Source organism: Vulpes vulpes, chromosome 6 (genome assembly GCF_048418805.1).
Source record: "Vulpes vulpes isolate BD-2025 chromosome 6, VulVul3, whole genome shotgun sequence".
Classification (NCBI taxonomy): Eukaryota; Metazoa; Chordata; class Mammalia; order Carnivora; family Canidae; genus Vulpes; species Vulpes vulpes.
This window is the reverse complement of record NC_132785.1, coordinates 104,659,623-104,731,374: the sequence shown is the minus strand read 5'-3', so window position 1 is coordinate 104,731,374 and position 71,752 is coordinate 104,659,623. Positions and strand designations below refer to the sequence as shown.

General features: G+C 43.4%; 2 protein-coding genes and 1 long non-coding RNA gene across 5 annotated transcripts; all 3 read right to left on the bottom strand.

Moving 5' to 3' along the window:
* Positions 1-10,323: 10,323 nt before the first annotated feature.
* On the bottom strand, positions 10,324-11,872 carry LOC140599397 (uncharacterized). The gene is made up of 2 exons (XR_012002222.1): positions 11,712-11,872; positions 10,324-10,731 (listed from the first exon to the last, which is right to left on the bottom strand). It is a non-coding gene; the product is annotated as an uncharacterized lncRNA (long non-coding RNA).
* A 20,299-nt stretch (positions 11,873-32,171) lies between these two features.
* LOC112927226 (peptidyl-prolyl cis-trans isomerase A-like) lies at positions 32,172-64,355 on the bottom strand. Of its 3 annotated transcripts, XM_072761854.1 has the most exons (5): positions 64,192-64,355; positions 62,880-62,990; positions 34,884-35,419; positions 33,473-34,060; positions 32,340-33,255 (listed from the first exon to the last, which is right to left on the bottom strand). In XM_072761854.1, exons 1-3 carry the CDS (start codon positions 64,285-64,287, stop codon positions 35,009-35,011), a joined length of 618 nt encoding a protein of 205 aa, XP_072617955.1. In that variant the 5' UTR covers positions 64,288-64,355; the 3' UTR covers positions 32,340-33,255; positions 33,473-34,060; positions 34,884-35,008. The 3 variants fall into 3 exon arrangements, with proteins under 3 accessions (XP_025864280.2, XP_025864281.2, XP_072617955.1); XM_026008495.2 differs by having other exon boundaries at positions 32,172-33,255; positions 33,473-35,419; XM_026008496.2 differs by having other exon boundaries at positions 32,337-33,255; positions 33,473-35,419; positions 62,910-62,990.
* LOC140599443 (uncharacterized) lies at positions 40,297-60,641 on the bottom strand. The gene is made up of 6 exons (XM_072762546.1): positions 60,542-60,641; positions 54,376-54,461; positions 41,805-42,385; positions 41,611-41,684; positions 40,660-41,468; positions 40,297-40,466 (listed from the first exon to the last, which is right to left on the bottom strand). Exons 1-6 carry the CDS (start codon positions 60,639-60,641, stop codon positions 40,386-40,388), a joined length of 1,731 nt encoding a protein of 576 aa, XP_072618647.1. The 3' UTR covers positions 40,297-40,385.
* Positions 64,356-71,752: the final 7,397 nt, after the last annotated feature.

Genomic DNA, 71,752 nt, shown 5'->3' with positions numbered 1-71,752 from the left:
ATGATAATTAGTGATGATGAGCATATTTCTTTGTGTCTGTTGTCCATCTTGTATGCTTTCTTGGGAGTAATATTTATTCAGGTCTTTTACCCATTTTTAATGGATTATTTGTGTTTCTTTAATGATGATTTATGCAAGGTCTTTATGTATTTTGGATATTAACCCCCTATTGGATATATTATTTGCAATATCATCACTCATTTTATATTGCACCTTTTTGTTTTGTTGATGGTTTCCTTTTCTGTGCAAAAGTTTTTATTTACATGAACTCAAAAAGATATATGCACTCTTACGTTTATCTACAATAGGCAGGATATGGAAGAAACCCAAGAGTCCACATAAAGCTTAATTGATAAAGATGCAATATATATATATATATATATATATATACGTATATAATAACATATATAATGGAATATATATTGGAATATATAATGGAATATATATATTATATATTATATATATAATGGAATATAATTCAGCAACAAAAAAGAAGGAAATCTTGCCATTTGTAACAACATGGATGGACATAGAGGTTGTATGTTTTGTTTGTTTGTTTTTAAAGATTTTATTTATTTATTTATTTATTTATTTATTTATTTATTTGACAGAGGGAGAAAGATGGAGAGAGAGCCAGAGAGCACAGCAAGGGGAACAGCAGAGGGAGAGGGAGAAACAGGGAGCCCAGTGTGGGTCTCCATCCCAGGATGCTGGGATCATGACCTGAGCTGAGGTAAGACACTTAACTAACTGAGCCACCCAGGTGCCCCGGAGGTTGTATTGTTAAGTGGAATAACAAGTCAAGAAACATAAATACCATATGATAACATTCACATGCATACTTAAGAAATACAAATCAAAACCACAAAGAGATACCACCTCACACCAGTGAGAATGGGGAAAATTAACAAGACAGGAAGCCACAAATGTTGGAGAGGATATGGAGAAAGGGGAACCCTCTTGCACTGTTGGTGGGAATGTGAACTGGTGCAGCCACTCTGGAAAACTGTGTGGAGGTTCCTCAAAGAGTTAAAAATAGACCTGCCCTACGACCCAGCAATTGCACTGCTGGGGATTTACCCCAAAGATACAGATGCAATGAAACACCGGGACACCTGCACCCCTATGTTTATAGCAGCAATGTCCACAATAGCCAAACTGTGGAAGGAGCCTCGGTGTTCATGGAAAGATGAACAGATAAAGAAGATGTGGTCTATGTATACAATGGAATATTACTCAGCCATTAGAAATGACAAATAGCCACCATTTGCTTCAACGTGGATGGAACTGGAGCGTATTATGCTGAGTGAAGTAAGTCAATTGGAGAAGGACAAACATTATATGGTCTCATTCATTTGGGGAATATAAAAATTAGTGAAAGGGATTATAGGGGAAAGGAGAGAAAATGAGTGGGAAACATCAGAGGGGGTGACAAACCATGAGAGACACCTAACTCTGGGAAACGAACAAGGGGTAGAGGAAAGGGAGGTGGGCGGGGGGTTGGGGTGACTGGGTGATGGACACTGAGGGGGGCACTTGACGGGATGAGCACTGGGTGTTAGGCTATATGTTGGCAAATTGAACTCCAATAAAAAAATTTTTTAAAGAAAGAAAGAAAGAAAGACAGACAGACAAATGATAAAAAACCACCCCAGACTCTTAATTACAAGGAATAAACTGGTGGTTGCCAAAGGGGAGGAGGGGGGATGGGTGAAATAGAATTAAACACACTTATCTTGATGAGCACTGAAATATGTATAGAATTGTTTAATGATTATGTTGTACACCTGAAAATAAAATAACAATACTGTATATTAATTATGCTTCAATTAAATATAAAAGAAACTAAAAAAAGACCAAAAAAAGGTAAAATAGGGTTGCTGCCTTTAAGGGATTTATATTCTAATATAAGGGGTGATGTATAACTGTAACACAAAGTACAAAGTGTTGCCATAAGTAGTACAAAAATAATGTGTTTTGGGAATTTATAGTGGAGGATGAGCATTTGTGTCTGCCACAGTGGTGAGAGTTGATTGGTAAAATCAGGGAAGACTTTGTTGAAGGTTGGCATTTTATTGACTCTCTCCAAACACAGATAATTTTCTACACATGGGCTGCAGGGAGAGATTGCAGGCAGAGAGAACACCAGGAGGAAACGCACAGGAATACGAAGCAGTGTTCAGAGCGCTGAATAGGCTGCGTAGCCTGAGCCATGGCTGTGTGAAGAGGCAACACAGCAGGCACAGGTGGATTGCAGCCAGAGCTTTCCTCTGAGTAAAAAGCACTTTGACTTTGATCCCACTGCCCACACTGAAAATCCCCGGGGCTGGTTCTTCTACTTGGCCATATCTGCATTCTTGCATTTTAAAGTTTCTCTATCGTTGTCTGCTTTGGTCCACCTGCTCGGAAAGTGCACAGCTGAGAGCCACATGTCCTGGATCCTGGTCTTGTTTCCACCACTAACTAGCAATGTGAGCTTGGGTAAGCCACTCAGTTCCTTCCATGCTCTGCTTATTTATGTGTAATATGAGAGGTCACAACTGATCATTTCTGATGTTCCCTTTCCCTAAAGCATTCTAAGATTTCACCTGATTCGGGCAGCCCTGGTGGCATAGCGGTTTAGCGCCGCCTGCAGCTCAGGGCATGATCCTGGAGACCCTGGATCAAGTCCCACGTCGGGCTCTCTGCATGGGGCCTGCTTCTCCCTCTGCCTGTGTCTCTGCCTCTCATTCTCTCTCTGTGTCTCTATGAATAAATAAATAAATAATCTTTAAAAAAAAGAAAAAAAAAAGATTTCACCTGATTCTTCTGCTAGCCTCTTAACTAAAGACGTGCAGGTCTTTCTACTGCATGTGATCCGAACCTGCATCCTGCCCACTTTTCACTACAACCTATCGTTGGAGCTATGGAGGCACTATAACTAATTCCATTTCCCCCTCCTATGAATTGAACCATTTGATAATCAAGACATAGAGACAAATGATTAAACCATCTTCTTTAGATCTGCAGCATAATTGGCTTGCTAATCTTGCATCACTAGACAGACATATTCATCACAAGTAGTACTGAGCAACCCCTGCCTCCCAACATGGAAGAGAGCCTACTTCCATTAGACTTTCTGGTGTATGAGCAGGTTGGTAGGTATCTATCCTGTGGACAAGTTGGTTCTGATAAAGAAAGAAAACCAACAAAATAGTGGAACAGGTTGAGTTGGGCATACTCTGTGCTGCCTCTTCAACTCACTAATCAAAGTCACATTGAAGAGAGTGCTGGATAGAGGCCAGGAATAGTACTCTGCTCAGTGGTGCTCAAACATCAGCAGGTGTCACCTCACCTGGAGGACTTGTGAAAACGCAGATTGCTGGACACTGCCCCCAAAGTTCAGAAAAATGTAGGGCTGGGTGGTGCTAGAACTTTCACTGGTAACAAATTCCCCCATAAAATGAATGCTGCTGCTCCAGGGACCACACTTTTAAATTCAAGGCTCCAGCTGAGGCCCCTTCAATATAAAGATGAAGCAAGAAAAACAAAAGCACTCTGAACATTTACCTTCATTTAATGAAATATCTAGGTTAAAATAACATAGTTAATCCTTTAACAATAGGGTAAGCATAGTGTATCATTTCACAATGGATATGTATATCAAATCATCACAACATATGTGTTAAATATTTTACAATTTTACATGTTAGTTATTTATTATAAGCCCTTTAAAACTGATATTTAAAAAATAAAAAAACCCACAGTTGTCTGTGTGTCTTTATTTTGTTTCCTAGATTATAGATTTTAGGTGAGGAGTATATCTTCTTCAATCCCCTAGACCATCCAGCTGGGGGCAGGCACATAAAGAGGATCTAACAAATTAATGTTAAAATGAATTGAACCTTATACATTTCTTTGGTATAGAAAATTCTACATACTTTTAGGCTAGCACTGTGTTACTCCTTTACTTTTTTTAATTAGAATTTTTTTGTATATTATTTCATTGGAATTCAATTTGCCAACATATAGCATAACACCCAGTGAACATCCCATCAAGTGCCTCCCTCAGTGCCTGTCAACCAATCACCCCATCCCCCACCCATCTCCCCATCCACTACCCCTTGTTCGTTTCCCAGAGTTAGGAGTCTCTCATGTTCTGTCTCCCTTTCTGATATTTCCCACTCATTTTTTCATCTGATATAAAAACGAGTTGTACTGGATAAAGGGGAAAAAAAGGAGGGGTACCCTCTAGTTCTATATACTGTAAATCCCTTGACTTCCCCTGGAGCTTTCCAGCGCTGCTTGGCCAAGAACTTGCTCTTCCCCTGTCCTTCCAGCCGGTCTTCTGGGAAAGGGGCTGCTGTGCTGATTCTCAGGTGTGTGCACCTGGGGGAGCTGCCCCACGCCCCGCCAGGTGCTGGGCTCAGCGGGAACTGTTTACCCTGTGAGGCCTCTGTTCCCTGGGGCCCGCCCCCGCCTCCCCCCCCCGCCCCCGCCTCCCCCCCCCCCCCCCCCCCCCCCCCCCCCCGGGCACAGGGTGACACCAGGAGGAACAACCCCACTGGCGGCGGCCAGGTCTCCAGCTCCAGAGTCAGCTCCAGCAGTAACTACCGCAGTCTCCCAGTCTGCACTGGCCTCGGTGCTCCCGGGCTGGTGGGGGTGCTGACCTGCACAACTTGGGGGCGCCTGGTGGCAGGAGAATCCTCGCCGTCCTGTGCCCTCCCCAGGTCTGCCTGTTCCGGGGGTAGCACAGGATCCTGGGCTGTGTCCCCCGGCGCCCTGGGCTCCGGGGCCTGCGCTGCTGGAATCGCGCTCCCAGGCTGCAGCTCCCGAAGGCAGCAGGGCGCAGCCCCTCCGCCTGGAGCCCCCGCCGACCGACCGGCTGCTCCCCAAGGCCCCCCGGGGCACGCTCCAGCCCTTTCCCGAGCTCAGCCCCCAGTACGTTGCGCGCTCTCCCCCGGGGCGCCCTTCCTCTGTTAGTGACCCCGGGAGACTGGAGGCTCCACTGCCCCTCCCGCGGTTCTACCCAGTTTCCCTGCTGATCCGTCCAGGAAGAAACCAGTGCAGAGCTGTAAAGTTCCTGCTTCTCCGGGGCTGGGCTTTCCTGTCCTGGAGGCTCCTGTGGGGCCTTAGCCTGGCTCCTGGTGGTGCCTCTCCTCCACCTGATTCTTTTTTATTTTATTTTTTTCCTGCCTTCTTACCTTGTTAGAAGCGAAAACCTTTCTCTCTGTCACATTCCAGCTGTTATTCTCTTTAAATCTCATGTGGAATTCGTAGGTGTTCAGGATGATTTGAAAGTTATCCAGGTAAATTGGTGGGGCCAGGTGGGTTGAGGACCCCTACTCCTCTGCCATCTAACACATTTCTCTATTTAAAATAGATGGAGCCCATCTTTCTTTGACATGTGCCCATTCTTTGCGCTCCACCTTTGAACCCAGGAGGAAAGTAAGGCCTCCCAAGGGAGGAGAACTCAGGACTCCATCTTGGGATCTGAGAACAAAGAGACATAGGAAACTCTAGGAAGAAAAAAGAAGGAAGGAAGGAAGGAAGGAAGGAAGGAAGGAAGGAAGGAAGGAAGGAGAAAGAAAAAGAAGAAAGAAAGAAAAGAAAGAAAGAAAGAAAGAAAGAAAGAAAGAAAGAAAGAAAGAAAGATTAAAAGAAAAGCTTGTAACATCATAGAGTGTAGCCAGATCTTCCAGGGCTGAGGGACTGTTGAAAGGAGCAGGAGAGCAGAGATGGAGGATACCAAGCAAGATCAGAAGGAAGGAGATCCCAGACTGAGAGGCTGGGGGGTGCAAAGTAATCTGGAGACCAGAGGCTCAGCAGGTCTGTAGAGAAGAAGCTGAGCAGACCTCAGAGCTGAGGAGGAGGATGGATTAAACACCTAATGCACTCAGATGTATGAATCTTTACAACTGTGCATGGTTCTTTGGCAGGAGCTCACTTTACCTCTAATAACAGGCTCCAGAAGCAGAAGTTAGTGCTGCTAATTTATAATGACTTTAAGGCACAGAGAGGGTAAGTCACTGGCCTCAAATCACAAAGCAGGTGAGGGCAGAGCAGAGAATCACAGGACTGCATGTGGGGCCCCATCCTGCAGGCTCTGCCCTGAGAGGCAGCCAGGCTTGGGGCCAGGGGTGGAAGGGACAGGAGACTCTCCAGAGGGCAAAAGACCCCACTCCTGGGGCCCTTCTCAGCATGTCCTGCACAGAAGAGCTTTGCCAAGTTGAGGCCTCAGCTGGGAAGTGGGGCAGGAATACCTTACCCTCTGCCCATGAGAGGCTGATACACATCATGTTTGGAAGGTCTTTGAATTTTAAACAAAGAATTCCATCCATGGAAGGGGTGGGTGAGGAAGGGAGCCCAGAGAAAGGTCTGAGAGGCTTCAGGCTTCCCATGACCCTCCCCGCCACACCTCTGATTCCCTCTTCCTCTTCCGGTCTCCTGACCCCCAGGGGCCCCTGTCCAGACCCCAGCTGCTGTGTCCAGGCTTATCATCCTCACAGCCCAGGAGGACAGGTTAAGGCCAGAAGTCAGTGTCACTCCCAGTGTCCTGCCCACCCAGCCTGGGTCATGGAGATACAGCCCTGGCCCATGTTATATAGTGACCCCACATCCAGCAGACCCTCCTCCTCCATCCCTCTGCCTCCCTCACACACACTTCCCAACACACACACACACACACACACACACACACACACACATACACACACACACACACACAGACACTCCCTCCTCAAGGATCTCCCAGGCTCACATCCCCTCCCCTAAGGTCATGCACTTCCTGAGAGCTCTGACTTCTCTGACCATCTCCTCTCCAGGTTCCTGCTCCTTGCTACTAACAGAGCATCATCCTCCTTGTTTCCTTGGAAACCTTCTAGACTTCTGTGTCCTCCTCCATTTTCCCTCCTTTGGTCATTGCCAGGCTCCCATCATCTGACTCATCTGTCCTGGTCCACTTGCCCTTGACCCACTCCACACACACACACACACACACACACACACACACACACACACACTTGCTGAGGGAGCACCCAGAGCCCTGTGTCTCTCTGCCCTGGCTGTCAGCCTCCTCTTCCCAGCTGTCAGGGAGCTCCCCCAGGGCAGGGTCTCTGATCCTCCCTCTGGGTCTCCCCTGGGTGCCCAGCATACAGAGAGGGTAGACTGTGGGACTCACTGCTTCTGATCCCCAGGAGACAGGAGGGAAGTGAGAGAGAAAGCCAGGCAGAGGCAGCAATCTGAGCCTCCCCTGCCCTGTGAGGATCACAGTCAGGGCAGCAGCAGCTGGAGGGAATCTATCTCCAGGGGGTAGTGCTTTCCTTTAGAAATAAATCCCAGGGCACCTCTGTGTGTGTGTGTGTGTGTGTGTGTGTGCACCTGCCATGCAGGGTGGGGAGGGAGGATGTGGGTGTGAGGCTCCAGGAATCCACGACCTATGTGGACAGGAGACCTATGTGGACACGACCTATGTGGACTGGGGTCCAGTTCCTCCAGTTCTGGAGGAACTGGACCCCAGAGCAGGGCAGCTCCCAGCACACACAGGCCCATGAGCGCAGGGAGAGAGGGGGCCAGTGTGGCCATAGTAGGATGGATGCAGGGTGGACCGTGGGCATGTCTCCTTTTCCCTGAGTGTGACATGATTTCACACTTCCCTGAGTGTGAAATCATTCACATGGTTTCCTGTGTCCTGTGATTCAATCCAATCCCCATTCTCCCTTCTTGTCCACGTTCACAGGCATTTCTGGTGTGCAAAGCTAGGAGCCTATTTTTGGCTGAACCATATGCAACTTCTGATAGTTTGGGCTTACACAGTCTATTACTTTCACTCTTCTTGCTTCTAAATATTCTTTTGGACTCCAGGGTAAGGGCCCGGGGAGCAAAGTGAGGAAGGGCAGATACTAAGGGCTCACGTTTACTGAGCGCACACCGTGTGCTAGACTGTGGCACTCCTACCACAGCACTGATGCTCACGACAGCCCCATGAAGGCTTTCCTGCATCCCCAACAGGTATTCCCCACCTGTTCCAGGTGAGTGAGTCCAGGTGAGGAGGCTACACCAGGAGGAACAGGGCAGGGATCAAACTCAGCCCCAGGCCTCCTGCTTCCCCACCTCCATTCACCACCAGGGAGGTCCTGACACAGCCTGTGAGCCAAAGGCCATGCCTGCAGCTTCAGGACAGGGAAGGCAGGAGGTACACGACACATGGGAACTCTGGGGGGGGGGGGGCGGAGAGCCCCCATGGAAAGGCAGAAATCTCAGGGAGCACACCTGAACCCCAGCAGAGAAGGGCCAGTCCAAGAAAGAACCTGGTCAAAAACACATTCAGAGCTGGGAGGAGCCCTGGCAGAGACTGGGAAGCCCTGGGTGGGTATGGACAGAACAGAAGGGAGGTGACAGGGAGGAACAAGGCTGCAGAGTCTAGGGCGCAAGGAGGGAGCACTAGTGGGGACAGGGGAGGAAAGATAAAGTCCAGGGGAAAGGATGGAGTAGGAGGGAGGGAGGGAGCTTGTGGCACAGACATGGGACTGAGGCACATGGAGGGCCCCAGGAGTAGAGGCAGTGCTCAGAGAAGGAGAAGGGTCAGCCCCAGAGAGGGGATGGATGTGGAAGGACTGGGGAAGGGGTGAAGGAGGCTGCACTCACACACACACACACACACACACACACACACACACACACACTCTCCAAGGTAAAAAGGACAATTGTCTGTTGATTGCTCAGAATCCCAGTAAGCACACACAGCCCCATCGTCCTAAACTATGGAAGGAATTTGGAGGTGATGGAAGGCAGGGCCACAGAGCTCAGAGGAGGGGTGGAGAGGGGGTCATGACCAGTGAGTGTGTGCCCTTCTGTGTGGGGCAGGCCTGTAGGTGCCTGAGAGTGTGTGTGTGTGTGTGTGTTTGCATGCACCTGCTCTGGTGAACAGCCTATGCCTGCAGGACTGGGTGTGTGTCTGGGGCCCTGAGGCTCTACATCGGGGTTCCTCCCCTGCAGGGAGAGTCTGCACAGGTTTACCTGTGCTGGTCTCTGTGGGCAGAACACTTTGCCACTGTGCAGTTTGCCTCCTTGTCAGGCCCTCAGTGGGGGCAGATCTACCCACTGGAGGGAGAGCAGAAGGTGATGCTGGGGCAGCCAGGGCCCGGCAGTCCCCACTCCTCCTGCAGACACGCGCAGGCACACGCAGACATGCACGTGCGCGCGCACACACACATCCTGCACATACGCTGACCTCTATCACATGCAGCCAAATAAAATACACAAAAGTCAACCAAGACATCACACATATGAGCACATGAGATACACAGATAAACAAAGGTGCTCAGAGGCCAACATGCCATCACCCACACGGATGGAAAGACAAGAGCCTGGGGCACAAGGCACTCAGAACATTGTTACCTGGATCTACATCTTGCCCTCTCAACACACACACACACACACACACACACACACACACACACAGAATACATGCTAGCTGGGGCACACACTTCTGCAGACAACTGCACATGCGCTTCACTGCCCAGCACATCCCAGGGCTCCCTCCGTGGGCCTCATTCCCAACCCTAGCAACCTCGGGACACCCAGTCTGGCTGTGAACATCTGCTTCCCCCACCCCCTTCATGCCAGGTCCCCAATCCAGCTGTTTATCCCAGGCCAGCCCAGCTGTCTCCTGCCTGGTGAGGGTTTGCTCATCCTGCTTCAGAAGCACAGAGAGAGGTTTTCCTCCTCTTCTCCTCCATTCCCTGCCCTGCTGGGTTTGTCCTGCTATATCCCACTCAAGACTCCCCTCCTCCGGGCCTTTGACCAAATTGTTTAGGCAAATGCCAGGCCTTGCCATCCAGCACCAGGCTGGGGTGCTCCTGGGAGCATTGCTACCTGGTTGTAACAACCACACAGAAAAATTTCTAGCAGCAATGTCCACAATAGCCAAACTGTGGAAGGAGCCTCGGTGTCCATCGACAGATGAATGGATAAAGAAGCTGTGGTCTATGTATACAATGGAATATTATTCAGCCATTAGAAACGACAAATACCCACCATTTGCTTCAACGTGGATGGAACTGGAAGGTATTATGCTGAGTGAAATGAGTCAATGGGAGAAGGACAAACATTGTATGTTCTCATTCATTTGGGGAATACAAATAATAGTGAAAGGGAATAGAAGGGAAGGGAGAAGAAATGGGTAGGAAATATCAGGAAGGGAGACAGAACATAAAGACTCCTAACTCTGGGAAACGAACTAGGAGTGGTGGAAGGGGAGGAGGGTGGCGGTGAATGGGTGATGGGCACTGAGGGGGACACTTGACGGGATGAGCACTGGGTGTTATTCGGTATGTTGGCAAATTGAACACCAATAAAAAATAAATTTATTATTAAAAAAAATGAAACTGAGGCTCAGTACCCCCAGGAATGTCCCCTGTCACATGCTTTGAGCTTCTCCTCCACAATGACTTCTCTTATGTATATGGGAGGAGGCACATCCTCCACTGTGTCTCCCACATCTACCTGGTTTTTCACTGGAAATCCTACTGCCCATCTGGGTCCTCCACTTCTTCTTCAGCCTCAGAGAGCACTTGGCAATTGTCAACACAGAAATCCACGCTGAAGGACACATAGGGAGGGCATTGAGAGTGGCCCTGCAGGCTGTGAGGGCCATCCCCACAGAGGAAGCCAGCAGGAACCAGGCTCCTGCAGAGACAGGTTCCCCCTCCACTGGGAAGAAGGTGGCATCCAAGTGACAGGCTCAGTATACTGAAAACAGGGCAGAGAGACAGGGTCACTCTAAGAAGCAGCCCTGATGGCCTCCCCACCTCAACACAGGGTTCTGTCCACCCAGCCCAGCATTCTGGGGACACAGGAGCCCTGCTGGCCTCCCCCCTGCCCCTGACCTACTTCCCCACAGCCCTGACTCCCCCAGCCCCCCTGCGTCTCTTGAACCCCCTGCCTCCCACAGGTGTCCTGCTCCAGCCCTGTCCCCCTCAGTCCTCTGTCCCTTCCTCACTCTCAGGTCCTCTCCCTCTGACCTCGGGGTGTGGGAGAGACAGCGCTGCCACTTCTTTCCCAGCTCAGGCTGTCCCTGACTTGTATCTGGTGTCTCTCCCTGCCCCCCTCCTGCTCAGAGCAGGGGCTGCAGAGGGAGGGGGTGCAGGGGCCCCTTCAGCACCAGAGGACTCTGGCATTGTGACTAGAGCTCTGGCCTGCTGAGGTCCTGCCACACACACACACACACACACACACACACACACACACACACACACACACGGGAGCCCCTCCCACCACAGTCCCAGGTCCTGAGAGGCCAGCAGAGCCCTTGACTCAGAGCCTGTACCCCACCCTCTGCCACCTCTTCCTGCCCCTTCTCCTCACCTCCTCCCTGCCCCCACCTCCTCCTCTCCCTCCTCTGTCTCCCTCTCCCTTCCTCCCTGTGGGCCCTTCTCTGGTGTCTCCTCACCCTGGTCCCCAGTCCAGGGATCTGCCTTTGGCTCTGGGTCCCTGGCTTTCCCACCCCCTGAGCCTGGGTCCCTCTCCTGTCTGAGTCCGTGTCTGTCTCTGCTATCTCTGGCCTCCGGGGTCTCTCTGTGTCTGTCTTGATCTGCTCTGGTCTCTGGAGGATCCCTCTTTCCTCTCTCCTGTCTCTGACTCTGTCTCCCTGTGTCTCTGTTCCACTGCCCGCTGTCTGTCTTGCTGACTCTGTGTCTCTGTATCTTGGACTCTGCAGGTGCTGGACTCACTCGACTTTTTGTTCCCAGTCCCTGTGTCTTGAAGTGAATATACTGGGCCTTTCTGTCCCCGTCTGTGTATCCATCTCTCCACATCTTCGCCCTCCAGCCCTGCCCCGTGGTTCTGGGCACGGGCTGGTGCAGAGCGCCGGGAGCAGAGAAGCTGGGCACACCTGTGTGGAAGGTAGATGGCTGGTCAGTTAGGATGCAGCTCAGGCTCTCCAAGCAGAGCCTGCCCCTCATGAACACTCTGTGACTCCAGAGTCCCTTGTCTTCCTGCCTGCTATGCTGGCAGAGCCGGCCTGAGGCTTATCCCTGAGGCTTACCCCCAGTTAGTCCACTAGGAGTGACTGGAAATTCTGGGAGGGCACTCGAGGATCCCCTAGGCCAGGTATGTAGGTGTCTGGAGAATTCTGTGAAAGAGGAGTAAGGAGAAGAGGGAGGTCCACACAAAGTGCTTGCCAGAGGGGTGTCAGGGTGTACACAGCAGAGAGCCTGGGAGCTCTGCCTCTGAATCCTTGGAGAGAACTGCCCAGCAGCTCTTTGCACCTCTCAGACAGGCAGACACAGGGCACGGAATCTGGGGAGACGTGTGAGGTCTCCAAATTCAGGAATGGGAATAGAATATGGGTGTCCCTCTTTTATCCCCTCATGGCACCTGTAACCGTTCCATGCACACAGGAAGCTCTCCACAAAGTCATTGGCTCCTATTTCACCAGGTCTCCCACAATAAGCCCCTAAACCAGGGGACTCAACCCCTTTCAATATCCCTTCCCATCCCACCCCAACTCCCTCAACCCAGTCCCTCAGCATCTGTGCCCAGCACAGTGTCCTGCTAAGCCTGCTCAGTGCCCCAGGGATCCGGGGACCCCAGCTCAAATCCTAAGAATCCCAAACCCTCCTCCTCGCTCATGTATCTGGGTTCACTCCCTCCTCTCTCCCCCCTGCCCACCCAGTGCAGCCTGGTTCCTGGGTGTCTCCCCAAAGACAGGCAGTTCTTTTTTTTTGTTTGTTTTTTAGACAGGCAGTTCCTAATGAGCCCTCAGCACTAGAAGGGGAGGGCCCAGGGCAGCCTGGTGGGGGAGGGGCTTCCAGAGCTAGAGATAAGGAGTCCTGTCAGCATCTGTCCATCTGCCATCTCCTCCAGCATCCCTGGCTCCTGCCTCCTGGCTTCTGCCCATCCATCTCCCTGCTGAGGCTGATGGGCTGAGCTCAGGGGCAAATGCACAGAAGCCCAGACTCATCATGCCTGCTCGGCTCCAGAACCATGTTCTCCAGGAATGTCACTACCTCTGCCATCATTCCTTGCAACCTTTCAATGACCTTCTTAAGGTGAAATTGTAGATGGAGCCCAAAGGCGAACAGAAATTGGTCTCGTTTCTCAATATCTTGATCTCAGCCCCTTGTCTTCACAGCACATTCCCAACAGGAGAAATTAAAACTTAGGCAATGACAAAGGGGTTGAAATCTCAGGAAGACTTTCTCAGCCTTAAGGAGCTCCTGACTGCCCCTGGAAAGCAGGGGCCATGGCGGGATCCGGGGAGATGCAGGGGAACAATCAAGTTTGCTTCTCCTGATAAATGCAATTTCCACCAGGAGGGAGGGACCCAGCCCTGGGGACTTGAGGGGCACCTTCTCCGCAGCGGCCTGCGACGGGCTCCGCGGCCAGCACAGGGCGGCAGAGAAGGGCGCTCCCCGCACAGCCCGCCCTGGGCCCTGGGCGCTGAGAGGCGGGGTTGGGGGGGGGTGGGGGGTGGGGGGGGGTGGGGGGGGTGGGCTGGGGAGTCAGGGGGCTCCAGCGAGAACCCAGGAATTTCTGAGTTCAGGAAAGCCCTCCTGCCGCCCTCCCCACCGGCGTCCCTGATTCCCCGCGGCCCCTGGAAGGCCACCCCTGCGGCAGCCCCTTCCCTTCCTGGCCCCAGCCCTGGGGCTGCTGGCACACAAGGGCCACCCGGCTTTTCCTTTATGCTTGGACAGCAGGTGGCAGCGCAGCTCCCAGAGGTGAGGCCTCCAGGGGCCCAGCTGATAACTAGAGCCAGCCCTGGAGCCCACGGGTGCTCCATTCCCAATCCAGGGGTCTTCCCTGGGTGCCGACAGCTGCTCCTAAAGCAAAGCACACTCTGTAGACCCAGTGGGAGGGCAGCTCGCAGCCCTGGGCTTCAATAACCCGATGTCACAGCCACCCCTTCCCCGGGTGATATCTGCTCACACACAGACCTGGGCACCAGGACTGTGAACCCCGCAGCACAGACCTGCGGGCCACACACCTGCTGTGCACACCCCGTCCTCAGCACCCACACCCTCTACTCCCCAGACTCCCCCAGCCCTGCCCTCTGCTCCTCCTTCCTGAGCTGCCAGAGGAGCTTCTCTTCATCCCTCATTTGCTCTGTGCCCTGTGTGCCCAGAGGCTCCTGGAAGCTACAGACAGGGAAGCACTTTCCCTGCTCTAATCGGGTCCCTCCCACCACAGCCCTGGACACATGGAGCTGAGGGGACACCCAGGGTGCTGAGCTCCCTCTTCCCAGGGATCATCTCTCTCAGGCCCTCCCTGCCCTTCCTTCTCCCTCCATCTGCTGCCCCACCTGCTCCTGCTCCAGATCCTTCCTGCTGTCACAGGTCTTCCTCTAACCTCAGTAGCTGGGTCACCTGGGAGGTGACCACTGAAGAGAGAGAGAAGGTGGGGGGAGGGGGGACGGGGAAGAAATCCTAATGCAGAGCAGGAGCGGCTCTGTCCTGATCCCTTGACCCTCCACTGGAAGGTTCTGGTGTGAGTGTGACCCTGGGTCCTGGCTCGTCCTTCCCTCCCCCCACCTCTCCTTGGAGCTGAAGAGCTGCCCTGGGGATGGCGGCTGCACTGACTGCCCTGCTTCAGTGGAATGGAGCCACTTGGGGGGGGGGGGGAGCACAGGTGCAAACTCCTGAGCTGATGGGCTGAATGGGCGCAGATAGGAGGGCCCCCCACCCCTTCCCCACAGCACCCTCCACATGATCTCCCTGCCTTTCCCCAGTACAGGACCCCTTCCTTCTAGAACAAGACCAGAGAAACCTGCCAGCCTTTCAAACACCTTATTCCTACTTTCATCCCACAGGAGAACCTGAACAGACCAAACCCTCCTCCCTCCCCCCATGTGCCTCCTTGTCCACTCTGGACTGGGGGTGGGGGTGAGGAGGAGGTTCCATCCTGAGGGCTCTGGAGGAACTGGAATGTGGGTGCCAGGAACAGAAAGGGCTTCAAAGGGCCTCAGAAAGATGGACTCCAACCCGGCCCCATCTGCCCTCCCCTAGAGACCCATCCACAGCAGAGAAGAACAAGGGCCATAACTGGGACTCAGCTGTATTTCCCCAGCACCTGTGAGTCCTGAAGCCCAAGCAGAGACCGTTCTCTAGTGTGTGAGCCACTCCATGGGGCAAGGAAGAGGAGGGTGGGTGGTGGAGAAAGTGAGGCACAACAGCCCTCCCCCAGAACCTTCCTCACACAGATTGTTGTCCTCTAGCTGCAGTTCTAGCTGGTTGGTGGATCCCCCCATTCCAAGCGCACACGAAGGACTGCAGGTAGACCAGAGAAGGGACTTCCCACAGTAGCATCTTGGCCATAGCCACACATAGGCTGCAGTAGGGAGGGGGAGGACCCTGGGCTTCTCTGCATAGGCTCCTTGAGCTGAGCATGGGGTCAAGTTATCTGGGGGAGGCGGGACAACCTACTGGGAAACTGGGGAGCTTTGCAAAAGCTGTGACCTGTCAGAAGCAGTGGCATCCAAATGCACTTCGGGATTGCCTGGGAAGTTCCTCTCAGGTCAGATGTCAGCTCCTCCTACTGTAGTTTCACATTGTTTCCCTTCTAGGGCTCTTTTGGGGAAGAAGAATTTGACTAGAATGTTGGTCACTTAGAGTTTCAGTGTCCCCCTGTAGATGTGTCCTTGCTGATTGGCTCTCCCCCTAGGTCTCTACTCCCCTGTCAACCAGGAATTGAAAGGCTCCCTGAGGAAGCCTCCAGGGTCCCTGAGGCCTGCTCCCCTCCCCCAACAGGCCCAGAGGACATCCTCCCCCTCCCATCTCAGCACAGGGACCCCCATCCTGCAGCTCTGGGGAAGGCCACACAGAGCCAGTCCTCAAGCTAGGGTGATGCCTCCCCAGAGCCAGGCCCCTCCCCTCCACCCGCATCACCACCACCCACCCTCCTCTCCAGGCAGCAGGCCAATCCCAAGGGTCTCAGGAGAGACAGAGTGGGCTGAAGGAGCCCAGGCAGTGGGGACAGGTGGGCTGCATGAGGAGGGAGGGGGGGAAGGAAGGGAGCCTGGAAGAGGAGCCTGGGAAGCACAGGTGTGCAGAGCCCCAACCAGGAAGCAGGTGCACAGGGGCAGCTGAGGCCCAGGTTGAGAAATCTCAGTGGGCCTGCCTGCTGCTCCCCACCCCAGGGCAGCATCCCAGGGGCTCAGGGGCCTCCGTCTCCACAGGCCTGTGCACTGGGTCAGAGGCAGACAAGGACAGGAGGATGGGGGTCCAGGGGAGGCCTACACCTCAATAAAAGAGGATAGAGACTAGGGAAGGTCCACACTGCCCCCTCCCCCCTCGGGATGAGCCCCAGCTGGACACATCTCTCTGCTATTCCCTGAGCACAGAACATGGGGAGGGGCCCGGGCAATTGTTCAGGGCAGTCCTGGTCCTCCTGGTGCCTGGAGGGGGTCGATGGGAAAGGGGGAGCAGGGACCAGGCACACAGGCAGGAAGGAGAAGACAGAGGAACAGGACAGACCTGCAGGTACCCTGGCAGTGGTTCAGATAGAAACAGCCTCACTCCTGTCCTCTCCCCCTCCCTCACCTCCCATTCCAGCTTCTCATTGGGGCATTTCACACTTACTACATACCTGCTGTGTGCACAGAGCTCCACAGTGTTCTCTGGCCTTTCTCAACCCAGACACCACTGCCTTCCCTGTGCAGCTCACAGAGATAGTCAGACTCCTCAGCATCTGGGTTGATCTCCACGCCCAGAAGCCTCCCTGAAGCCTGGGATCTGGAGTGTAGATATTTGGGACAAACCACGGAGAAGTGGAAAAAGTGGGGAGAAGGGGAAGGTTGGGAGAGAGCCTCACAGTTTTGGGGGACAATATGATTACTTGCAGCAGCACGAAGGAGTGAGGCTGGACTGGTCTGAACTGTCTGCTCTCTATTCTCTTCCCTTCTGCTCTGGGCCACCTGGAGAGAATATGCTCTAAGATAGACCTGAGCATGGAGTCCTCCCTAAGCTGAGGGGGTGACCTCTTCTCCATCCACCTCCACCCAGCCCAGCTCTCAGGACACCAGGACAGCCCCCTCAGGAGCCGAGCCACTGTTCCCCCACCCCACCACCACACACACAACCTTCTTCAGCCGGGGCTCCAGATCTCTGAGCACTCACCTTGCACCCCAGCCTGAATGCCCCCATCCTGGCAGAAACTTAGGTGACCTCCCTGAGCCCCTGCTGTCAACGTGGTAGTCTCCAAGCTTTAGCCAGCTCCCTTAGCCCACAGCATGATTAATCTTTCTTAGTACCCCTATAGTATGTCTAATGGAAACCTGTTATCCCAACAGGAGGCAGGTCGGGAAAGGGTGAGTGGGTATAAAGCTCCAGGTCCCAGTCTCAGATTCTGCTTACCCGCTCCCAAGCATTTCCTAATGAGATCACTGCTTTGCAAGAGACAGGAAGGAATGCTACCAACTGGTGCCAGGAGGAAGGGGCAGGCAAGTAGTTAAAGGAAAACCCTGGTAATGACAGAGGTGGCTGAGGCTGCTGGGCTACTGGCAGACGGCCTGCTCCCCACAGCCTGGGTTGTCTTCAGCCTTGGAGTGGGGATCCATGGATGATGGGGATAAGAGGTGGGAGACTCTAAAGTCATTCAGGAGATATCTTAGCTCTCCCCAAAGTCCAAAAGCCCTGACTAGCTGCCCCAAGGAGCCCAGAACCCACTAAGACTGAGGTGGGAGGTGAGAGAGAGTCTCTGTGACAGCAATTAGCTTCTCTGTGAACTTCTGTCTCCATCTCTTCCCCAGCTCCTCATATCCTGGGGCATTACTTTAGAGGCCTCTGCCTTGATCTGTTCCAATTCTTGAGCAAGATCAAAGCTCTTAACCCCTGTTTTGCTTGCTGAATCCTCAGCTGGTGACGAGGGGTCAGGGTCCATCCTGAGGCATGGGGAGGGCCCTGATTCCCCTCTTCCCAAGGCAGTGTTGAGTTTGGGAATTTGGACCAAAGTAGGAACCAATCCTAAGACTAGGTCGACACACACACCCTGGTCCGAAGGCTTTTATTCTCATTATTGATGTTATTGTTACAGTTTCAGGTTAGAAATTGAATTAACTCATAATCACATTAGTGTGATGCATGACAGTGATCAGTAAGGTGCTCCTAACCTCTACCTAAAGAACATTCCCTGTGTTCGTCTAGGTTAAGACCCCATTTATTTCCTTCAGGGGTTCATCACACTCTGGAATTATTAAACATTGGTTTTCTTGCTTATTGTCTAATTCCCACTAGGAAAAGCTCTGTATTTGAATTAGAGAAAGAATGAATGATGAATAAATACTTTGTGTGGGAATAAATTTACTGGTGAGAGAAACATTTCCTAATATATGACCCATTCCTGAAAGTGTCACGTGAGAACCTATGTTAACAATAATATCTATAATCAATATTCCTAATGCCCCTACTTCTACATTCTCACCATGGCCTCTTTTCCTCTATTTTGTACTATGTGAAAGCTTCTTAGCAATTCTTTAGCTCTGTGTTAAGCCCTGTGGAGAGGATATAAATATGTATGGGGCAGAGTCTCCCCACCGCAGAAGCTTACAGATGAGTAAAGAACAAGGGGAAGACACAGGGTAGCTACAACTGAACACAGTGTGTGGAGAGCCAGCTTATGGTGAGACTGACACAAAGGACTAGAGGAGGTCAGAGGAAATAAATTGCTTCTGGGGTAGATAATCCAGGAACATGTAACCAGGGGGTTATATTTAAACTGAACCACTGATTGTGAAGGATTTCAGTAGTCAGAGATTGGGAGGATGGAATTCCAAGGAAAGACATAGCTAATGGGAAGGATTTCTTGATTTTGGGCATCATTGGATATTGAACTTCTATTCATCATGAGGGAGTGAGATGCAAGGACCAGTGAAATTCAAGGTAAAACTGTAGAAGCTAGAGGCTTTGAATAGAGAAGACAGGAGCCAGGACCTGGGTGGCAGCTCAAGGTCCATTTATCTTCACTTCTCTTACACCTGATCTTATTGTTCAGTTCACATGGGACAGGGCACCCTCTGTGCCTCCATCTATATGCCTCGCATCTCCTTTCTCCCCCCAGTAGTTCTTTATTAACAATGAAAGGATTTCCTAATCTTGTTACTGAGAAGGGCACAAAGCACAGAAAGGCACAAACTAAGTTAGATAATTTGCATACCTGGGAAAGGGAGAAACTTCTCCCATCTGCATAGTCAGTTTTCCTAGATCTTCTGACTCTATAAGTTAATAAATATCTATATTTCCTCATTTTCTGAACAAACGACACTGTGAAATGTCAGATGTAAAGTTTGTCATAAAAATCCTTCATAAAGCAGACCCCGGCACTGGCTTTGGAAGGTGGAGAAGGGGGTCCCTGTGCTGTGTCTGCCTTCAAACCACACGCAGGTCCACTTGTCTCCTGCTTCCAGGAACTTTGCTCCAAGCTTTCTAAAGAAGGCAACAGAAGCATTCAATCCTCTTACAACCTTGCTTCTTTCAGAGCTCATTACTTCTTTATGAATTTAGTTCTACAAATGACCAGTTTCTCACAATATCCACTGCTGAATCCTTAAACAGTATAATTTTAAATTCTCCTCTTCCTGGGATGGCTCAAATAGAGAATCCCACTTGGAAGCAAAGATGCAAATAAAATGGCTTCTCTTAGTACCTTCTTCCGTGAGGGGTTTCCAGGAGAGGCCCTTGGTTACAAGGGTGGTGTACTTTTAAGGGGAGCTTGTATCAGGCTACAAAGTAAAAAAGAGGAGAGCATTGCCTTGCAGCTGCTGTTTCTTTTTCTCTGCAAACCCCTTTTGATTGTAGCAGATGTATGGGGGCTCCAGAGCAACCCAGCATCTTGGCCATGACCCTCCTGAAAGGAAACTCATTAAAGTGTTCTGAGAGAGAATGAAAAATAAATATCAGGATTTGATGGAAGCACACCAACCATGGACAGGGCTGGAAAGGGGCTGGTGCCTTAGCGCTGATTGAAATACTTCAGGATTTGTGCACATACACCCATCCCATACCCAAAAAGTCTAAAACATATGCTCGTGTTTATAGACATACCGAGATAAATGTACCCCGCCTTTGGTGGATATTCCCACTCAAATTTAAACACATATGTCTGTATATTAGGCACACACACATGACTCTCAGTGAGGTGCTTTATGAATATATGCACCCAGCCTCTCCCCCATTTCAAGCTCCTGCCTGCAGGGTGGGGCCCAGTGAGGGTAAAGGAGAGAGTGTCTGAGTGTGAGCTGCTTGTGTCACTAAGTGTGTCTCTGATTAACACGCCATGAAACACACAAGAATTGTTTCCTCGTTATTTACTATTTGGAGTTATCCAGCATCTTTTAATTACTCTGTGCCCTCAAGTTTCAAGGATCATCTATCCCTCACTGAGCCACTACTCCCTGCAAAGTATAGCTCAGGGGTTACAGGCACAGATTTTGCTCAATCTTGATACAAATCAAAGCTTCACTGCTCAGTTTACACAAATAACTTAACCTCTCTGAGCCTTCCATTCAACTTTTGCAAAATGAGCATAACAATACTCACCTCATTCAACTTTGTATTAAATAGGTGGTGATGGACTGAGGGGAAGAGATGGCGGAAGAGCAGGGTCCCCAAGTCACCTGTCCCCACCAACTTACCTAGATAACTTTCAAATCATCCTGAAAACCTACGAATTCGGCCTGAGACTTAAAGAGAGAACAGCTGGAACGCTACAGTGAGAAGAGTTCGTGTTTCTATCAAGGTAGGAAGACGGGGAATAAATAAATAAATAAATAAATATCATCCAGGGGGGAGGGGCCCCGCGAGGAGCCGTGCTAAGGCCGGGGTGAGTGTCCCCAGGACAGGAGAGCCCCCCCGGAGAAGCAGGGGCTTCACCAATCTTCCCGGACGGAAAGCGCTTGCATAGACCCAGGAGCCTGCAGCGCCGGGAGCGCGAATCCAACAGCGCAGGCCCGGAGCACAGGGCGCCGGGGACACAGCCCAGGATCCGGCCTCCCCCGGGGACAGGCAGAGGCCAGGAGGGCCCAGGACAGCAAGGACGCTCCTGCCCCGAGCTGAGCAGATCAGCGGCCCCGCCCTGGAGCCTCCAGGCCGTGCAGACTGAGAGCTCCTTAGCTACTGCGGGAGCTGAATCCGGGGCTACTGTTGCTGTTCCTCCTGGGGCCTCACGGGGTAAACAACCCCCCCTGAGCCTCACAGTGGCCTCACAGGATAAACAGTACAAACACCTCCACTGAGCCCTGCACCAGGCCGTGGGCTGAGCAGCCCACCCAGGTGCACATACCTGAGAATCAGCACAGCAGGCCCCTCCCCCAGAAGACCAGCTAGAGGGACAGGGGGAAAAAAAAATTATTGACCAAGCAGCACTGGAAAGTTCCAGAGGAAGTCCAGGGATGTACAGTATACAGAATCAGAGGATACTCCCCCTTGTTTTTTTTTTTTTTTTTTTCTTGTTTGTTTTTTGATTTCTGTTTGCTCCCCCCACTTTTTCTTTTCTTTTTCTTTTTTTCTTCTCTTTTTTTTTCTTTTCTCTTTTTTTCTTCCTTTTTTCTTTTTCTTTCCTTCTTTCTCTTCTCTCTTTTTCTCCTTTTCCCAATACAACTTGTTTTTGGCCACTCTGCACTGAGCAAAATGACTAGAAGGAAAACCTCACCTCAAAAGAAAGAATCAGAAACAGTCCTCTCTCCCACAGACTTACAAAATTTGGATTACAATTCAATGTCAGAAAGCCAATTCAAACCACTATTATGAAGCTACTGGTGGCTCTAGAAAAAAGCATAAAGGACTCAAGAGACTTTATGACTGCAGAATTTAGATTTAATCAGGCAGAAATTAAAAATCAATTGAACGAGATGCAATCCAAACTAGAAGTCCTAACGACGAGGGTTAACGAGGTGGAAGAACGAGTGACTGACATAGAAGACAAGTTGATGGCAAAGAGGGAAACTGAGGGAAAAAAAGACAAACAATTAAAAGACCATGAGGATAGATTAAGGGAAATAAGTGACAGCATGAGGGGAAAAAATCTACGTTTAATTGGGGTTCCCAAGGGCGCCGAAAGGGACAGAGGTCTAAAATATGTATTTGAACAAATCATAGCTGAAAACTTTCCAAATCTGGGAAGGGAAACAGGCATTCAGATCCAGGAAATAGAGAGATCCCCCCACCCTAAAATCAATAAAAACTGTTCAACACCTCAACTTTAATAGTGAAGCTTGCAAACTCCAAAGATAAGGAGAAGATCCTGAAAGCAGCAAGAGACAAGAAATCCCTAACTTATATGGGGAGAAGTATTAGGTTAACATCAGACCTCTCCACAGAGACCTGGCAGGCCAGAAAGGGCTGGCAGGATATATTCAGGGTCCTAAATGAGAAGAACATGCAACCAAGAATACTTTATCCAGCAAGGCTCTCATTCAGAATAGAAGGAGAGATAAAGAGCTTCTAAGACAGGCAGGAATTGAAAGAATATGTGACCTCCAAACCAGCTCTGCAAGAAATTTTAAGGATGACTCTTAAAAATTCCCCTTTAAGAAGAAGTCCAGTGGAACAATCCACAAAAACAGGGACTGAATAGGTATCATGATGACACTAAACTCATATCTTTCAACAGTAACTCTGAACGTGAACGGGCTTAATGACCCCATCAAAAGGCGCAGGGTTTCAGACTGGATAAAAAAGCAGGACCCATCTATTTGCTGTCTACAAGAGACTCATTTTAGACAGAAGGACACCTACAGCCTGAAAATAAAAGGTTGGAGAACCATTTACCATTCAAATGGTCCTCAAAAGAAAGCAGGGATAGCCATCCTTATATCAGACAAACTAGAATTTACCCCAAAGACTGTAGGGAGAGATGAAGAGGGACACTATATCATACTTTTTTTTTAAAGAATTTTTTAAAATTTTGATTTATTTATGATAGTCACAGAGAGAGAGAGAGAGGCAGAGACCTAGGCAGAGGGAGAAGCAGGCTCCATGCACCGGGAGCCCGACGCGGGATTCGATCCCGGGTCTCCAGGATCACACCCTGAGCCAAAGGCAGGCGCCAAACCGCTGCGCCACCCAGGGATTCCCCACTATATCATACTTAAAGGATCTATCCAACAAGAGGACTTAATAATCCTCCATATATATGCCCCGAATCTGGGAGCTGCCAAATATATCAATCAATTAATAACCAAAGTTAAGACATACTTAGATAATAATACACTTACACTTGGTGACTTCAATCTAGTGCTTTCTAACTCGATAGATCTCCTAAGCACAACATCTCCAAAGAAACTAGAGCTTTAAGTGATACACTGGACCAGATGGATTTCACAGATATCTACAGAACTTTACATCCAAACTCAACTGTATACACATTCTTCTCAAGTGCACATGGAACTTTCTCCAGAATAGACCACATACTGGGTCACAAATCAGGTCTGAACTGATACCAAAAGATTGGGATCGTCCCCTGCGTATTCTCAGACCATAATGCCTTGAAATTAGAACTAAATCATAACAAGAAATTTGGAAGGACTTCAAACACGTGGAGGTTAAGGACCATCCTGCTAAAAGATGAAAGGGTCAACCAGGAAATTAGAGAAGAATTAAAAAGATTCATGGAAACTAATGAGAATGAAGATACAACCGTTCAAAATCTTTGGGATGCAGCAAAAGCAGTCCTGAGGGGGAAATACATCACAATAGAAGCATCCATCCAAAAACTGGAAAGAACTCAAATACAAAAGCTAACCTTACACCTAAAGGAGCAAGAGAAAAAACAGCAAATAGATTCTACACCCAGAAGAAGAGAGTTAATAAAGATTTGAGCAGAACTCAATGAAATCGAGACCAGAAGAGCTGTGGAACAGATCAACAAAACCAGGAGTTGGTTCTTTGAAAGAATTAATAAGAGAGATAAACCACTAGCCAGCCTTATTAAAAAGAAGAGAGAGAAGACTCAAATTAATAAAATCATGAATGAGAATGGAGAGATCACTAACAACACCAAGGAAATACAAACAATTTTAAAAACATATTATGAACAGCTATATGCCAATAAATTAGGCAATCTAGAAGAAATGGACGCATTTCTGGAAAACCACAAACTACCAAAACTGGAACTGGAAGAAACAGAAAACCTGAACAGGCCAATAACCAGGGAGGAAATTGAAGCAGTCATCAATAACCTCCCAAGACACAAAAGTCCAGGGCCAGAAGGCTTCCCTGGGGAATTCTATCAAACGTTTAAAGAAGAAACCATACCTATTCTACTAAAGCTGTTCGGAAAGATAGAAAGAGATGGAGTACTTCCAAATTCGTTCTATGAGGCCAGCGTCACCTTAATTCCAAAACCAGACAAAGACCGCACCAAAAAGGAGAATTATAGACCAATATCCCTGATGAACATGGATGCAAAAATTCTCAACAAGATACTAGCCAATAGGATCCAACAGGACATTAAGAAGATTATTCACCATGACCAAGTAGGATTTATCCCTGGGATGCAAGGCTGGATCAACTCGTAAAACAATCAATGTGACTCATCATATCACCAAGAGAAAAAACAAGAACCATAGGATCTTCTCAATAGATGCAGAGAAAGCATTTTACAAAATACAGCATCCGTTCCTGATCAAAACTCTTCAGAGTGTAGGGATAGAGGGAACATCCCTCAACATCTTAAAAGCCACCTACAGAAAGCCCACAGCAAGTCTCATTCTCAATGGGGAAGCACTGGGAGCCTTTCCCCTAAGATCAGGAACAAGACAGGGATGTCCACTCTCACCACTGATATTCAACATAGTACTGGAAGTCCTAGCCTCAGCAATCAGACAACAAAAAGAAATAAAGGCATTAAAATTGGCAAAGAAGAAGTCAAACTCTCCCTCTTCACCGATGACTTGATACTCTACATAGAAAACCCAAAAGACTCCACCCCAAGATTGCTAGAACTCATACAGCAATTTGGCAGCGTGGCAGGATACAAAATCAATGCAAATAAGCCAGTGGCATTTCTATACACTAACAATGAGACTGAAGAAAGAGAAATTAAGGAGTCCATCTCATTTACAATTGCACCCAAAAGCATGAGATACCTCGGAATAAACCTAACCAAAGAGGTAAAGGATCTATACCCTAAAAACTATAGAACACTTCTGAAAAAATTGAGGAAGACCCAAAGAGATGGAAAAATATTCCATGGTCAAGGATTGGCAGAATTAATATTCTGAAAATGTCAATGTTACCCAGGGCAATTTACACATTTAATGCAATCCCTATCAAAATACCATGGACTTTCTTCAGAGTTGGAACAAATTATTTTAAGGTTTGTGTGGAATCAGAAAAGACCCCAGATAGCCAGGGGAATTTTAAAAAAGAAAACCATAGCTGGGGGCATCACAATGCCAGATTTCAGGTTGTACTACAAAGCTGTGGTCATCAAGACAGTGTGGTACTGGCACAGAAACAGACACATAGATCAATGGAACAGAATAGAGAATCTAGAACTGGACCCTCAACTTTATGGTCAACTAATATTCGACAAAGGAGGAAAGACTATCTGCTGGAAAAAAGACAGTCTCACCATTTGTTAATGGTGCTGGGAAAATTGGACATCCACATGCAGAAGAATGAAACTAGACCACTCTCTTGCACCATACACAAAGATAAACTCAAAATGGATGAAAGACCTAAAGGTAAGACAAGATTCCATCAAAATCCTAGAGGAAATCACAGGCAACACCCTTTTTGAACTTGGCCACAGCAACTTCTTGCAAGATACATCCATGAAGGCAAAAGAAACAAAAGCAAAAATGAACTATTGGGACTTCATCAAGATGAGAAGCTTTTGCACAGCAAAGGATACAGTCAACAAAACTAAAAGACAACCTACAGAATGGGAGAAGATATTTGCAAATGGCGTATCAGATAAAGGGCTAGTTTCCAAGATCTATAAAGAACTTACTAAACTCAACAGCAAAGAAACAAACAATCCAATCATGAAATGGGCAAAAGACATGAACACAAATCTCACAGAGGAAGACATAGACATGGCCAACACGCACATGAGAAAATGCTCTGCATCACTTGCCATCAGGAAAATACAAATCAAAACCACCATGAGATACCACCTCACACCAGTGAGAATGGGGAAAATTAACAAGACAGGAAACCACAAATGTTGGAGAGGATGTGGAGAAAAGGGAACCCTCTTACACTGTTGGTGGGAATGTGAACTGGTGCAGCCACTCTGGAAAACTGTGTGGAGGTTCCTCAAAGAGTTAAAAATAGACCTGCCCTATGACCCAGCAATTGCACTGCTGGGGATTTACCCCAAAGATGCAGATGCAGTGAAACACCGGGACACCTGCACCCCGATGTTTATAGCAGCAATGGCCACAATAGCCAAACTGTGGAAGGAGCCTCGGTGTCCGTCGAAAGATGAATGGATAAAAAAGATGTGGTTTATGTATACAATGGAATATTACTCAGCAATTAGAAACGACAAATACCCACCATTTGCTTCGACGTGGATGGAACTGGAGGGTATTATGCTGAGTGAAATAAGTCAATCGGAGAAGGACAAACATTATATGGTCTCATTCATTTGGAAAATATAAATAATAGTGAAAGGGAATAAAGGGGAAAGGAGAAAAAGTAAGTGGGAAATATCAAAAAGGGAGACAGAACATGAAGACTCCTAACTCTGGGAAACGAACTAGGGGTGGTGGAAGGGGAGGAGGGCGGTGTGTGGGGGTGACTGGGTGGCGGGCACTGAGGGGGGCACTTGACAGGATGAGCACTGGGTGTTATTCTGTATGTTGACAAATTGAACACCAATAAAAAATAAATGTATTATTAAAAAATACAGACACTAACTTTATATTGGAGAAACCTAGTGAACACCACTAACCAAGTTTTTAAAATTAATATAATCAACACTAGGGTAAACTAATATCACGTGTTTCCTGATAACACATGCTGAGAATACTATGGGTATTTAATAAAATATATATTTAGTCTTTGTCCCAGGTTCCTGGCACAGAGCTCCTAAAACCTATGTAATTCCCTGAGAAATAGGAAAGTCTTTTGATAGTCATAGCAAGCCCCATTTAACCATACCTAACTTCATTCTAATAAGATGTGTCATAGGGAGTGGATCCCGGATAGCTTCCAGATGGGGACCAGAAAAACCAAATGACTTCTTAGAGGGTTAGAACTTTGAGCCCCACCCTGACCTCTAGAGAACAGAGAAGGGGCTGGAAATTGAATGTAGACATCAATGGATTTAATCAATCATGTCTACATAATGAAACCTTGATTTAAAAAAAAAAAAAAACAGAACAATGACGTCTGCAGGAGTGTCTGGGTTGATGAAGATATCTATGTGCTGGGATGGTGGTGCACATCCTGGAAAGGGCATGGAATTTTTGTCACCTACTTCCCATTAATTGCCCCAGTGCATCTCTTCCATTTAGGTGTTCCTGAATTGTATCCATTATAATGAAACTGTAACTGCATATATAATGCTTTCTTGAATTCTGTAAGTCATTCTAGCAAATTATTGAACCTGAGTGAGGAAATCACCTAATTTGTAGATAGACATAAATGTGAGTAGCCCGGGGACCCTGTTGGTGACTGGTATCTGAACTGGGAACTGGGGACAATCTAGTGGGACTGTGCAGTCTGTACTACCTGGTAGCAGTAGAGTGTCAGAAGTTAGTTACTAGTGGTCGTTAGTGCTAACTACTAGTAGTTAGAATCAGAATTGAATTGGATTGTAGGACACCCAGCTGGTGAAGAAGTGAAGAACTGACTTGTTTGGAAAGCCAAACAAGGTCTCAACATTGACATCGGTGGTATTTCTGCCCAAAATACCTTACTTGAATCTCCTCAAAAAGACATTCTGTAAAATAATTAGCCTGAACTCCCAAAATATACATCAAGAAAGATAAACACTAAAAACGATTCCAGATTTAAAGGAGACTAAAGAGACATGACAGGCATATGCATTATATAATTTGGGATTAGATCCTTGATGAGAGGAAAAATATAACTATAAAGAACATTAATAGGACAATGGACAACGTTTGACTATGGCCTATTAGGAAATAGCATTATATCATAAAATTTCCTGATTTTGAAAAATTATTATAATTGTATAAAAGAATATTTCTAGAAAATATTCACTGAAATATCTAGTAAAAATGTTTCCAACTTATTAAGTGGTTCAGAAACATAATATGCATAGGGGCACCTGGGTGGCTCAGTTGGTTGAGTGACAGACTCTTGACTTTGGCTCAGGTCATGACCTCAGGGTCATGAGATTGAGCCCAACATTGGGCTCCACACTCAGGGTGGAGCCTGCTGGAGATTCTCTCTCCCTCTGACCCTGCCCCTACTCGTGCTCTCTCTAAAATAAATAAATAAAATCTTTTAAAAAAGAAAAATAGTATGTATATATTGCTTACATGCATTGTATATAGAAAAAGAAAATGATAGAGCAAATGGGGCAAAACAAACAACTGGAGAATCTGGGCAAAGTGTATATGAAGTTTCTTATACCAGTCTTACAACTTTTCCGTAAGTTTGAAATTACATAAAAATAAAAATAACAGAAAACAACACAGCAGTCTTACCGATTTAGGGGCTAGTTTTCTTCCACAGAGTGGCATTTTTAAGATAATCCCAAAAGATTATTAGAACACTAAAAGACAGATATACCAATTCTCAAACTATGTTCCCTGGGGCAAATTAGATCATGACAGATTAGCAGATTTATCAAAACTAAAACAATTTGTCAAAATTAAAACAATTGTTACTTCTTTCTCCTAAAATTCACCTTGGAAATCATTTTATTCGTCAGATGGAGAACTCATACTCTCATGTGAGAGAGCTCATATTTCTTTAGGAAAACATCTTGACAAAGTGAGATGTGCAAAGTGAGCTTATTTATCTAGACACGGAATACAAAAGGAGGAATAAAGTCACCAGGGTGGGAAGACTAGCAGTTACATGGTAAAGGTCACATGAGTAGCAATGAGACCCCTCCCTAAAAACCTGCCAGTCTTCTCCTTAGAAACCATGGTACGACATGCAGTGCCTGTCCTATGGAAACAGAACAGTAGTCTACGTTTTGCATTCCTGTTGACCTGGGAGGAAGAGGAGTGTTTTGACAATATAAATCCTTTGACAGGAAATATTGGGGAATCTTAAGGCTTCTGTAGGACATGAAACTAAGGTGTTCAAGGCAACCTGAGATGGTCAATTTCAAGTGTCAACTTGACTAAGCTAAGGAATGCCCAAATAGCTCATAAAGCATTGTTTCTGGGTTTCTGGGTACGCGTGTAAGGATGTCTCCCGAAGAGATTAGCATTTGAATCATTAAACTGAGCAAAGATCTTTACCAATACAGGTTGGCATCCTCCAAATCATTGAGGGCCTGAACAGAACAAAGAGGCAGAGGAAGGACAAATTCATTCTCTGCTTAAGCTGAAACATCTGTCTTCTTCTGCTCACCTCCCTCCATTGAAGTTTCTGATTCTCAGGCTTTTGGACTCAGAGCCACACCAAACTCACACCACTGGCTACCCAATTCCCAGACCTTCAAACTCTGAATTATACCACCAGCTTTCCTGGTTGTCCAGCTTGCAGGCAGCAGGCAGATCGCAGAACTACTATGCCTCCACAATTGAGTCAGCTAATTTCTGTAATAATCCTCTCCATATGTATATTTATATATTCATATATATATATATATTTCTATACTCATGTATACATTTCTCTGAGTAACCCTAGATACTGGATGGTATCTAGTTTTCATATAAAAGGAGAACAGGAAACACATTATACAGTCGTTCTGATTACATGTTAATATCTTATCATCAGGGACACCTGGGTGGCTCAGCAGTTAAACATCTGCCTTTAGTCCAGGGTGTGGCTCTGGAGACCCGGGATCGAGTTCTGCATCGGGCTCCCTGTATGGAGCCTGCTTCTCCCGCTGCCTCTGCCTGCGTCTCTGCCTCTCTGTGTGTGACTCATGAATAAACAAACAAAATCTTTTAAAAAATATCTTGTCATCAATAAATGGATGCCATATTCAAGAAAGTTACATGAATGATGGCTGATGCAGGAGATGATGTGTGATTGAACTTCTACATATAGGCAGCAAACACCGTCTTTGGTATTTGTGGTCTGATTGAGAATCGCTGGTTTAAGCTGTGGATCTTGTTTTGTACTTTCAATATAGGAATGTGCTATCTTATTAGTAATAAAAGAGTTGAATTCTCCAATTTATATCATTCTGTCACAAGGTTTTAAAAAAATGAATCAAGTGTTGACCACTTCTTATAATTGACTTATCTATGAGACTTTTTTTTCCTAGCTTCAATCTGACCTTGATTATTTGTCATGGCTACCTCGTGGTTTTCCACTGCTACATTACAACTTGTCAAGGGTTCTGTGGTCAAATAGGCTTTAAGAAATACTGCTATGGGGTGTCATTTTTACAGATGCCAGTTTGAAGAGGCAGGACTCAGAAAACAGAATGCATTTTCCTGTTCTGGCTACTTTCACAAAAAGCTCTGAGGCACTCCTCATTATTGGAATTATGGGTGGGGCTGAGTAATGAATTATCCATTAGCCAAGGGATTTCCACTGTCAACAGCAATGTAAACTGCCTGTCACGGATCAACTCCACACCTTCGGAATGAAATTCCTGGGACATGATTCACTTCAGCAAGGGCCATTATAAACACAGATCAAGGGTTCTAAGGGGGAGTCAGCAAGGATAAGGGCTTCATCCCGGATCACTGCAAATCAGGGACATGGGCCTCTTTCAGAAAGCAGTGCAAGAATTAGATCATTACTACAAAACGAAAATTATGCTGTCAAAACTTCGAAAGTGGTAAGCATATTAACCAAAATGCATGTGAGTGAGGAAATTCTCAGAGCTGCAGCAGCTTAGAACCACACAGACAAATGAAGGCTTTCTCAGCCAAGCTGAAGCCTATTTACGGTCCTACTGTACTTGGGACTATCGTGCCCTTGAAAAGCAGAAACCCAGCTGTCACCTAAGACAGGAAGGGAATTCTGCAAATTTGGCAGCAACCCTTCAGCTGTGTGCTTAATACCCATCTTGTAGTCTGCTACGGTGTGACGTTACTACAGGGCTTGCAGAAGACACGGAGATAGCTCCACAAAGTATCAAATTGGAAGAAATGGATTGTACATCCTTGTACAGAATGGATTCTGAAAAATACCTCATGATTTCGCTACCTGCACTATCATATCTGTCCCCAAATCCCTGCCCTCAGTGTTCTTCACTAGTCACCATATTTATTCACCCAGCTTCACACCCTCACTTATCCCTGACTCCTCTAACCCCGTCACTCCCATCTTGGCTGCCACCTCTGGCAGATCCCACTTCTTCACTGGAAATCCATTCCCTTCTTTTGCTCATTAAGGCCAGTGCCCTGGTTCAGGTCCCCACTTCCTCATACTATTAAGTTGTTTATCCTCCCAGTTTCTAGTACTTTTCATTTTATGACCACTGTAAAGTTCATCTGGTAAATCAGTCTGAATCATAGCGACCTTAATCTAACCACCATAATCTAACCACCTTCAATTATTCCTCATGGCTCTGGACGGCAGACATATCCCTCAGCCTGGCATCCAAGACTCCAGTAATCTCCAGGCTCTGTCCCCATAACCCCTCAATGTATACACTATTACCCACACATGTCCATACAAGCATCACATGGTGGCTTCTTTCAACTTCTATTTACGTCTGGATCTCACCTTGCACACAATCTATTCAAATCCTATCTATTTTCCAGGGTCCATATCAAGCATTCCTTCCTCAAAGAAACATTTCTCTGCTCCCCAAGTAATGTCATCTCCTACATCCTTGAACCTACCACATTTTTCTTGGCATCTATTATGATCTGCTTTCTATGCTTCTTATCTATTTTATCTACTCTATAATTTTCATTCAATCAATATTTATTAGGACTTGACTATGTGCCAGGCCTTGTATTAAGCATCAGGAATACAGCGGTGAATAAGACAGCAATAACCCCTCAAATCACACAGAGGAGTTGCAAGCCAGGATCACCACAGAGCACTGAGACCGTACCATAGAGAACGTAGCTAGGCCAACTGTTCTATTAGAAAATACCTGATAAACAAAGAGTCATTCAATTCAGATGCTCTGTTTAAAAACCATAATTCTATTAATAAAAAAGATCATTTTAAATGGGAAATTTGAAGAATCAGATAGTATAATCTTTAAGTCCATAATTAAAGACCCATATACAATTGCAGCAAAAGTGGAAGGATGTCAAATATCCCTGCTAAAATATTTTACAGCAACAATTACCATTTTTTAAAGACATATTTATTTGTCTAATACATAAATCAAAGAAAGGATGAAAGGAAAGAAAATCAGATATTGGTGTCAATGGGACTTCAAATGAATGTAAAAAGACTACCGGTTTGGTTTTTTGACAGTTTTGGATCGAGTGCTTTAGAATCTCAGTAATATCCCCAGAATTTCATGTGGATATAACATAGATAAGGATATGTATATTCGGAGGGTAAAAAAAGAAGAGAATACAACTATGAGATTAACTATGTTAAATTATCATAAGGAGAAAAACAAGACAGGGACACCGGGATGGCTCAGCGGTTGGGCATCTACCTGGGCTCAGGGAGTGACTCCAGAGTTTCAGGATTGAGTCCCGCATCGGGCTTCCCATGAGGAGCCTGCCTCTCCCTCTGCCTTTGTCTCTGCCTCTCTCTGTGTCTCTCATGAATAAATGAATAAAATCTTTAAAAAAAATAAAAAAGGACAAGATTTCTCTATCGCCCATATCCTTGACTCAACCACCAGTAAAGAAACTCTGGCATTGGGAACCCTGGGTGGCGCAGCGGTTTGGCACCTGCCTTTGGCCCAGGGCGCGATCCTGGAGATCCGGGATTGAGTCCCACGTCGGGCTCCCGGTGCATGGAGCCTGCTTCTCCCTCTGCCTGTGTCTCTGCCTCTCTCTCTCACTGTGTTCCTATCATAAATAAATAAAAAATAAAAAAAAAAAGAAACTCTGGCATTTACAAGATGGGAAAGTTGCAGCGTCCTGGGTTGCTCAGTCAGTTAAGGGTCAGACTCTTGGTTTGGGCTCAGGTCATGATGTCGAGGTCATGGGATCAAGCCCTGAGTGGGGCTCCATGCTCAGCACAGAATCAGCTTGAGATTCTTGCTCCTTCCTTCTCCTTTCTCCTGTTCTCTCTCTCTCTCCTAAATAAATAAGTAAAATAAAATAAAATTTCTTAATGAATAAATAAAAGATGGAAAAGTTCTTTCCATACATTCCAGTTCTAAGTATGCAAATTACTACATTTCAGTGATTCTATTACATCTCAGTTTGAAACACTGCCCACGATTGACATCAAGTGTCCAACGTTCCACCCCATTTCTCTCCTCACCCCACTCACCTCAGTGATCCCCTATTTACCTCATAAGCATCTTTGATGTTCAAGGGCTCACCAAGTGCTGCCACATGTCCCACAATGCCTTTGTTCCATTCTAAGAGGATACGGTTATTTGAAGCTTCTTCCAGTGTTGAACCTTCTGCAACATCAAACAGGCGGCTGATAAGAAACTTGTCACTGGAGCTGTCCTCACAGACAAGAAACAGTGATAGCGATCAGCGGAGATAAGTCCATGAATATGCAAGGCATTTTGTGACATAAGGCTGTGACATCCAAATGACTAGAAATATCTTTCACTAATTCCAAGAGTCTCGAGCACTGGTCCCCTTCATCATTATCAAACCTTGGGGGCGTTAGAGGCATCTGTTCCTTCTTTTCTGAGTCAGCGAGGAAGCTCACAGTAGCCTCAGAATCTTTGACGACAATGGCTCTAAGAGGCCTGTCAAATGCAGAGGCAGACATTTTCCTGCTTGGTGTTCCAGGCGCACTGCTGTCTGCACGGGGACTCTGCTGTGAGGGGCAAGAGCAAGATTCTGCGTGGCCTCTGATGCCTTCTTTACACACAGGGATGGTGGTGGACTCTCGCAGCGAACCAGGCATTGACCATTTCTCTGCAGAACAGAATGCAGACATACTAAATATTTAAGAAAGAAAGATGCTATCTCTCTCTGAAAGCTGCTAACAATTGTCTCACAGCAAACTGCTTAGACAATAATTCAATTTTTCATGGAAATTAAAAACAAGATGGTTTATTTCAGACAATTATATTTTGGAAAACTATAAAGAACAATTGCTTCAGTTAGCATTATAATAAAGTCTGATGCCTATAAATAGATTTTCAGATATCTGATTTACAATGCATAAAGCATCAAGTCTGCTTCTTTGAAAAGCAGTTTTCATAAAAGACACTAAATTTGACCACAGTCTTAAAAACCATAAATATAAAAATTAACTCCCTGTTTAAAACACACAACTTGAAGTTAAATATTTGAAAATTTAAAAGAAGTATTCATGAAATTTGGTTAGCTAATATGCTAAATGTTAGATAATCTTATCTATATTGCTAATATACAGATTAGATTTGGAAGAGGGAAAATATAAACAATTTGATCTGGTATATAGAAAGATTATAGATTCTGTAAATAGTATCCTAATAATGCTTGTTCAATAATGGTACAAATGATCTCTTCTTTTTGTGTGTGTGTGTGTGGTTTAGGTTTTATTTCATCATCATAAACTGAACTCTGCAAACCAGCTAGACCTGGGGAAGGAACTACGGAGCCCGCAGAACTGTGGTGAGAGTGCGGAGACTCTGGGCTATTTGAAGCAGGTGGGGGTGGAGGGGCACTCTCCTGAGCTAAAGGAAGGGTCTGGAAGTTCAGATAAAACAGGAGTTAGAGGGATCCCTGGGTGGTGCAGCGGTTTGGCGCCTGCCTTTGGCCCAGGGCGCGATCCTGGAGACCCGGGATCGAATCCCACATCAGCCTCCCGGTGCATGGAGCCTGCTTCTCCCTCTGCCTATGTCTCTGCCTCTCTCTCTCTCTCTCTGTGTGTGACTATCAAAAATAAATAGTAATTAAAAAAAAAAGAAAGAAAAAGAAAAACTGGGAAACGTTGGTGTTGGGTCCAGCGTTGGCCATGGACAAGATGCCAGGCCCCGCGTGCTTCAGGGTGAAGTTCTCGTCATCAAATTTCTCCCCATAGATGGACTTGCCGCCAGTGCCATCGTGGTGCGTGAAGTCCCCACCCTGGCACATAAATCCTGGGATAATCCTGTGAAAGCAGGAACCTTTGTAACCGAATCCCTTCTCTCCAGTACTCAGAGCACGAAAGTTCTCTGCTGTCTTTGGAACTTGGTCTGCAAACAGCTCGAAGGAGATGCGGCCCAAAGGCTCGCCGGCCACAGGGATGTCAAAGAACACGGTGGGGTTGACCATGTCTGGATGGTGAGGCCTGCTCCGGGTATACTCCTGGTATAAAGGAAAAAAATTAAAAAGTAAGCAATAGTTAATTCTAAAAATTTAGTTCAAGCAAATTTAAATTATTTAAATTATGTGAAAGAGATCCATCTGAGTTGAAGGCTGAATTCACGGTATGTGATTTTTTTTTAAACAAACATCAGATTATACACATCATGATGACTGTTCAATTCAAAGGATTCCGTTTCAAAAAATGTTTCATATCAATGGATAGTGCCATTACTTTAAACATTTTGGAGCTCTTCTTTTGAAACTAACTTCTAGGAAAATTCATAAGATAAAAAAAGGATATTAGTTTTCTCCAAAAGTTAGATCTTCTTCTTCTTCATTAAGCCCTTCTCTCAAAACTAACACATAAAACCAAAAAAAAAAAAAAAAAAAAAAAAAAAAAAAAAAAAAAGCTTGCATCCCAATTTTGTGTTTTTAAACACAAAAAACCCTAGAGTAACAGCTAACTTAGTAACTCTTATGCATAAGATTTTACTTTTCCCAAAACTCAAATTTACCTTCAAAAGACAAAAACTTACTAACACTAACAATGTTTAAAAGAATATGCCCATAATAAAAGCAATGCAATCCCCACTCTATAAGGACATATTGATTATTTTCACTAAAAGGCCAGGACAAAAAAAGTTGGACTATGCACTATTTTGGAGAGTGTTTGTATACAGGCATTCTTCAATCTTTTTGTCTGTAGTAAAAATTGTGACCACCTTGATGGAGGGTAAACAGGCAACATCTAACCATTTTTTAAATGCATTTATCCTTTGTTCCAGAAGTTTTACACACATGGCAAAAGAAGTACAAGCACATTTCCTGTAGCACCATTTTTTATAGCAAAGATAATAAGCTACCTATACCACAACTGGAAGGCTGGTTAAATACATAATGACACATTTATACAATGGAATACAAGACAGACATTGAAAAATAGTTATTTCACTTAATAAATCTCCATAATTTATTAAGTAAAAAAAGAATACAGAGTGAAAAAAGAAGAGGCTGCCTTATTTCCGAATCTCTACTAAGTTTTCTATTTTTGAGATATTCCCTTGATTATTTTATTTTGAAGAACAAAGTATTATTTGGTAAATATCTATTATTCTGAAATAGTACCAGTCTAGAATGGAACGGGTAAAAAAAAAAAAAATAACACAGATATTATCAGGATGACCACAGAATTTCAAGTGCTGAATACAGATATAAAAGCCTTTCAAAGACCCCTTTAAGAAGAAACACTTCCATAATCCCCCCAAGTTGCAGTAGTGGTGCCAAAGACACTGATGTCAAAAATGAATGTGAAGCTGTCAAAAATGTACAGGAGGGCAGCTCTGGTGGCTCAGCGGTTTAGCACCGCCTTCCGCCCAGGGCGTGATCCTGGAGACCCAGGATCAAGTCCCACATTGGGCGTCCCAGCAAGGAGTCTGCTTCTCCCTCTGCCTGTGTCTCTGCTTCTCATTCTCTCATAAATTATTAAAAAAAAAAAAAAAAAGATGTATAGGAAGTTTCTGAATAAAATTGTTTTGTAAGAGGTAGATATAAAAAAAGCACTATATTTAAATTAATATATTTTATGTGATTTATAGATAGGATAGTGCATGTACCTTTAATTGCTAAATCAATATAAAAATAGGCATTTGAATTATTTCAGCTACCAACCTAAAATTTAGTCAAATGATTCTTATCTTATTGGAAAATGGTAATAAACTTTTTTTTAAATCAAAACACCTACTTGACAAGCCCATTTGGATATCTAAACAGACAACTTAAAATGGCAAAAAACAGAATTCCTAATGATACTCATTATCTTACTACAATCTCACTCCCTGCCAGTTTTCCTTATATTAATAAAAGCACCATCACCTCCCTAGTTACTCAAATCAACATCTAGGAATAATTCTAAATTTGTTCCCTTCAAATCTCACATCCAAGCCAAGCCCCATCTATGTGACTCCCCAAAGCTTGTATCCCAATCTGGTCATTTCTATCTCTTACGTTACATCCTGGTCTAAGTAAGTCCACTATGGCTACAGCCTCCTCACTGGTCTCTCTGTATTATACGTGCCCCCTTTCAATCCATTATCCCCATAGCAGCCCGAGGAATCTTTAAACAAAGTATATCTTAACGTCATAATTATCCTACTTGGTGTCTCAGTGACTGAAGAATAAAACTCAAACTCTTTCAATCCCCTACCATTGTTCCACTTGCCCAGGCTGGCCTCCCTGGTGCTCCTCAAGCACGCCAAGCTCTAACTGTCCTCAGTCTGGAATGTTCTCCCCTCACCTATATCTGGCTGATCACAGCTTCTGCATCTCTACTCAGACAAGTCTTCCTTGATCGTGCCACCTTAAGTGGCCTTTGACACATGATGGTCTCACTTCACAGAACCTAAATTCTTTTTTTTTTTTTTAATTTTTAATTTATTTATTTATGATAGTCACAGAGAGAGAGAGAGAGAGGCAGAGACATAGGCAGAGGGAGAAGCAGGCTCCATGCACCGGGAGCCTGACGTGGGATTCGATCCCGGGTCTCCAGGATCGCGCCCTGGGCCAAAGGCAGGCGCCAAACCGCTGCGCCACCCAGGGATCCCCAGAACCTAAATTCTTATTAGTTGATCTGTTGTCTTATTGTCTGTCTCCTCCAACCACATGTAAATTTCATCAGCGCTGCGGGTCTGCCTTGTTCCCGTGCTGAGAAAATGCCTGTCTCATAGTGTGTCTACAACAAATAATTTTTGAGTGAAGTGACTGGATCAATAACTGGATTATTAACTGGATCAATAAATAAGGCTCCTAAATGAACTACAACAAAAGGGACAGCAGTCTTTGATTATCTAAACGCTGGTATGTCTGTTGCATAAAATTAACACTGCAGTTTAACTATGAATATTTATCACCTCTTGGATGTAAGCCTAGTAACTAACTATGCTTAATTTATCCTCATATAACCTACAGGGCCTACTATATATCTTAAATAGAGCCAGGACTTAAAAATTCTGTTATATGGTTTTTATTACTATAGTTGTCTCACAACTGTTTTGTTTCTAATTATTTTCTTGGAGGGATGAACTCAGTGTTAAATTATACAGGAAAGCAGATCTAGTATATTTGCTCATTCAGTCAACAATTTTTAACCAGCAGTTATTGGGGAAGGGATTTCTCATGACACATTATTGATTATCTGAGTCCCTGTAGTTAGTTATATGCTTATGTAGCTTAGCTCTGTGTTTTATGTATGCTTAGCTCTGTGTTTGAAGATAAGTTGTAACAAACAATGTAATATAGCAGCAGAAATCCTTTCAAGGTCAACCAATTTTCAGAGGCATTTATTTTTAAAAAAAAATTTTTAAAAAGATTTTATTTAGTTATTCATTATATATATGGGGGGGGGGGGCAGAGACACAGGCAGAGGGAGAAGCAGGCTCCATGCAGGGAACCTGACTTGGGACTCCATCCTAGGTCTCCAGGATCATGCCCTGGGCCAAAGGCAGGTACTGAACCGCTGAGCCACCCAGGGATCCCCTTGGCAGGTATTTAAATAAGAATTTAGGAATGCCAGAAACCTTCATCCTGTTCAAGGATTACTTCTGAGTACAGATCATTCAGTCTGGGGATAGGATAAAAAAGCATGCATGAATGTCAAATGACAACAATTAAATCAAATAAGGTAGAAATATTCCATCAACATGCCTGTTTACAGGCACAGATGCCCAATCTAAGTGAATCCAAATTTATTTTAAATTTTAAAACATGTTAAATGTTTCTACAGAACCATCTGTTTCATGGGGTCCTGAATCACAGACTCATTTTACACTTACAGCGTGTAACAAAAGGGAAAAAAGCAAAGTAATGCGAGCTTCTAGTTAAAAAAAAAAAATCCTAGCTCTAAAGTCAAAATGTCTGCAATAAGTTTTTACCACAACCATATGAATCACACTGGGTTTAGAAATTTGGAATTTTTATAATCAACCACTGTCTAATCTCTCTTAAATCTCTAGTTAATGCCACCAAATATAAGCCCAAACCAGAACCCCTGACTACACACAAGCTCTTAGATTATAGTCTTTAAACTGACAGCTTCCGGCGCTTTATAACTCTTAAAATTAATGGCCTGTACTACTCTTTAAATATTTTACACTTTCATTTTCTGACTTTTACTCAACATGAGCTCTTACAGATAGATATATAAGAATATATATACACACGTACGTTTTAAAGAAGGTGGTCAGTCTATTGTCAACAACTATAATACAATAACCATAGCTTAAAAAAAAATAAAAGTCTTTATATAGGGTTTCAGATGACCTAAATTTTACACTGAGCAGCAACTCTGAGAAATTAGGATTTTAATTCTATGCTACTTGAGAGAAAAAGTAATGCGGAAAGCAAAGTAAATGTAACTCTTTCCATTTGTTTCCCAATAAAAAGTTACTAGCAAAGTTTTGGCAGGCCCCGAGAGAAGCGTTCTTATGTACGACTATTTAACAAGGACCACCAAGCTACCCTAAGTGCCTATGTTTAGGGGGGGGGGGGGAGGATATTTATGCTGATTTATGTAAGACCCCTCACTTTTTTCTTTCAAATATTAGTAACCTGCCTACAGAACACCTCCAAAGAACACCCTGACACACTGAAAAAAAAAAAAAAAATCAGCCCAGTTCTCCTGCCCACTCCCCATTCAGTGTGACAGCCGGGGAAGTGGGCCAGGGGCAAAGGGGACTGGGGACAGACGGCCTGGGAGCGGCAGGGGAGCCCCGGACCCGCGGCCGCAGCGGGCAAGAATTCGGGGTGGCGGTGCCTGAGTGCGCGGCCCCCCCCCCCAGCAGCGCCCCTCCAGCACACATCACTCTCTTCGGGGCTGACCCTCTGGTGGCTCCAGGTTCAGGACTTTCCAAGGAAGACTGCCAAGGCGGGCAAGGAGACGTTGCGGGAGGGCGGAGTGACTAAACCCTGGAGATCAGATTTGCCCTAAGCGGTCGGCTCCGTCCCCAAACCCCGACAGTGATGACGTCCACACCGACTCTTTAGGAGAAACAGCCTTTTGTGAAAAAACAAACAAACAAAAAAACAAGAGCCGCTTCTAAGATCCCAAAGTACTACTACACCGGAAGAGAATAAAGGCGGAGAAGCCTATCAGGCCGTTTCCAGGGACGCACCCCCCCCCCCCGCCCGCTGGCGTGGCCCCGACGCCCCCAAGGGAAGTGGGGGGGGGGGGATGCTCGGCGAACTACCTTGTGTGGTCTCCGCAGGGCAACACAGCGAACACAGGAGGTTAGAGGCGCAGCCCCCGCGGCCTCCGCAGGCCCTGAGCGGGGCGGGGGGGCGCCGGGGGCGCCGACGAGCCCAGGTGAGGCGGCCCCTGAAGCCTGCTCGCGGGCTCCCGGCTCCCGACCCCGCCGCCCGCCGCCGCCCGCCCTGCGCCGCCCCCTGGCGGGGAGCGCCCGGCACAGCCGAGCCCGCGCGGCGGGGGGAAGCCCGGGGCGCCCCACCAGCCCCGCCTGGCGCGCGTCGCCCCCGACGGCCGCCACCTGCAGCCGGTGCGCCCCGGAGCCCCCCGGCCGCCCCAGCCCCAGCCCCTCCCGGCGCAGCGGCGAGCGTTTCCCACGCGCGCGCGGCGCTCCCCGGGCGCCTCCTCCCCGCCCGCCGCCGCCGCCCCGGCGCTGGGCTCGACCCGGAGGAGCCGGCTCCGGGCTCAGCCGGGCCCCGCGGGCCCCGCCAGCCCCCCGCTGGCCGCCGCCGCCGCCCTCCCCAGCGCCTCCGTGCGCGCCGCGGAGCCCTGGGCGCAGCCGGAGAGAGTGGGAGGAAGCGCGCGAGCTGGGGGGGGGGGGGGCACTGCGAGGGGGCGAGAGGCGACCGCGCTGGCTCCGGGGGGACGCCCGCCTGCCGCTGCCTCGGGGCTCCCGCGCTCTCCCCCGCGCGGCTTCCCCGCCCCCGAGGGCCGGCGAGGGGGGCCGGGGCGGAGCGGGGCCGCCGCGACCCAGCTGGAAATGGTGCTCCCGGAGGAGCTGCAGGGAAGGGCTCCAACACGGTTTGGGGGTCGCTAAGATTTAGGGGGCCCTGGAGGCTAGAGAGGGGCCGGGGGAAGGCCTCTGGGCGCGGGTGTCTGGGGCGGGGCGAGGGAGGGGGTCCGGCAGGTACGTGGTCGTATCTGAACTTTGTGAGCAAGTTGGATGGAGCCCCACGCTTGGGCGCCTCGACTGTGCCGGCCACGGAGTCGAGGTCTCTAGGCCCCAGCGGGACCAAAGGCCTCCGAAAGCTAAGGGCCTGGCAACAGAGCGCGTTTAAGGGTGAAGGAAGGGGGGAGGTTCAGGAAGGGGGCGAGCTGAGCCCCAGGTCACTCAGCGCCCGGGCGCGTCCTCCGGGGTCCCCTCCTTACCTGGTGGCTTTCCTAACAAAGTAAGAGAAGGGGAAGTCCCGGTGATCACCAGCCGCTTCCGCGGAGGCCTGATCCCGCTGCAGCTCCCCCCGCCCCCGCGCCCCCGCGCCCCCGCCGGGGCTGGCCGGCTCCGGGACCGCGCGGCGCCTGGCAGCTGCCTGGTGCTGCAGTGCACCCCGCTGGGGTCCCTCCCCGAGGAGGAGAGCTCTGCCCCCGCCGCTCCCCCTCCGCTGCGCTCCAGGCCCCGGGCTGTGGGCGGCGCTGCTCCGCCCCGGGCCAGCCCCTGGCCGCGCCCGCCTCTCCCGGACCTCCCCGCTCCCAGGTGGGGCAGGCGCAGCGGCCGCGCCTCCTCCCCGGGTCCGCCCGAGACCGGGGCTCGCAGACGCTCGGGGCCCCAGATTCCCAGGCGGCGACGGAGGCAACTGGCGAGCTCCCCGGAAGCTCAGTGGCCGCCGCTGGGGTGCGCTGGGCGCTGCAAGGGCTGCAGGGGGACGCGCAGAGGTGAGGGGGGGCGGGGGGGCCTCGCGGAGTGCCCCACTTAAGAGAGGGACGGTCGCGATGAGTGCGCCCACCCCCAGGTCCTGAAAGCCGGAGCGAGGGGCAGTTTCCACCAAAAATAGGAAGTGCTGTTACCCTGGGCACTTTGCCTCCAACTTGAGTGAACCACCACCGTCCAGCGCCCTGGGCTTGGGTCTGGAAGGAGCGGCGACCCACCCTCCTCCGAGCCCAGCCAGCCCGCGGGTGTGGGCCACAGATTTGTGGGTCCTGGTGGGTGACTTCCACAGAGGCATTCCCCTACGTAGTATGTCCACGATAACGACAATGCTAATTATGAATTAGGCGTCTTTGCACCAAACACTCCCTTTGCATGACTGTAAACAAGATGTTCTGGGAAAAGGAGAAGGTAAACTGAAATAACCGTGATGGTTTGGGGATGAAGTCAGGAAACAAGGGCACCTCTGCACAATCAGGTTAACTTGAGAGCAAAGGCACTACCTGGATGCAATGCAAAGCAGGCTGGTTAGCCCACGTTTAAATTAATTCGTCATCTATATTTAAGTGGGATTAACACACTTTTAAAATTAGTATGTCATCTGACCTATCTCAAACATTTATCAAGATGAGATACCGTTTCCTTTGTTTCTTCTGACCTAAGATGTGGTGAGTAAACAAATTTCCGACGGAACCTGTCTCAGGGAACAAAATATTTTGAGAAGAAAATGATGAAGTCTAGATGTGGGTAAACCAACTATCTCCTCTGGAGATGGAAGAGTCACATTTGGCAGGGAACCCTCAGTCAACTGATAGATCAGGCAATTGACAACGCAGGAAAAGTGCATCTGGTGCATTATTAAGTATCAAGATGATGGACATAGGTCATAATGAAGCTTGTACTTAACAGCTCATTGACTTGAGTCATAATAACAATGACTTTATAAAAGCACCCTCCTATCTTTTTTCTCATTGTCCTCGCAAAGAAATTTAACAATGTCTGTGTTGTCATTATCAGGAAAATATGTCAGCCTTCTCCTTAGTTAAAGCCTTCCCTGTAGTCTTCACATTAAAATTTTATGTTTTCCATTTTTAAAAATTATTTCAATTGCTCTTTGGAGACAAATCACTGTATAAATCCCCACATACAAATAAATAAGTCAACCTATTACATGTTGTAAGACAGTTATTCATTTATATATGTCTGTACATAAGAGGCAAAATATTTTTAGAAACATTTCATATGAATGCTATATTTTGATGGATGGAAACACTAAAATGAATTATGTAATAGAAATAACATACACAATATTCTGTAAAATCTGTATTACATCATCATATATCTTTGCATGAAGATTGAGTGATTGTATGTCTCACCTGTCAGATGAAAGAAGAGACAGGAATGTACTAACTGATAATTAGAAATAATATTTTACAAGACTAATATGTCCTAATTTATTAAAAGAGAGGGTAAGATTTGAGTTAAGATTAAATAATAAGGAATTAGAATTCCATATTCAATGGAAATAAAATGTGTCTGATTAAATAAGAAACTAATATACATTAGAAAAAAATAGCTGACAGAGGGTAATTTTAATATGGCAATTAGTCCCTGACCAAATGGACAGTAAAAAATTGGGTTCTGTGAATTTCACTGTATGTAAATTTCACATGATTTTTCAGGGAAAAGTTTTTTTTTTTTTTTAAGATTTATTAATTTATAGCAGCAACGTCCACAATAGACAAACTGTGGAAGGAGCCTCGGTGTCCATCGAAAGATGAATGGATAAAGAAGATGTGGTTTATGTATACAACGGAATATTACTCAGCCATTAGAAATGACAAATACCCACCATTCGCTTCGACGTGGATGGAACTGGAGGGTATTATGCTGAGTGAAATGAGTCAATGGGAGAAGGACAAACATTATATGTTCTCATTCATTTGGGGAATATAAATAATAGTGAAAGGGAATAAAGGGGAAAGGAGAAAAAATAAGTGGGAAATATCAGAAAGGGAGACAGAACATGAAAGACTCCTAACTCTGGGAAACAAACTAGGGGTGGTGGAAGGGGAGGTCGGCAGGGGGTGGGGGTGACTGGGTGACAGGCACTGAGGGGCACTTGACGGGATGAGCACTGGGGTGTTATTCTGTATGTTAACAAATTGAACACCAATAAAAATATATTTATTAAAAAATATTTATTTATTCATGAGAGACACAGAGAGAGAGAAGCAGAGACACAGGTAGAGGGAGAAGCAGGCTCCATGCTGGGAGCCTGACATGGAACTCGATCCCGGGTCTCCAGGATCATGCCCTGGGCCGAAGGCAGGCACTAAACCACTGAGCCACCCAGGGATCCCCCGGGAAAATTTTTCTTAAAGATTTTATTTACTTATTTCACACAGAGACAGATCACAAATTGGGGGAGTGGTAAGCAGGGGGAGAGGGAGAAACAGGTTCCCCACTGAGCAGAGAGCCTGATGTTGGGCTCCGTCCCATGGTCTTGGGATCATGACCTGAGCCAAAGGCAGATGTTTAACCAACTGAGCTGCCCAGGGAAAAGTTTTTGATCTATACCACAAATCAAGCATTGGACAGCAGACACATCAGAGTTGTGGACCTCACATTTCTGAACGATTTAGGAAGCCCACAAATCCATAGTTACTAATATTGTTATTTTTTGCCACTATCATTGTTATTGTTTAGTTGAAATTCCAACATAACTGCCCCTTCTGTAGTCAAGTAATTTATTTGTCTGGAACAATGCCAGTCTAGTGAAGCATGTGATGCATATTAAGATCTACTTCTCTGATTATCCCTAGTCCTCATACAGTGAGAGCAGGTGTTGGGAAGAGTACCAGTTTTACTCGCTCTAGAGTCTCTATCTTCACCAAGATTCAAGAGAGCTGTTAAGAGAAATGCGTTTGTCTAGACAGAGAGGGAAAACTATTCTCTATCATTTCCATTTCTAACTTCTTTTGATTTAAAAAAAAAAAAACTCCACCATTGTAGGAAAATTTTACTGATAGGTAAAAGAAGCCCCAGAAGATCCTTACAAATCTGAAATGGGGCCTTTTCATTTAAGTATAATGGACTTGGATGAAGATATGAATGCGAAGGGTGAAGCTTGAATAGTCTTCTGTCTCACGACATTTATATCTTGCTATCCACAGCATATTCTTGTCTATGTATATGATATAGGTGAAGAGCAAGGACTTTGGAAAAAAGTCTGGGTTTGAGTAAAAGGCAGGGCAGATGGCTTCACAGGCAAATTCTACCCAGCATTTAAAGAGTTAATACCTGTTCTTCTCAAACTGTTCCAAAAAGAGAGGAAGAAAAGTTCATTTTATGAGGCCAGTATTACCCTACTACCAAAACCAGATAAAGACACTACCAAAAGGGGCAGCCCAGGTGGCTCAGCCGTTTAGCACCGCCTTCAGCCCAGGGCCTCATCCTGGAGACCCGGGATTGGGTCCCACGTCCGGCTCCCTGTGTGGAGCCTGCTTCTCCCTCTGCTTGTGTCTCTGCCTCTCTCTCTCTCTGTGTCTCTCATGAATAAATAAATAAAATCTTAAAAAAAAAAAAAGTAAAGAAAAAGAAAGAGAACTACAGGCAATTCATTGTTTCTGATGAATATATGCAAAAATCCTTAACAAAATATTAGCAAGCAGAATCCAATAGTACATTAAAAAATCATTCACCATATCAAGTAGGATATTATTCCTGGGATGCAGTGGTGGTTTAATATTCACATATCAATCAATACCATACATCACAGCAATAAAAAAAAGGATGAAACCCATGTAATAATTTCAGTAGAGGGCAGCCTGGGTGGCTCAGCAGTTTAGCGCTGCCTTCAGTCCAGGGCATGATCCTGGAGACCTGGGGTCGAGTCCTATGTCAGGCTCTTTACATAGAGCCTGCTTCTTCCTCTGCCTGTGCCTCTGCCTATCTCTCTCTGTGTGTGTCTCTCATGAATAAATAAATAAAAAATCTTAAAAAATAATAATAATAGGGCAGCCCGGGTGGCTCAGCGGTTTAGCGCCGCCTTCAGCCTAGGGCGTGGTCCTGAAGACCAGGGATCAAGTCCCAAGTCCGGCTCCCTGCATGGAGCCCGCTTCTCCCTCTGCCTGTCTCTCTGCCTCTCTCTTTCTCTCTGTATCTCTCATGAATAAATAAATAAAATCTTTAATAATAATAATAATTTCAGTAGATGCAATGTGTTTGATAGAGTGCAACATACACTCATGATAAAAACCCTCAACAAAGTAGGTACAGAGAGAACATACCTCTCTTTCACAGTTTGCTGATTTCTTTAGTGGATTACTTGGATTCATTTCTCTTTATTTTTTGCATATGTGTTGCCAGTTTTTGATTTGTGGTTACCATCAGGTTTACGTATAACATCTTATGCATAAAGCAGTCTATATTAAGTTGATGGTCCCCTGAAGTTTGCATCCATTCTAAAAGCACTTAATTTTTACTCTCTCCAAACTATTTTAGGTGTATGGTGACATACTTTACATCTTTTTATTTCATGAATCCCTTGACTAGTTTTTGTAGACTCACTGCTTTTTGCTTCTTACTTTTCTTACTCCTTTTTCACTCAAAGCCTCCCCTTTAACATTCCTTGTAAAGTTGGCTTAGCTGTGATCAATTCCCTTAACTTTTGTTTGGGAAACTATTTCTCTCTTTTTATTCTGAATGATAGCCTTGTTGGTTAGAATATTCGTGGTTGCAGATGTTTTTTTCAGCACTGTATATATATCATGTCACTCCCTTCTGGCCCACACAATTTTTGCTAAAATCAGCTTATAGTGTTATGGGGTTTCCCTTGTTTGTGACTATTTTCTCTTGCTGCTTTTAAAATTCTTTTTCCCACTACTTTTTGCTGTTTTTAATTGCTGTGTGTCTGGTGTGGACCTCCTTGGGTTGATTTTGTTGGGGGCTCTCTGTACCTCTTAAATCTGGACTTCTGTTTCCTTCTTCAGATTTGGGAAGCTTTCAGCTATTATATCTTCAAATACATTTTCTACCTCCTCTTCTCTTTCTTCTGGGATTCCTATTATGCAAGTGTTGTTATGCTTGATGGTGTTTTTGAGTTCCTTAAATCTATTTTCATTTATTATTATTTTTTTCTCCCTCTTTTTCAGCTCGATTGCTTTCTGTTACTCTGCTTTCCAGGTCACTGACTTCATTCTTCTGCCTCCTTGAGTTCTGCTTCCTCTCTTCTATCCAGTGTGTTTTTAATTTCAGTTATTGAGTTCTTCATCTCTGACTGGTTCTTTTTTATGTTCTCTCTTTGTTGAGTGTCCCATTGAGGTTCTCTACTCTTTTCTCAAATTTAGCGAGTATCTCTAGGAATATTTCTTTAAATTCTCTATCAGGCATATTATCTGGATTTCATTTAGCTCTCTTGTCTTGATACTGTACTGTTCTTTTATTTGGGACATATTCCTCTATCTCCTTATTTTGTCTAATTCTCTGTGTCTGATTCTGTGTGTTTGGAATGTCAGCTACATATCCTGCTCTTAATGATAGTGACCTTTTGAAAAAGAGGTCCTGTTGTGCCTTGCAATGCAATGTACCCTGTTCCCCAGAACTTGATGCTTCACAAGTGTCTCCTATGTGGGTAGTCTGTACCCTACTATTGTGGCTCACTTGTGTTTGTCTTTAGTCCAGTAGTCTGCAATGGTTCTCTTTGTCTGTCGTGGCTAGGGCTTGGTCTCTGTGTTGCTAATAGGTCAGTCTGGGGCCCACCTTGGGCTTGAGTTTACTCAGACCAGCAGTTTCCCAGAGCTTCAGTCTCACTGAACTGCAGGGCAGGCTCCCTATGTTGTCCCCTGGGAAGCTTTTGTTGGTGGGTGGAGCCTATAGTCAGAACAGATGTCTGGCCCCAGCCCACTGCTGGGGTTGCAGTCAAACTGGTATGGGTGGTTTCTTTCCCTCTCCCCAGGGCAGGAGTCATTGTGAAGTGGTCCTGGTCCCTGTTAGGGCTGGTTGCACACTGCCAGTCTTGTGACATAGTTTTGATGGACTCCTGCCTAGGTTGTGTTGAAGTGGACAGGTCCACAGGAGAATACTGGGGTGAGGCATGAAGTGTTAGCAAGCTAAATGGAGAGTATTCATGCTGAATCCTGCAGTTGTCCAGATATACAGGCTGAGGGGTAGGGGAGTGCAGTTGCACCCATCAGCTCTTTTGTTCTTGGAGAAGTCTCCTGAAGATCCCTACACCCCCAGCACAAGTTGTGATATCAGGAAACCAATCTGCTTGGTGTGTTTCAAACTGCTGCTCCATGGGATGCCTGGGTGGTTCAGTGGTTAAGCATCTGCGTTTGACTCAGGGAGTGATCCCAGAGTCCCAGACCTCGCCCCACATGGGGTTCCCTGCAGGGAGCCTGCTTTTCCTTCTGCCTATGTCTCCGCTTCTCTATGTGTGTCTCTCATGAATAAATAAGTAAAATCTTAAAAAACAAACAAAAAAGCTGCTGCTTCTGTGCTATATTTTGAGTCCATTTCTTGAGGCATTATTAGAGTTCCTGGTACAGTCCTTTTCATGAGGCTCTGAAACTGCCCTACCTTATAAAAAACAGTGTTTGGCCTCTGCCTCATGTCATAGCTTTTGGGCTAGCAGGAAAGGAAATCAGTATTACCTGTTGAGGGTAAGGATGAACTATTATGGTTAATTAAATCAGTAACCAACAACATCAGAATGGAAGAAAGTAAAACTCTATTTTTGGGTATGATATACAAATGTTATATAGGGATTATATCAGTTTTCCTTTAGGGTAGTAACATGTTGTGTGTGACATATGAGTACTTTTCTATAAAGTATATAATCTCAGAAATATATTTAGCTTAATAACATTTTTACCAGAATGCAACAAGCAATAAGGTTGAAACTTGTCTGATTTCATAATTCTTCTCTTGTAGCTTTTGTGATAGTACTGAGCTAATAATGAAATAGAATACACACACAAAAAAAGATTATTTCTAGTAGTATTTCCTACTGTTACTGTTTGTAAGGTAAGAAAAAAAAGGAAACAAAATAGTTTAAAAATATATCTTGGATTTATTCATTTATTTACCCTTGATTTTTCTAAATTTTGTGGCTGGCTTTGAGAAGACAAACTCAAAATCATTAGCAAAAGAGATTAGTCACTTGACTTTTAACATAAATACCTGAGAACAATGAGTGGTTGTAGCTTGGTTTCTTGCTAATTGAAATGACAACACAATATTTATAAATAAACATAAGAAGTTAGGGTAACTATAAGCAATCTTAGCTGTCTCAGAAGTAAGAACTTCTGGGTTTTGTTTTTTTAAGTAATCAAGACAAAACACAGTAGCATAAGCACAGAAAGTTAATGTGGTGAGAAAGAATCTCACCTATCTGGGCAGATTATGCAGAAAGTATAAATTATATAATATATTCATGTATAGTGCATAGACACATAATATATATCAAGTATATATAAGAACAGGATTATTATATATTAAATTATGTATAAATGTAAAATTATAGTGGAATATATAGTCAAATATCTTTCACATATAATTCTAATATTTATTTGTATATATATTAGATACGTATCTTTAGATCTTAAACATATATTATAGACTTATATAATCTAATATATAATTAACGTACATATATTAAATGCATGCTATATAAGTAACAGGATATAGATATATGATATACTTATGCCATTAATATATATTATCTTTTTATATTAGCTTATATATGCATTATGTATTACATATATAGTACATATATTAAATATATATTATTAGAACTTAAACTGCTTCAGAAAATAATTCTATCTTAAGATCTATTTGCCTGATATTAATAGAGCCAATATTGATATATTAATCATATTACATATTAATTACATAGTAAAGAGTAAATATTAATAATAGATAGGATATACGATTGATATATAAATATTAATATATTAATATGTATCTAATACATAAATATATGTATACAGATACATATGTATATACACACATAAATACACAAATACAGAGATTAAATCTGTGTGAATCTAAGCTTTCAATATAAGAAATTAGAAAAAAAGGAAGAATATACACAAAGTGGAATGGAGGAAATAAATTATCAGATTAAGGAAAGATTAATTAATATAGTCTAACTTCACTTATAAACACTAGAAACAAAAATACTGAATAAGATGTCAAGCCCAGCCCAGCAATATGTGTGTGTGTGTATAAATATATAAATATAATGTGAAAACCCTAAGTGTTGGTAAGATATGGAACAACTGGAACTCTCATACACTGTTGCTGGGAATAGATATTGATAAAACTACTTTGAAACACTTTTAAAACTTTAATAGAATCATAAATGGAAAAAATACATCTAAACCACGAAAAGCCCTAATACTGTACTTAAGAACCTTTTACTAATTCTCAAAACCATTACTCTAGGATCACCTGAAATTTTCTTCACATTTTCCTGAGCTGAAATTTCTTTGTTTACAACAACAAACATGTACTAAACGTCAGTTATCAATGAGAAATTGTCTAGTGTGCTAGAAAGACACAATTATGAAGAAGACCTGTTTTTTGCCGTAAAGGGACTTATCAATAACTTTGGATGACAGACCTGAAATTACTAATAGAGCAGATCATAAAAATACTAGATGGTTCTACAAAGTGATATGATGAAATATAAATGGAAAGTAAAAAATTGCTTCTGCTCAAAGAGGTAGAGATAGAAAGCACATAGGGAATACTTGCCAGAGGTGGTGATATTTAAATCAGGTTCTGCAAGATAAATAGAAGTTTTCCTTGCAAACTTACGTGAGGGGAGAGATAACATAAAAAAAAAGATGCAGCGATAGGAAAGTGTGTGGTATGTTGGAAGGATATATGTAATAGTTAAAGAAGAACTTCAGGAAGTATAGGGGGACTAAATTTCTCAAGATATACATTACAAAAAGAAGTAAAATAGCTATTGTGACTTCCCAGTACAAATTCCTGAAAATCTGGCTCAAATAAATGATACACATTTGCAAAAGTATGTCACTGCTTAAAATCCTAGAGTTTATATATATATATATATATATATATATATATATATATATATATATTACTAATATCACCAGAATATTGAATAGTGAATATTATAAGAAACTCCTGTTCTTTTAATTCAAAAGATTTAGGTCATTTTAATGAGAACATAATTTTGGTGAAGGTAAAATTAAATCTGAAATGCTATGTATGTGCATGTTTTATATACCCCATTACATTGAGAAATTCACTGAATAAGAGTGTTTTTCTTTACTGATTTTTTTAGAGGCAGTTAACCCTACCTGTTGGCTCTTGAAACAAGTAGATGAGTTTTTTTATAGTGAAAAAAATGCACTAAGACATACAGAGGCCTAATATATTGATGACCAGTTTAATATCCTTAAAAGTTTTAAAATTTGTTTTAAAGTTGGATTCTTTAGTATATATGTAACAGATACCCACTTATGCTTGCTTACGCCCCAAGAGGGAATTTGCAATAAGGGTACTCTGGTATGTTGAGAATCTAAGGAGATTTGAACAATACAGCCTCAAAAACCTTTAAAAACCAAGTTAAAGAGAAGAGTTCTGTGGTTTCTCAGGTCCAGTTGATTCTCCAAAAGCCAAATGGCTACAGCCAGTGGGGGCCTGCTTCACACTCAGCACACACAACTGAAACTATAACATTTCAGGAATTATTCTTCCTCCAGATAGATATTCTGAAGCATTAAACATTTTGTTCTGTACGCAGGCCAATAAGTCTAGGGGTCTTACATGCTCTATCTCCCTAAACTTACACGTTGTCTTTATTGTAGCACTTGTCTATAAAGTAAAAGTATGCAAAAACAGCACAGGCTGAGTTCAAACACTTTATGTTTTGTTTGGGCAGATATCTAATATGTTGTTTATCAGAAACAAAATGTGGAAGTTTCCAGGGAGCCGCAGTCAGTGGCTATAAAAAGATTAGGGCAAGCACTGTATTACATGTTAACTCTTAGCCAGCTAAAGAAGAGAGTGGCAAATGAGAAGGACATTCCAGACTGATTCTACAGAGGATATGTGAAAGTCGCCTCTCTGGAGAAATCACAAAATCCCTGTTTGAATTTTAAAGATTGATTGATTGATTGATTTATGATAGACACAGAGATAGAGAGAGAGAGAGAGAGAGAGGCAGAGACACAGGCAGAGGGAGAAGCTGGCTCCATGCAGGGAGCCTGATGAGGGACTTGATCCTGGGTCTCCAGGACCACAACCTGGGCCGAAGCTGGTGCTAAACCGCTGAGCCACCTGGGCTGCCCACCTGTACTCTTATCTAATTAATATTTTCCTTAAGTAGGGGATCCCTGGGTGGCGCAGCGGTTTAGGTCCTGCCTTTGGCCCAGGGTGCGATCCTGGAGACCTGGGATTGAGTCCCGCGTTGGGCTCCCGGTGCGTGGAGCCTGCTTCTCCCTCTGCCTGTGTCTCTGCCCCTCTCTCTCTCTGTGTGACTATCATAAATAAATTAAAAAAAAAAAATTAAAAAAAATTTAATATTTTCCTTAAGTAAATTTAAGGCTTTTATCTAAAATTTTATTTATGATGGAACTATGTAACTATTGCAAATCAGAAACCAGAACTAATTGCCTTAAGTAACTAAAGAATCCAAATCAGAACTAATTGCCCAAGTAAGTATAATTGCCATGTATACACTGCCAACAAAGTCTGGGTTTATATTCTTACCTGCCCTTAAGTGAAATAAGGAGACAGAGAGAGAGAAGAAGAGAGCAGCAATTACTGTAGGACCAATAAATACAAACTGGCACCATTTTGAGACTTTATCCTTGGTGTAATAGAGTTAATTACAAAGAAGTTTTAAAGGGAATATTTTTTTTTTTTTTTTTTTTTTTTTTATGGTCTGATGCTGTTGTGACTTAATGCCACTTTTTTAGTACCCATAATCATCTTGTTTATAGCCATGGCCTACTTTGGGAACATTTCTTATAACATGGTCCCCAAACAGAACACACAGCAGACCTAAATTCCTAATTGTTTGATTTTTCACAAGTTACTTCATTCCTTTAAGCCTTGATTCTTCATTGTGAAAAAGGGATAATATATTTACATTTCAGATCACTTTGAGAATTAAATGAAGTAATGTCCACAATGTGTCTAGTCCTGTGCCTGGAGTTTATTAAAATACATGAATACCTTGGGGGCACCCAGGTGGGCTAAGTGTCAATTGGTTAAGTATCCTATTCTTGATTTTGGCTCAGGTCATGATCTCAGGGTCATGAGATGGAGCCCCATATTGGCTCCAGGCTGAGCATGGATTTTTCTCTCTCCTCTCTCTGCCCCTCCCCCCTCCCCCAACCATGCATAAACTTTCTCTCTCTCTCTAAAACAACAAAAACAAAACTATGTGCCAAGCACACCTCTTTGGGGCTCAGGATCTAGAAGAACATGTGACAGAAAATGGCTCTGCTTTCATGGAACTTACAGTCTGTTGAGATAAAAATCAACCATAAACTCAACAAAAGAGCAAATCATTCCAGGCAATATCGATAAAAGCTCTGTAATAAATAAAATGAGGCACTATGAAAGAAAGTGGTGTTTATGGAATGCTCATTTTCATCCTGATTTTCAACTGTATATGATTGGTATTCCATATATGGAGAAAGAGATGAAGGCTACTGAGAATATGCTTGTCAAATGAGATAAGCAAAGGGCAAAAGATGGAGAATGAGTAAGAACTGCAGTTTAAAACATAAATACATGGCCCAAATTTTAAATGTCTGTACTGCTCTAAGATGTGCCTTCTTAAATGTTGTTCTTTTTTTATTAAATTATGTTCTATAGAACATATGATCCTCTCAGAAACAGAGAACATTTCATTGTTCATTGTCATGGAAAAGAAATACAGTTGGGGCTTTATCACTTGCTTTTGTTGTGGTTGTGCTTTAAAAAAAAATTTAAAAACCAACTTCAGAAATTACTGAATTATGTGTGATGAGTTTGATTTTAGTAAAACTAAGAACATCTTGTCACATAATTCAGGCCCCTAACTACACTTTCAGTCCGCAAATTCTGAGTTGGGCTGGGCTCGGAAGTCAGCGTGCTGATGAGGACAGAATGAGAATAATTAGGTTTTGTATCTAAAACAAAGGATGGATTTATATAGAGAAAACCAGTTCTGAGATTTCTGAGACCTATTTTCTGGCCCATGAATGATAAATGAACTCATTTGAGGCACTGCAGATTAACTTTAGAGGGCCAGGAAAAAAGTTTCCTGTTTTCCAATCCCTTCATCTCCTAGCCACTCTAGTCATTTGCAGGGACTTTGAATCCTGTTGCTCTTACTGGACTCTGTTTAACATCCTTCCCATGTCTAAATGGCTTAATTACTGGAATTAGATATTGAAGAATCAATTAAGAGTATCTTGCTGGAGACAGGATACCCAAATAGTAAGTACTGAGAAGGCAGCTACTCTGCTCCCAGCATCCTTCATCTCAGTCCTAATGGAATTCTGCTTTACCCTCTCAAATAACAATAAATCTTTTGATCTCTGTGAAAGAAGCAAAGATCAAGCTGATCCTCAGAATGAATCTCCTCTTCTACTTCTTCAAAGATCTAGTCAAGTTTGAGTTGTACTTATTTTTTTAATGTTTTCCAATGCAATTACCAGACACAAAAGAAAATTACTTCCTTTATCATAACTGAAAACACCATTTCTTTTTTCTTCTAGTTTTTTATGTTACATTTTAAATCAATAAGAGTCATGTAAATTTAACTTTTTTCTCTGATAGTTCACAGTAAGAGACTTTCATGGTAATGCCAGAAATAGTTGTTTTTTTTTTCTCTTGTGTAAGAACTCTTACCTCTAACACAAGTCGTTCGGGGCTGTTGGTTCATAATTTACTTTAGAAGCATAATGATTTTTATTTCCCAGAACAGCATTTGAGAATGTTTAACAGACTAGATGATGTAATGGAAAAAGCTGTGATCTACTTCTGACCCAGTATTTACTATTTGTTTTCAGCAAGTGAAATCTGAATTCTGAATCCCCAGTTTCATATCTGTGGAACAGTATTTGTCCATGGTGCTATTTGGAGGACGAATCAAACATGGAAATACATATGTGCTGTTTTTAAACTGCCAAGGCTGGGGAATCCCTGGGTGGCTTAGAGGTTTAGTGCCCACCTTCAGGCCAGGGCGTGATCCTGGAGACTGGGGATCGAGTCCCACATCAGGCTCCCTGCATGGAGCCTGCTTCTTCCTCTGCCTGTGTCTCTGTCTCTCTCTGTGTCTCTCATGAATAAATAAATAAAATCTTAATAAAAATAAACTGCCAAGGCTGCTACAATGAAGTTTTATTATTACCACGGTGCTAGAAGAAAAACATGAAAGGGCTCATAAAGCATAGCAATAGTTAATCTCAGTTTTTAGTGCTTACTTTATGCAGCTATTTGCATTCATTTGAATGCTTTCAAATGTCATTTTGAGAGTTTGAAATGCTGCTGAATGCTGGATCAGTTCTGCTCTAAAAAAATCCAGGAGATGACTACTGAGATTCCAAATACAGAATGAAAGAGCAGCTCAGATCCACCCTTACCTAGTCACACTCCATCAGTCTTGACACATGGATCAGGGTACAGGTTTAAAGACTTCATGAAAATTTACTTCGAGCAATAATGACACAAATGATACACCATCCATGATGTGAATTCAGTGGCAAATGTGTATTAACATTTTGAGATTGGCCTGCCTCCCATACATTTGCTTCTTTCACTCATTGTCTCTTCCACCAAACCTACCATGCAGGAAAACCTCTGATACGCAAAGCTGTTGGGAATTTGGTCTTTGTGGCTGTGTCATCTAGAGAGCTCTTTGAACTCCTGATTAGTTCAGAGATTTTAGGTCTGTAGCAGATTGGAGACCCTTACAAGGCTGAAATCATATTGCATTTTATTTGGTGGAGTAAGGTGAAAGAAACTAAGTAGAGAAGAGTGAGGGAAAGAGGTAAGAAAACAGAGCCTAAGAGATAATGACACACTGTGATGGTTAATTTTATGTTATCGTGGTTATGCTATGGTGCCCAATAGTTTGGTCAAGAACTAGTGTAGACGTTACTGTGAATATATTTTTTAGATTTGAGTAACCTTTAAGTTAGTAGGCTTTGAGTAAAGCATATTACATTCCGTAGTGTGAGTGGGCATCATCCAAACAGCTGAAGGCCTTAAGAGCAAAGACCAGTTTCCTATTGAAGAAGAAATTCAGCCTCAAGACTGTGCCATAGAAACCTTGCCTGAATGTCTCATTTGCCTGTGCAATTTGGGCTCAAGACTATAACATCAATTCTTACCTGAATTTCTAGACTGCAAGCTTGCCCTATAGATTTTAGACTTGCCAGCCTCCACAATTGTGTGAACCCATTTCTTCTTTTGAAATAAAGATTTTATTGATTGATTGATTGATTGATTGATTGAGAGCATGCAGGAGAAGGGGCAGAGGGAGAAGATAAGTTTCTAGATAAAAGTTGTGGTTGTTTTTCCTTCCAAATTCTAATCTTATCTTAAGGATAATACTTTCTTCTTAAATTATAGCCATTCACATATTTTCTTAAAGTCTATTCCTGTGCTTTAGAAAGAAATCTAAAATTTGCTGTCTGTACAGAAATACTAATGCTATAAAATTCGTGTTCATTCTGGGAGGCCTGGGACACCCTTTTTTTTTTTTTAAAGAAAAATGTTAGAAGCGAACTAACATTTAGGAGATTGGCACAAAATTGTTTGAAAAGATTAAGAGGAGTGATGACTATGGATGTAGTCTGCATGTTTGCACACAAAACAATCAAGAATAAGCTGACTTAATTATCTAGACATAACTGTGCCAGTCTCTTTGAGTGCAGAAGCCTGTGTTCTCCTAAGAGAGACAAAGCTAAAACAATTATACCAATATTTTTCGGTTCACAAAACTTTTTGCTCAGATCCATAAATAATAAAGCAAAAAGTATAAAAAAAAAAAAAAAAAAAAAAAAAGAGTTGAGCTGCTTGTTCAAGGCTGTAGGAATGACCAGAGCAGGGCTCCACTGCTTTGCTTAAATTTCCCACTTAAAGACTACATGTCACAAAAATTACAGGAGAATGATTATAAGGCTATGGAAATTCAAAAGAGAAAATGCCAACATGACTGAACAGATCAAGACAGACTTTGTTGGGAAGCTGACACTCTATAGGTCGGGTTTGGATGGGAAGAAGACAAGAAGGGAAGTGTCTAGGGGTAGCAAGAGCATGAGCACACGTGCTAGAGCAGAAATGACAAACTGAGAAATTAGAAAACTTGAGAGTTTTCCACATCTTTGAGTCCTGACTTCCTTTTACTTAATACCCTCAACTCATTTCTCTCTTCTTGCATTTTAGTATAAGAAGTCAGGAGGAAACAAGCTTCTTTAAAACTTTCCTGAGCAATCTACTCAGATAAATATCCGATTTTATGGTTTCCAAGTTCAAACTTCCACAAAACACTAGAACACTCATTAAGCCAAGTTTCTGCCATTTTATGACAAGGTTCTCCTTTTTTATGGTTTCCAAAAACAGGCTCCTTATTTCCTCCTGAGATCCCCCAGAAAGATCTTCAACATCCGTATTTCGAGCAATCTGTTTCTGATTAGTTATGTATTCTTCAAGAAGATAGAGTCTATCTCTGAAGCTCTTGCTTTTATTTCTGAACTCTTACTAGAATCTCCTTCAACATCTATTACTTCTACCATTAGTTCCTTCACAGCAATGTGGGCTTTTCCCAGCATGGCCCTCCAAACTCCTACAGCCTTATTATCCCTTACCCAGTTCTAAAGCTGCTTTGAGGGATCCCTGGGTAGTGCAGCGGTTTGGCGCCTACCTTTGGCCCAGGGCGCGATCCTGGAGACCCGGGATCGAATCCCACATCGGGCTCCCGGTGCATGGAGCCTGCTTCTCCTTCTGCCTATGTCTCTGCCTCTCTCTCTCTCTCTGTGACTATCATAAATAAATAAAAATTAAAAAAAAAAAATAAAGCTGCTTTGACATTTTTAGGTATTTGTCAGAGTAGGACCCTACTTCTTGGTACCAAAATCAGAGGGGAAAATGAATGAAATGATCTTTTTGAAGATTTTTATTGAATTAAGAGAGAGAGCATGAGTGAGACAGAGCAGGGAAGGAGAGAGGGAGAGATCTCAAGCAGACTCCCCACCCAGTGAGGAGCCCCATATGGGGGCTCCATCTCGTGACTTGAGCCAAAATCAAGAATCGTATACTCAACCGACTGAGCTACTACCCAGGGGCCCCTGAAATGATCTTTATTGAAAAAATATAAAATTGTATGAATAGGAAAAAGATCTGATTAGTAATCCCAGAAAACATATAGGTGTGGAAAAAAGCAAAAAATATGAAAGTAAAAGAATAAACTCTAGAATGACCAACGTTAAGGAATTAATAAACTGGAAAAAAGAACTGAGAATTTTACCCAGGATGCAGTACAAAGAGAAAAAGTGAAAAGGTTGTTCATATTGAGTGTTCTTTGAGAATCACTGTTTCATAAAATTGTAATGGATTCTAGTAAAAGATAATAGAGGAATATTGGAACAAAGTGGTCAAAGACATAATAGCTGAAAAATTTTAATATAAATAAAAATTGCCCCTTTTATTTTGGATTATTGATATTTAAAAGAAATTTCATACAAACATGCCATTATTCCCAAACATATCACACACCAATATCATGTTTTTTGTATAATGAATAAATATAGTATATCCAATAACATGTGAATCAGGCTGTGAAGCCATATCTAAAACAAATACTCAAACCTAGGTCTTATTGTTGCCCCCCCTAAAATTTCATGTGCTGTGTTCTACAGAACTCTTGTTTTAAAACTTACTGTTTCTACCAATCTCCATAAAATCTCTATACTCTTAGAAAATTTAACATATTTATTTGTACATTTTTTTTTTGGTAGACATTTGGCCAGGCTTTAAAAGTAGTATAAAACTAACACAAGATACAGGAAATAGAAAGCCACCTTCTAAAGTAAAGGTCTGCACTGGGAAAGAGTGAAGACCACAGGAATTTGGATTTTCTGGATAACGTATGAGCACATCAGTGTAATTCCTGATGGTCAAAGCAGCATATGAGCTAATGTCTAGTAGAGTCAAGTGCTCATGTTTTACAAAGAACAATTAAAATGACATCAGGGCACTTGACGGGATGAGCACTGGGTGTTATTCTGTATGTTGACAAATTGAACACCAATAAAAAATAAATAAAAAGAAAGGGAGACAGAACATGAAAGACGACTAACTCTGGGAAATAAACTAGGAATGGTGGAAGAGGAGGTGAGCGGGGGGTGGGGGTGACTGGGTGGCAGGCACTGAGGTGGGCACTTGACAGGATGAACACTGGGTGTTACTCTGTATGTTGAAAAATTGAACACCAATAAAAAATAAATTAAAAAAATGAGATCAGAAAGGCTTTGAAATTTCTGGGAGTGGAGAACCCAAATGGCTAACCTACTTAGTGTGTGGCAATGCAGAGTCCAAGAAGAGATGAGAATTATAGGAGAAAAGTGAGTGTGATTTGTTCAGGAACCAAGGAAATGTCTGACCCAGATAAAGTAAAGGTCTGCACTGGGAAAGAGTGAAGACAATACTCATTACTAGAGCAGGCTGCATTGTGGAGGATCTTAAAGAGGATATTTTTTTCACGAAAAAAGGAAAAAAAAACCCAAAGATATATTGAAATCCATTGATGGCTTCTTGGTAGGGAGTGAAATGTTAAACTATGAGTTAGGAAATAAATTTAGAGAAATGTTTAATAATGTTCCAAGGATCATTAATTAATGGGGTCACTTCAAAAGGGTCAAATAATGTCAAACAAATGTGGACAAAAAACTGGAGCATTTGACTTCCAAAAGGAAAGTATGAATTCTCCAAACCTATTTAACAAGGGAACCCTTTCTGGGAAAGGGAAAACAATGTACGGATCATATATTCTATATGCACTGATAACAATCTCAGTCTATACACTGGCATATGTAAGAAATGTACAGTTCTGTAGTTCTAAATAGCTCACTTGATGTCTAGTTTGATTCTCTCTTCCAAGACTGGTAGAGATTTAGGATTTCTTAATTGCCCCCATGAGTGTGTCTATGTTCCAGAGTCTTCTAGTACTGGGGAGGCTGTAAAATGGTGAAGTGGCACTTACCTGGTTGCTCTGTGTCATTGATGTATACTAATAGCCACTGAGGTGTCCAAATTGCTATCTGGTCCTGGGAATTTGGTCTGTACTCCTGTTGCTGAGACATGTCTTCAAACCCAGTGGCTTTCTATTTCTTCCAAACTATTCTAGGACTGATGGAGATACTTTTACTAACTGATCTGTTCCATGTTGAGGCATAAAAAACTCTGTGTGGAAACAGAGGGCCCCATCTTTCTTAGACATGTCAGCTCACTATTCTGTGAGGAATTTCTGCTTCCATTTGGTTTCCATCCAGGAAAAGGTGCAGATATCCCATGTACCTACCTAGTGGTTTTGGGCTTTCCCCATGAGATTGCCACTTAAATCTTCTACTCTATGCCATGAATCATTTTTGTTTCCTAGAAAGCTAACTCCATACAACTCATAAGCAACATAGAGCTCCCTTTTCCTCATATTCTCCTATTGCTTTTATTCTCTGAGGAGGAGATTTACTTGCCTCTTAAGGCAGCTTAAGACAGGAAGGAGGATGAGGGAAGGAAGGAACACCTGAGGTAAGAAATGAGTTATTATTTCAAAGATACTTCCTACCATACTTGGAATACCCCTTAGGAAATGCTGGTGTACAGAACTGAGGATTAAAAGCCAGTGAAGAAAAAGGTATGTGTAGTAGTGGTGCTGCCGTGAGTTGTATTATGTGTGGTCTCAGTAAATAATGCCTCCTTGTCTTGTAAACCACCATCTTTGGCGTGGTCCTTTGCACAGTCCTCTCCCACATTAACTCTTAAAAAGTCTCTCTTGCTTCTGGGAACTCTTTTTCCACCATATGAAAGGAGGAGAAGCTACCTTATGGAAGACATGGGGACCAATCGAGAGCCAGCGCCAACAGATACCTAGGTTAGCTCCAGATGAGCTGCAGGCTAACTCCAAGTGCACAAGTGACCTCAGCTGAGACCAGAACTGCTCAGATGAGCCTCCACTGAAGTGCTATGTGAATCATAACCAAGTGAAATGGTTGTCTAACCTGAGTTATGATTTTTATTATCCATGTAAAGACATACAACACAACACAAAAGTATGTAATATGATAGATATGGTAGACATTGAAGATAGAGGAGATATTTTGTAGGAAGATATCCTCAATGTGAATATATGAGACCCAGGAAAAAACTTTAAATGGAAATAGCTGGGTCTTGGAAGGGGTTCATTTTCATTCATTGGCAAAATAAAAAGGAAGTGTCAAGTGTCATTATGGAGATTCCAGTCTTCAGTGAGTTAGTAAACTGTAGACATGTAGGTGGATGGACCCATGCCAGATGGGGACTTGGTATCATTCTGCAGTTGTGCCTTTTTGGAAATCACTATCACTCTCACTGGCTGGATTCAACAGGTGGTTTTTCTATCACTGATGAAATAAAAAAACAAACATTTGTCTTATATCAGAATACTCTCAGAAATGACACTAGAATCATCTTAATTCCTGATGACATGGATTATACTAAAGAAAAAACGAAGACATGTCAAAACTATGGAGGGATTAATGATATGTGTCTCTAGGTTCTGAATCTAAACTCTGTTTTACAAAATGGGGTGTTGCCAGTTAGCAGCGATTATCTAGGCTCCAATGATACTCGCACTAGTCTCAGGGGAATTTTTCCTAGTTCTATTAATTGCTTTTTTAGAAATGTCTTTTACACAAATTATCTTATTTAAACTTTAGAACATTTCTAAGATTTAGACATTATTTTTATACACATTTTAGGGATGAATAAACTGATACCGAGCTAGAGTAATTGACCCAAGGTCAAATAGCTGATACAAGGGGGCACTGGAGTTTGTAATCTGGAGGTTGTTTGACATCAAGTCAACCTCAAGTCAAGTCCTTTTCTCTCAATGATGCTGGTTCTTTTCAACTCATTTTACAAAGCACGTGAATCCTGTGGTGCCTCTAGAGCCACTGATTAAAGAGAGGAGAGAGGAGGAATAAAAGCCCCGTGCTCTGGTTTCAACCAGAACACATTTATGTATTACAAACAGAAATAAATAATTGCATATTATATGCTTAACTACCTATATAGTATCATATATATGTGGGATCCATTTAAGATTTTGTTAGAAAAAATTCCCAAACACTGTATCATACCATGCTATCCCCTAATACTGCTAGAAACTTCTTGAAGTTTCTATGCTTTCTTTGGTCTCCAACAGTGTGAAACCTCCCTTGACCTGTGAGCCAGCCTTCAGAAGAAGGAGCAGCTGGGAATCATTGCCCTGGGGATGTTGTGGGCTCCAGAACAGGGCTAAGTATCTGCCAGACCCCCCTCCAACCTTAAAATATTCACAGTACCTGCAGCCTCTCATTGTTATCATAACTCACTGAATTCTCTCCAAAGAGACAAGTGATGTCTTCTCCAAATATCTTGAGGCAATTTTCAATCAAAAACTTTACAAGAGAAACCTGTAATGCAAAAAGACCACAATGGGGTGCTCTTTTCCATATGGCATTGCTATAAGTCACATTTTGTGTATAAATCTTGGATCTAACCAAAAATGTGAAAGACTTCTAAGAAGAATTCAGAGTTGATAAAAATATATAGAAACCCGAGTTCTCTAAGAAATATAACATAGAGTGATACTTTCCGGCGTACTTTGGGTATAGATTTGAAATACTACTCGTCAGTGGGCTATAGTTCAATTTGTGGCCTAGTTTTATAACTTACACTGTGATACCAATGGTTACATCTTTAAAACTAGGGTAGTTTTCAAAGTAACCTAATTTATTAAACTTTGTTTTTTAAAATTTTGTTTCCAGTACATATTGGGTTGTGACTTCTGTTTAATATCTTATTAAAATGTATAAAGCATAGGCAAAAACTTATGAAATTCATTTCATCAATGAGAAAATATCTTATTTCAAAGTGGAGATTCCTGTGGAGTTTTTCTTTTTTTTGAGGAAAAACTCACATGGCTGCAGAGAAAAACATGTCTGTCAAACCGCAGTCCCTTCTCATGTCTTGCTTTTCCTAATGCTGGCTCTCAACATGAGTTTAGGGGAAATGCTATCATCTTATTAGGCATGTGTAGCTCCATTAGGATGTTCTGGAATATTCTACTAGTTTCTGTCTGATGTAGCAGAGGCAAAACAGTAGCCAAGTATTTTTCTAAATGAGCCACAACTTGCAGATGAAGGCCAATGTGTTTGGAGCCATGGGTGCTCATAGTGCCCAAGTCACCTAGGAAGTGCCAGTAATGACCAGAGGAGCTGGGTGTTGTTACAATTGTGTCAGGAGGAATCCATGGCTTTGCACAAGATTACAAGCTCCCCCCTCAAGGATCAGCCTGAGTTGAACCTTGGCTTGTCAAACTCCAGAGCCAAGGTTCTTTCCTACCATGTTACACCACTCTTCTCTTTCTTTTGGTTAGTCAGTCTAGTATTGCATCTCCTGGATGGAAAAGAAGCGACTCAACTGCTCTGCATTTCCCACATTAACAACACCCCTTCCCGTATTCCATCAGAGTAGGGTAAATAATGCTGCCATTCCAAGGTCCCTAGGAAAATGTGCACTTTTCAGAACTGATCCATCCGATTTACTACTAAACACTGAAGATACAAAGCATGGATTCTAAAACCCAGGGGACATGAATGAGAGCTCTCTTACCTTTTTTATATACTTGTCTTCCAATTCCAAGATGCAGGACTTAGGTGGACAAAGAATGCTTGGGGCTATACACACTGATAAATTATAAGCTGTCATCTGATTGGATAAGGATTGTTGCCCAATGTTGTATAACACTCCAAAAAGGTATCTCAAGAGAACATTTGCTTTTGGCAGCTGGGCTAGAAGCCTAAAGTCAGAAAGATGCACTTTTGAATAAGGCAAGTCATTGTACTTAGGAAGCTGGAAGTATAGAGACGGAGAACAGAGAACATCCTTCTACTCAACACGCTGTTGCAGAATTCCAGGCAGGAACGTATACAAAAATGTTTCACCGAATTCAATTTCTGAGCTAACCCACTCTGGTTAAATGTTTGACAAACTTAAGGTTATACCACTGGCTGTTGATGCTCTAGCATCTGTCTTAGGCCACTGAATTTTGTCTACCAGTTTCATATATTGAGAAGGTGTACAATGGCTAAGGATTCCACATTAATAAGGTCAGAAGTAGAACAATAATAGCCATAAGGCATGCCTGTATTCTGAAACTGGCCTCCACGGGTGTGAAGAATTGAAACTCTTTGGCACCGATCATTATTTTAGTGGACAAAGTGGCAAAATGTACGCCAATATTTTCCTAATAGTATATTGGTGTATTTCTGAGAAATTACCAGAGTAGAGTAATTATTGCATCATTACCTCTGGGCTGCGTTTATTTTCTCCTCCTTGGTTGCTTCATCAATAACACCAAGCCATTTAGCATAGAGGTCAGATGACAGTATACTTCCTTGGACATTCTGAAGAAAATCCTTATGTAGATAAAAAAATACACACACACACATATATATATATTAGAAAATATATATTGGAAATATTACAGAGAAAACACTTAGTTGAAAACTTCAGTTCACTCCCTACTTCCTTCATAGATACCTAAACTGTGACCCACACAGAGCTCACCTCTGACTGTCCATTGACTTGCACATGCAAAAGCAGGTGTGTGGATTTCCTTCAACAAAAACGAAAGCATTAAAGCAGAGCTTAGGCTTCAGTGGAAAGGAAGACAAAGCTCCCTTTCATCATATGGCAGTTACTCTTTTGTGTACTTTTTTGCAAAGTACTACAAAAGCTACTCATAATTGCATCATTCTTCATTTCCTTAACTGTATAAAAGTAGACGGTCTAATGGCAAACTCATGATGGCCCTGAGGATATATTCGTTTCTAGTGTAGGCCAATTCTCCAGATAGTTTGACATGATACTATCCAGGCCAAGGTTGCAGAGTCTGATTCTCCACAAAGATTAGTCAATTTTAGGAAGGGAAAACTTCAGAAATGTCTAAGAACTCTCTGCCCACGTGGTCATCATCTTCATAGTCTGTGCTTATAACACGGAAATAGAAAAGACCCTACTAAGTCTTGCTAGAAACATCAATTCCATGTGTGCACCTTAAAGAGGGCAACACTTATCATGCTATTCGACTAACTAATGTATCATCATTCTTTCCCCTGTCTCTGTGTGCCGATATATATTTTAATAGTGTGTTTTACTGTAGCCCAGTGTAGTAATGGTCAGGGACTATTGTTATTTATTGCATAGCTGTAAAGTAATGGGGGACAAGGAAAGACCAAAGGTGAGAAGGAAGGACCAAATATGACTTTGATTCTAGAGTGTCGTCATTACTGCATCATCACAGTTTTGTTGACAGCTGTTAGCAAGTGCCAAGGTACATGGATTAAATTATCTGTTCTAGTTCTCACTTCTTTCTCCATTTCCCTTTTAGCAACAGAACTGGATATCTGTGATTCAGCTGTATAATTTCAAAATTAATCTATTTCTTAGGTCGATCTATTGATTTTTCAGAATTCCAAACTACTTTTGTCTGTTGCACTTACTCCAAAAGTTAACGATTAATCAAAAGAGGCATATAGCAAAAAAAAAAAAAAAAAAAAAAAAAGAGGCATATAGCAAGAGCTGGTTACTATGTCATTATAACCTTGGGTGGTGGGCTAGACATCACAAATATTAACAAAAGAATGCTTAGGATGTGGTGAAAGGAGACACAAATGGTGGAATCCTTCCTCCATGACTTACAAAGTAAAAGGAATTAAGAAACAGGAGACAACGATGGTTAAGAATGATCTGGTCGCCTTACTGAGCTTTTTTGGATTCCTCATAAAGTAAACATGTGCTTACTACTGTAAACTTCTATACGTATTTTCAATGTTTCATACAATTTTTCTTTTGTAAACTGCCTTCATTTGTAGGGTGGTGAGGATGTCGTCAAAAGCAGGATGTTTGCTTTGGTAGACATTATGTATGTGTCAGTGTATATTTTGAAATTTATTATTATTACTAGTAGTCATATTAGTATTAGTATTTTGCATGGAGTCTTCAGGTGGGTGGTGTGTGGTGAAAACAAAAAGTATTTCTAATGTATGGGGCTTTTAACTCCTACAGTAGCTTCCTTAAATTTTGATTTCATGAAGTGTTTTCCAGTGTGTCAAGTTCTTCACAGTTATGCCTATGATGGTTCTTGGGCAATCATAATGAAAGACACCAATCACAGCTTCAGTTACTCACGCGTGGATAAAGCTAGAACTTTCCCCACCTTTAAAACAGATGCTACCACAAGAACAGATTCGCTGTCCTAGTTCACTGTGTCCCCAGAATTTAGTTTCCCCTTTAGGATGGTGCATGATTTTATACTGGCTGATTTTTCTGAAGATGCCTTCCGTGAGTGGTCCTTTCCGATTAATAAAGGAAAGCATATCCCATAAGATAAAAAGGAAGAGTATATGGCATTTCATATCCCAAGCCCAGAGCAAAGCTTGCTTCCTTTTTGAAAGAGTTAGGCTATGGGATGGTATACGGTTTTAGAGCTGGGGGGACAAAAAGTCAATTTAGATTCTTTAGTTAATGTCTCTCTATAGTTTCTACCCAAAAGTCCACCTTACAGTCATACCCTGAAACACTGTAATCACTTATTTCAATCAGATTTTTTTTATTGAATTTACCCTTTTACATCAAACTTCCATGTTTCATGGCCTTTGTGGAATCCTCACCTGTCTCCTACTTTACCAGTCTTTTATCCTTATTCCCTTACATAGATGCTCTTTCCCAAGTATGGAAATCTTTTTGCCATACTCATTTCCCATTTGTTGATTCGTCTTTAAGTGATTGCATCCTCCATTCCTACTATGCCTATTTCCTTTCCTCTTTTAAAATCAAGCTCAAATGCTCTCTTATTCTCTCATTACATTCCCTTCATGAGTCTTTCACTGTCCTTTGCTCTATCTTCATGTCCTCTCCCTGCAGTGTAGAAAGATAATAAGGGCTGGAGTCAGATAGACCAAGGGATCAGAAACCTATTATGCTTCTGATCATTTGTGTGACCTGGGGCACATGCGAACTGTATTGAAACCTTTCTAATTCATTTGTAAAGTGTGGAGGATGATAGTTCTAGCTACCCCCTAAAACTGCTGTGATGTAAGGACTGGGGTAGTAGTAGCATGTAACTAATGTGGTAAATTTCTTCACACCTAGGATAACATTCCCAAATATAGTGCAGGGCTTGCAGAGGTACTGGATACTCAGCAAATTTCCACACTGACCATTCAGTACTGAACCTGTTTGTTGTTTGTTTACTACTGGTGTAATCAGTGGGTTCAGGTGTCAGATCTGATTTTAAAAGCTAGAAGGATTTGATATGCAAATCAAGCTGAATTTGGTAATCCTCTGCTTTCACAGCCAGGCGCCCCTCAGCCTCAGATTTCCTCTTTGGCTTAATGAGTGCTCAAGTTTCTACCATCCAAAATATCTGCCTCTCAGGACACAATCTGCCTGACCCTACTTCTCTGGTTCCTCTGCTCTGGGCCATCTTCAAGGATGACTTTCTGCAGGCAGGGTCCTTGGGAAGTTGTCATTACATGCTGGCTATGTGGTGGCTGTGTTTTCTTGTCATACCCCACCAACCCACCCAGAGATGATGTTTTCAGTTAAATATGTTTAACATTTACTGAAAAGAGCGTAAACCACAATGAAGTGAGGAAACACACTTCCTCACATACAGACACACTCAGACTTACATGTATATATACATCTACACACAAGTACAAGGCTTGAAAGAAAACACAGAAAAGGAAAAGCAATGAGAGGTTATGAATGCATTTATTGACCACCAGTTTTCAGAGATGATTTTTAATTACTCAACATTCCCTATCAAAAGAAGAGCTTTCCAAAGAAAAGGTGATCAGCAGTGGAAAGCTGAGTTGAAAGTTTCTACTGCTCAGCTGTGAATATTGTCCTTTGAAGATACCTTAACATTGCTTAAATAACTGAATTCTTGGGGATCCCTGGGTGGCACAGCGGTGTGGCGCCTGCCTTTGGCCCAGGGCGCGATCCTGGAGACCCGGGATCGAATCCCACGTCGGGCTCCCGGTGCATGGAGCCTGCTTCTCCCTCTGCCTGTGTCTCTGCCTCTCTCTCTCTCTCTCTGTGACTATCATAAGTAAATTAAAAAAAAGTAGTAAAATCTCTTAAAAAAATAAATAATATTTTATAAATACAAGTATAAACAATTTAATCTTCAAGCAACTACACTAGATGGTCTCTATTAGCTCCATTTTGCAAATAAGGAAACTCACAGAAAGTTTAAATAAGTTGTCAAACGCAGGAACCCAGACAGCCTAACTCATAAGCCCACGTTTGTAACTACTTGGCCATAAAGTAACCTTTTCATCTTTCCTACCCTCAGCCTCATTTCTGTCCCCAGAGCCATCAGGCTTTTTCATGGGATTTACCTTGGGAGTGAGAGGATAAATCTCAAGGCATTATATTAATAAAGCCAGTTGCTAGCTTGGAAATTTTTAAAATGTGTTACAACAAAGCTTTATACTTCAATAGATTCTTCTAAGGTCTTAATGTGTTTCTTTAATTTCAATCACTGACCCAACTGGATTATCTCAGCAGAAATTAGGAAGTGTTAATCTACTGTAAACTGACTCAAGAAGAAGGAAGAGGAGGAGAACTGCAGTTTTTATTTCTAAAAATTGTCCTTTATTATAGTTGTATTAACATGATAGATGTCCTTCTTGCTTTCCACTACCTTAAACTTTATGCCAGATGTTAAGCCCCAGTGAACTGTGGAGTTTTGTGGGATTCTAAGGAGATTTCCTCTGTTCTAAGATAGAGGTATTCTCTTACAAATGTTGGGAGCAGGGGTCACAGTCTATTCTGTAACTATTTGTCATTTCACTGACAGTGAGTTAATAGTCATCTTCATCTTTTGACCAAATTAAATTCATTTCTTATTTCATTTCTATGTTCTTTAATAACTAAGAATGAGGAATGTGATGCCTAAAGAGGGTGTGAGCTAAGTTCAGTCCCTTTTTCTAAATTCTTCACGGGTTTCTACTAGTACAAATATCTTAATATTTTATCAAATAGATACTATTCTCTCTTTTTTAAAGACTTCATTTATTTATTCATGAGAGACAGAGAGAGAGGCAAAGACATAGGCAGAGAGAGAAGCAGGCTCTCTGTGGGGAGCCTGGTGAGGGACTTGATCCCAGGACCCCGGGATCATGACCTAAGCCAAAGGCAGACACTCAAACACTGAGCCACCCAAGGGCCCCAAGTAGATACTGTTCTTAAAAATAAAGTAATTTTTATTTTAATTTTTAAAGTACTTTTAAGTACTTTAATTTTTAAAGTAATTTTTATTTGAAAAATAACTTACTTACTATTCTATGAATATCAAAAATGATAAGGAAGGTTCCATTTGACTTCAACTCTTGTGAACACAAGTTTCTAGTGTATGAAAGAAGTGACAAAAATCCCCAAACAATTTTCACTATTATTAACATCTTGTACAACTGGAGAAATAGAATTTCTTTGTGAAGAAACAAATATTTAATTCCCCTCATTATTTCACAAGCCAAAATTCACTAATTCTGACCAAAAAAATAGGTAGAAAATAATCAACTATTTATTCAATTTCTGTTAAGTTCTGTAGTGTCAACCTAAAGATGAGACAGTCTCCAGCTGAAGCCTGAGGGTGAGCTGAGGTAAAATGGAACCTGGGTCACCCTACCCCCTTTTTATAGCTAATTGGGAAAATTAGGCACTAAACTCAGATTATTAATTTGAATAGATTGATTGAGGGTATTGATTCCTCCATGTAAGAGCAAGGCATGACAAGGATGAAATTTGTTTGGTATTTCAGGGGCTATTCCTTTTTAGTTGTTTAGTTGTTTCCTTCTAGAAAAAAAAAAAAGTAATTTTTTTTTAATATTAACAGTGATCATAAATATACCCAAATATTTACTATGGGAATGATCTCATAGTAGTTTTGTAAAGACTGTGGCAAGCATTAAGTGCTGCTTGCTACTGCTATGGATGAAATTGTGTCTCCCTCCCACTATTTTCCTGCCTTCTTACCATAAAGCCCTCTCTGCCAGTATCATCATGTTTGGAGATAAGAGCTTTTGAAGGTAATTAAGTTTAAATGGGATCATCAAGGTAAGGTCCTAATCCAGTATGATGGATGGCCTTGTAAGAAGTGGGAGAGATCTGTATGTGTGTACATACATGCATTGAGGAAATACCTTGGGGTATACAGTGAGAAGGCGGCCATGTGCAAGCAGAAAAAGAGCTCTCACCAGAACCTGACTGTGATGATATCCCGAACTTGGAATTCTAAAAATCTGTGTTCTCTCTATATCAAAGATCTTGGCTTAAAAATGAAATTCAAATGCCTGTGATCACTTACATTTTCTAATATTACCAATGTATATATAAAGTATATAAGATAATCTTTTGGGAGCTGAGTCTCTTTCAAAGAACATTAACAAAAAATTGATAAAGATTTTGTCACATAAAAACCCTTGAGTAGACATAAGGACATATCTCAAAAGCAATATGTGAAAGATGAAAAATGTTCAACTTGTTTTGTCATAATGAACCACTCGAAATAAAAATTCAGCCCTTCAATAGATGCAACTCTCTAGTGGAAAAAGAACACTGTCTTTATATAAAAATCTTTTTAGCAGAACATCGTAGGCTCTGTAAAACCCGCTGAGAGGTAAGCAGCACCCAGGACAATAAATGGTTCTAGTAAGAAAAGGAAAGTCTTCTCCTCTTCCTAAATGCTATAATAATTACAAAGATGAAAAAAAAAAAAAACATATTCCTCTTATAAATTGAATATGAGTGGTCTGCAAGGTCCTAACAACCAGGAAATGAGTCTGCTATTTGTTAGCATGTCTCTTGGGCTAAGGATGGAAGGGTACAACATGGTATGGGAGGAGGAACATGGCCTTGTGATGAAGGCAGGCCCGGGATGGAATCTCTTGTACGATTTCCCTTTGTATGACTGGGCCATTTCTGAGACTTCCTCTGTCCCCATTTTCATCTCTGCAGCCTGTGGATGATAAAAAATACTGGCCTCGGAGGACTGTGAGAAGAATTTTATTTATTCATGAGAGATACACAGAGAAAGGCAGAGACATAGTCAAAGGGTGAAGCAGGCTCCCTGTGGGGAAGCTGATGTGGGACTCGATCC

Bases quoted from the DNA above. Each gene is read 5' to 3' on its own strand.
- LOC140599443 (XM_072762546.1), bottom strand. From the start codon at position 60,641: ATGTCTCAGCAACAGGAGTACAGACCAAATTCCCAGGACCAGATAGCA. The intron at 42,386-54,375 runs GTAGTTAGGGGC...TCCGGCTTTCAG, and splicing joins AGAATTTGCGGACTGAAAGT to GACCTGGGGGTGGGCGCACT. The intron at 41,469-41,610 runs GTGGGGCTCCAT...CCTAAATCTTAG, and splicing joins CACAGTCGAGGCGCCCAAGC to CGACCCCCAAACCGTGTTGG.
- LOC112927226 (XM_026008495.2), bottom strand. From the start codon at position 64,287: ATGACAGCTTATAATTTATCAGTGTGTATAGCCCCAAGCATTCTTTGT. The intron at 62,991-64,191 runs GTAAGAGAGCTC...TTTGCATTACAG, and splicing joins AAGACAAGTATATAAAAAAG to GTTTCTCTTGTAAAGTTTTT. The intron at 35,420-62,879 runs GTACTGTGAATA...CCTTTATACCAG, and splicing joins ATAACAATGAGAGGCTGCAG to GAGTATACCCGGAGCAGGCC.